Raw genomic sequence first — 72,089 nt, 5'->3', positions numbered from 1 at the left:
GGGAAGTTGTCTCCCAACTGGAAGGGTCCATACGTGGTTCACTGGGTTTTGACAGGAGGAGCCCTCATACTTACAGAAATGGACAGAGAAGTCTAGCCAAAGCCGATCAATTCAGATGCGGTCAAGCGTTACTATGTGTAATCTTTATGCTTTCCTTATATGATGTAAATTGAACTATGCCTGACCTAACTCCTATTTAAGAGGGGATACATAGGCAACCCTATGCGTTAGGTCACAATTTAATAAAAATTTCATTTCCCACAACAATTGAAAACTAGGGAAGAATTTTTAGGAGGACCCTTAAAATTCCAAAGTAATTTCAGCCAATTGCCGCACGACCAGCAGTAAAAAATGTCGACCCATCAAACTGGGGTAGAATTTTTAGGAGGGCACTCAAAATTCCGTAGTAGGGGAGGTTGCAATGTCCTAAAATACATCATAGTCATTGGTTCATCTAACAATATTTTTAATTTATGTCATACGTTTACCAAATCATGCATGTTATTATTGAAACTGCTTTGTTTAGCAACACTACCCCAATAATACAGACGGTATCACCAGATCAAAGCCGAACGAGTCAAATAAAAGCTAGTAGGGATACGAACTAACCTCCCCCTTACAAAACACATGATTTTTCTTTGGATGTAGGCACTAGGATTGTGAAATCATTAGACATACTGTACGCCCGCGGGACAAAACATTGTTCAAAATACGATTCTCAAAACCTTTGCACTTACCAACATTTGCTATCAGCACACACAAGTAATACTTCGTAGTCACAATGCTCCCAGTAATCACAATGCCGCAATCTACTATCAACTAAGAAAACTCTACTGTCATTTGTTATTTTATTTCATGCATAAGACTACTATTCTGCCTTCCAATCTGCATAAGGCTACTATTCTGCCTTCCAAGACTAAACAATGTCTCCATCTGCATTCACATTGCATAAGGCTACTATTCTGCCTTCCAATCTGCATAAGGCTATCATTCTGCCTTCCGAGACTAAACATTGTCTCCATCTGCATTCGCATTGCATAAGGCTACTATTCTACCTTCCAATTTGTATAAGGCTAGCATTATGCCTTACGAGACTAAACGATGTCTCCATCTGCATTCGCATTACGTAAGGTTACTATTTTACCCTCTAATCTGCATAAGACTACCATTCTGCCTTCCGATGGCAAGCTCTACCTCCATCTGCATCTGCATTGCATAAGCCGACTATTCTGCCTTCCAATCTGCATAAGGCTACCATTCTGCCTTCCGAGGCTAAGCTATTCCTCCAATTTTCTTCGAAACTAAGCGTTATTTATCTCGTTCCTCTTACAAGCTAAGCTCCACCATTCAATTCGCAAGATTGGTGTTTATCGTGAAAATGGTAACAACAATTAAATTTGTAAATGGGATTCTAAAAATACATGATCTATTCCCGAGCTAGTTGTTAGAGCAGTTGATGCTAATAATATGAAGCTTAAAGGTTAAATGCGAGTTGAAACAAGGTAGTAATCAAACCGAATGGCCTTCTGCCCGGATGTAGGTCGGGTCGATGGGGGACCTCGGGGTCAACGTCAGGTTTGAGCTTGAGCTATCGAGTATAGTCGGGGATGGGATAACAATTGAGGATATAATTAAACAAGGCTCTTTGCAGCCAATACTAAGAAATATGATGAAGAACTAGTAAGAAAGCAATGGAGATTAAGACGACTTCGGGCCAGTGAGAACGAACAACTTTAGAAAGGAAGGAGACAGAGAGAGATATTATTGCACTTATGAAGAAAATGGAGCAACATCAACCCTTTACAAAGTGGCATGGATTCCCCTTATATAGGAGAGGGAATACGATATAGTACAAAGTGTATTAAATGTAAAGATATAGGGATGGGACGGCTAGGCGTGGTACTAGTGCCTATTGACTCTAGCCGCTTGCCTCAGGAGTCCCCCGTCTTCGTAACCTTCGTTGGGTCGCAGACAGATTCCTTATCCTCGGAGTCTCTGCAGGGTCGCGGACAATCCTCGAGAGAGGGAGCTCGATCGTGATCCTCCAGCCTCGAGATGCTGACATGACATTCCGAATGTACCTCAATGGCAGGAAATAGATCCCCTCTAAGTTCACCGCATACAGATAGTCTCCACGTTTCCTAGAACAATGTAATAGTAAATGATATTGAATCATCGTCTCAAGGTTATTAGTGCCATGACATCAACCGTCTAAGAGCATTAAATGCTATGCCACAGTGAACCGTGCAAGGCCCCGTCAGCTGTGGTAATTGAGAAACCCATGAACTGCCATAGGCTCGTCTCTTCTGCTTCCCTAACGATTCCTATAAATGCACCGATTGCTAGATACTTCCCATCTTCACCCTTATTACAAGTCTGCAAATCAGAATTTTTCTATTTGACATCCTTCCCTATTTTCACAGAAGGGTTTTTACCATTTTTCATGGCTAGGACTTCTAGGACGGTTCCCCGACGGAACGATACTGCATCGTAGTCCCGATTACCTAAGGTAGAAAATAGATCAGTTCCCAGTTTAGAGCAATGTACTCTACTCGATCTTGACACATCGATAGATTTCGACATCGAGACTCCCTCTTCTATGCCGAGTCGGTGTGAGCACGTGTCACAACATGTTAGTGTCGTGATCGATACTAGCAAGGTGATGGAGGACTGCCGATGGAGCAAGGTAGTGGAGGTAGGGATTCCTTGCTCCAACGATAATATTACTGATATCAACACTGGCTTCCTTTATATATACACTTGCCCATTCACCATAGGGCCTGATAAATGCATCGAATCTCCTCCCTTAGAAATCGACCTGATTATTCTTGACTTCTGCAACTGATACCAGGTGACCCTTGGTCAGATATACCCATCCTTCTAGAGGATAGCGTTAATGCTTAGGCATTTTACTAAAGGGATTGGAGGTGAGGTTTTTACCCTTAACCATTTGATCCGACTGTACCGCCCTCGGTTGTATCGAGGCATAATAAAGCTCCACCACCAGGCCAAAATTCACAGTGAGGTTCCTTTATCGCTTGTGCTTCGTATTTTGTGTTTCATTCCAAGCCCTTAGCGAAAATGCATCGTGGTTATTGTGCTGGTGCAGGTCTTGGCGAGAATATGAAGACGAGGCCAGCCCCTAATGATAAAGTAGAGGCCTTGGAGCCTAATATAAACAAGAAAGGGAAGAGTAGGGCAGTCGTTGCCCAACCCGATAGGACTGTTGCTCTAACCTCTGGGTCGAATCCTGATATCGAAGGGGAGGACAATGATGGAAGTCCGTTGAGGAGGAGAACAAGGTCCAGTGCAAGAGATTTGTAGGCGCCCCAACTGGAGGCTGCTGAATCTAGAACGGCTGGTTCCGGCTGGGCTGGTGAGCAAATGGTCCTTGAAGAGGACGTTGATGTAGCTTCGAATCGTCTGGCCAGGTTCGGTGTAGCTTCTACTAGGTGGACCGTTGGTGTTGATCCTAAGGGACCGGAGCTTGGGGCCTTCCAAAAGCGTGGGTTGCAATTTGGAGAGATCAGCGAACTGAACGATCTCATTTAAAGCTTTCCAGTTTCATCAAGGGAGCTGAGGGATGGCAAAAGGATGGTCGGTGTCACAGCCGGGACTACTCCCAAAGGGGGAGATTTAATTGCCAACATTTTCGATGGCGTAATAGACATGGCTGATCTCGATATTTCTGGCGCTGTTACAGTGGCGGAGAAATCATGCAACAGGTGATAGTTTTCCCTTGTGTATCTCTTTTCGTTCTCAGGTGTCATTCGTCGTATTTCTGAACTTTCCCATTGTTCCGCAGTGTAAGGAAATGTATGACCATGCAATTCTTCGATTCCACGGGGAACTTTTTTGCCGCAAGAACAAGGGTAATAACATTGCTTCGAAGTTGTAGGACTCGGAGGCTTGTTGTGCCCCGGGAGGTAAAGAGTTAGGAGAACTTTGGTCCGCTTTAGAGGTGGCGCTCCAGGAGAAGGCCGCTCTTGCTGCTCAGGTACTCGGCGTTGATCATACCCACACTTTTACCCTGTATCCACACATGTTATGGATTCATGTATTCATCGACTTGCCCTTCTTCGTAGGTTAAGCACAGTAACTCGCGGATTAGTCAGTTTAACGCAGAGATCTCCGGGCTAAAAGAGCAAAATGAGATTGTGGCCGGGGAATTGGCAACATCTCGGGATCTTCTCACTGATGCTCGCAGGGACATTGTTACTTTGGCCACCGCTATGTTTGGGGCCGAACGAGATGTTGCCACATATAAGGAGGATGTGACCACGACGCATAAAATGGTTTGCGACATGTCCATGGCAGCCGAGCAAAGACTAATTTGAGCTGTCGAGTATGCCAAAGTGGAGGCGAAGAGGGAGACCCTGGAAGAGCTCGAGGCCATAGGCTTCGAGCTGTGTGCCGATCTGTTGGAGGCTCATGCAGTGGAAGGAAGACTGGCGCTCTTGATTTCCCTTGATAGGGGTGAAGATGATAGTGGCGAGGAGTAGTCTCCTAGCCTTTTTTGTATGCCTTTCTTTTTGCTTCGTGTGTCCCCCCGGGAAACAAATAGTGTAAAGACTTTTTTTCTCTTTTCCAATGTATAAAAGGAGCTTTTATCCTGTCAACCCTTCTCCTTGCTTTTTTGTTTTTGTGTTCCAGCACCAGCCCTTTGGGGCCTTTTCGTGGGATAGACCAGAGGCCCTGAGACTAGCCATGTCCCATGGTTGAATCGATAGTTCCTCCTGAACCGATATTTATGATGTAGGGGATCTCCCGAGGTCCCTTGGTTTTATGAGTTATGTGGAATCTTTGAATGATTCTACCAGTGCACTCCTCAAGGAGAATGTGACGTTAATGCGGCCAGAACTAATTGGCCCTCTTGGGCAAATGAGCAGTTGCCGCTTAGACTCTATATATTTGCTTATCCGCCCTTCAAGCGGCGATTTTGCAGTTTTTGATAAGCCTATCTCTTCTGCAGAGCTTGGCGCTTTGTGTGAGTCCTTTCGCTCTCATGTTTCAGAAAGTTTTTGCCTGGATCCTCATCTTCTTCCCTTTATTCTATAGTGATCATGGTCGCCGCTTTGATGGCTGATCCTCGGACAGAGGAGAATCCCTGTTGTGCTCCGCCTTTGGTTGGTACCAGCGGATCACCCCTAATATCGGGAGAGTGAGATTCGAGTCGCCCTACCTCAAAGAAGGCTGTCACACCGGGGACACCTCCCAATATTCCGGGCCATCAAAAGCATATGTCGAGGATTATTTCGTCGGTGAGGGAGGAAAACCTCGAGATGATCAGGAAAGAATGTGGATGGGGGGAAGGCATGATTTTGCGAGAACCTTCCCCCAAGGAGAGTATCATGACATACGTTGAGGGGTCCTTGAGCGTGTATATTCACGTTTTCGTGCCGGGTTCCCCGGACCGGGTCGTGCTTGATTTTTGTAGAAGATATCAAGTAACATTGGCACAGGTTCATCCCTTTATTTAGAGAATAGTGCAGTCGATGAGATATTTTGCTCACAAGGCCAATATAGAATTTACCCTCAGCCACCTCGTGATGTTGTATCGGCCATTGCGCTATCGAGGCCTGATTGCTCTTCAGCATAGATCCACCTGAGCTCCTTTGATCGGCGGTGAGGAGGATGTGGACTGTGGATGGATGAATTAGTTCGTTTGAATCCGGACGACCGATGTTATCCTCGGAGGATTTTTGCCTTCCCTTAGAGATGGAACCTCACACGTAAGTGCTTCATTTGAACTCTCTTTTAACTCAGCATGAGGTTGGCCCCGTAATAGTATCTTTTTGTTCTTTGTTTATAGCAACTCATTGGTTACCCGACGAGATCCCTAATTTAGCCGAATGGACCCATAAGCTAGCAGCTTGCTCATCCTATGATAGATGCCGGTGGAAAGATCTATCAAAAGGGAGATGGGAGGCTAAGCATCACGGTAGGAGTCTGGCGGTCTGCCTCTCTAAGGGGTAGCTTCCTTCTTGCTGGCTCATCTGATTTATCTGCTGCAAGTGTCGAGAGTCCTTTCAAAGGGAGGTCGAATCCCCCGAGGGGGTAAGATAAATTGCTGGCCCCGAGGTCAAGGAACACCAGAAAACGGAAAGATTCCTCGGGGTGCGAGAAGTCATGTGGTGAGGCACCCTCTTCACAGTAGTTAAGGGGAAGCGATTCAGGCGACCGGCAACCTTCCAGGATTGGTGCATCATCAGAGGTTGCTTCAGCTTTCGACGAGGCTCAGCGCTTTGGATTTTAGTGAGTTTCGGCCGTTGAAAGGATGTTCTGGCCATGCGTTCCTCTCTTTTCTTTTTGTTTACCCGGCTTTCTTTCTCAAGCTTTCGATAGGCTCAAGGCCAAACTGCTTTATTGTGAGGCCCCATTACGGGATACTCGAGATAGAGATAAATCCCGCAGACTTCTTTGTGCAGCAAAGTAAAGCTAGCTTGTCTTTTTACGGCATGAGGTGGACCAGAGTTGGGCCCGGGAGGCCCTCTTGGAAAAATAGGTATCCCGCATCTCGTGCTGGCCTGTATTCCCCTTTTGTTTTGCCGTTTTGACATGTTCTATGTCAGTTGAAGGATACAGTGGATGAGATGGAACAACTATAGGGCAAGGTTGGCAAAGACAAACGTGAATTCATCGAGCTACAGGCGCATGTGAATGCCCATTCTGCGGCTAAAGAGAGGGCTCAGGCTGGGGCTTCCGTTCTTAAGGAGCAAATTCAGGCCGCCCATGCGAATGATTCTGCTCGTGAGAAGATGATCGTGAGACTCTCATCCGAGCTTTAAAGGGCGAAAGCCGAGGTGGGGAATGTCCTGGCCTAGGTTGTGATGAATAATACCCAGGAGGGATAGAAAATGGTGGCTTATTCGGGAAGAACTGCCCCTGCTAAAGCTGAGCTGAAGAAGACCCTCGATTGTGCAAACAATAGCAAGGAGTACATGAGGTGCAGATCCCGTATGGAAATCCTTGAGGAGATTCACGCTAGGGGCTTTGATCTTTCATGGGAGATCGAGGAAGCCAAAGGAGAGGAGTACGGTGCCAAGTTCCTAATATCTGATGTTAAGGACGATGAGGAGGAGATCGCCAGGCTATAACTACTGGGAAAAAGGTGGAATAGCCATTCCCTTCCTTCTTTGTTGTGTATATATAGCTTTCATTATATGACACAGGCTGAGATTGCGCTTCGTCGTCGATATGTAGCAATAAGAGGGGGAAACCCGCAACTTGTATCTTTTGTACTTCTGCTCGTCGGAGTTTCAATTGGGTCGATTCGATCCCGGATTTGCCCTTAACCTTACATGCTTTAACCATCTTCGGATTTAGTCTCCGACCCTCGGGTTTTGTGTTTGTTTGGGCTGGAGATGATGGTTTTTATTTCTTGTATTTGGGCGTTTGGTTGTTTCAACTATTTTGGGTCCAGTCTCTGAGTCGTGTTGCGACTCGGGTTTTAATTGAACCTAAAGTTCTTTCCTACCTGCATGGGCGGGCAACGATGGCCTTTTGTGCTTCGGGTCGAAGTGACCTTACAGGTGCATGGCCCGGAGGCTTACTCGACTAGTTGATAGTGGCATTTATGTCGTACCCTTAGGCATGTTGCAGTTTAACTATTTCGGGTCCAGTCTCTGAGTTGCATTGTGATTTGAGCTTTAAGTTCTTTCGATTTTCAGACCGGCGATAGTGCCTCTTATGCTGTTTTGGTCATTGAGACCTTTCAATATGTGGCTTGGAGGCTTGCATAGTTAACTATTTTGGATCCGGTTTCCGAATCTGGTTACGATCGAGCTCATTTTAATCCTCAAGTTGTCAATTTTTTAGCTGGCGTCAATGGATCTTACGCTGTTTGGTTGTAGAGACCTTTTAATATGTGGTCCGGAGGCTTGCTTAGTTAGTGACAATGGCTCTTACGCTGTTTTTGTAGGCTTTGTTTTCCTCTCGTTAAGGTCTTTTGAAAGATTTTTGCTGACCCATCGTCGGTTCCGGAAGAACCTCGATTTCAAGTCGTTATCAGCGATGTTTCGAGCACCTCGGAAGGTTCATAGCTCGTAGGCTGAGTAGGTCGAAGCCTTGTGATTTGGAGATGACATGGTCGAAGCTCATTTTTGCCTGTTGAGGGAAGTCTATTTTAACCGGTTCTTTCCGAAGTATATTCAAAGTAGTGGCCTGCAATTTTTTTTAGCGACGGTCGGGTGTCCCCGAGTCGCATTAGTTTGGTTGTATCATCCATTTTGACCGTAGTCATATGTGTTTGGCCGTAGCCATTTTAGATCCTGAGTGACAGTTTAAGCGTCTACACCGAGGGTATGCCCTTTCCGGATTCTTACAAATGCGACGTATAGCTTAAACTTCGGGATTTTCATACTTGTTGAGGTCTTACAGTTTGTCATGCATGTTGAGGTCTTACAGTTTTTGTTGTAATATAGAATAGATTTGGTTACGCCGAGTATGCCTGCTCGGGGTCTTACAGTTTCGGTTTCCCAGTGCATGGCGATTGGCGATGAATGATAGTCTTTGAGTCATCGAATTTGTTTAAGTTTGACGTACGCTTTTCGTGAGCTTAGAGTTGTCTTATAGGGGATGCATGAGCCCGCAGTTCCGACCCTAGGGTTGTGCGGGTGCTGAATTACTGATGCTAAATGTTTGAGTATCTTGGGACGCATTTGGTGGAGAGGCCTTCGCCGCGAGCATGTTGAAATTCCCCTTTCTGAAGCATGAGATGCTGAAAGATATTCTTTATTTCTTGGCATATATATATGATATAAATACATGTCATTTTGTTGCTGCGAGCCCGCACGGGCGCGGCTCCTTAGATCGTTCCGTCCGTTGTATTATTACCTATTGGGGCTTCGTTTGTCATTTTTCGGTGTGCGACAGATTGTAATGAAAGTCCCATAGGCTTGCTAGATCCTTCTTGCGAAGTGTACCGTTGCCTCGTTAAAAACCCCTACCGGTAGAAAACCCGTTTCGAGATAAAAAAATCCTATCAAAGGAAAAGAGTGCAACGGACGTTCTGAAGCCTCGGAATCATTAAGCCGGGGTATCGTCCTAATCATCTCAGTTATTGTCCTGCACAAGGGTAACCGTGAAGTAGATGATGTGAAGGGGGATGAGCGCTTATACCTTAGTGGCGGTGGCGCTTCTCGAGTTCTGGCTCTTATTTTGCGATCGCTAAATGGTCCTTTATTTGAACGCATTCGGGGCGATCGTTAGAGGATCGTGTGGACGACATGTTGAGGCTCGTCTGTTTTGTTTCCCTTTTCCATTTCTCCTTCTCGTGATTGATTTTTATCCCGGCTGCTAAGAAGTTACCGAAGGTGCCCGTTGTCGAGCAATCAGGCCACTTCCTCTCGCTGCATGCAATCTTCAGTTCGATGCCCGCACGATTTGTGAAACTCAAAAATCAAATTGTAGTTTCTATGGGAAGGATCCGAATGTAATGGTCTGGGCCATCTGGCATCTCCGATCTTGCTAATGGCGAACACAATGTCTGACACATCGACGCTGAATGTTGTACTCCAATAAGTGAGGCGCGTTTGTTGGTGCTATGCTTCGATCGAACCTGATTCTGTTGACAAACCCTCGAGGGTCCTGTCCTCGATCTATCCTCTGACCGTTGCGAGGTAGTTTGTGCCTCAGGCATTCCTTCTGTCTTCGAGGTACGGCTGGTATCTTTGCTTCTTTGGTTTCAATTCTTTTACCAAGAGTCTGTTTGGGTACACTAAGCCCGAAGGCTCTCCCAGTTGGTCGTCCTCGGCCCTAATCTTTGGCTGGTACCGGTTGTGGAAATCCGACCAGGTCACGACCAGATATTTGATCAGGTTCTGCTTTAGCTGCTTCGAGGCCACCGAACTTCGTTCGTTCAGGCCTTGGGTGAAGGCCTACACTGTCCAATCATCGGAGACTAGCGGCAGCTCCATCCGTTCCATCTAGAAGCGAGACACGAATTCTTGCAGCATTTCGTGCTCCGTTTGCTTAATCTTGAACACGTCGGACTGCCTTGTTGCTACCTTGATGGCGCCAACGTACGCTCCTACGAAGGAGTCCGCTAACATGTCAAACAAATCTATGGAGTTGGGAGCTATGTTGTGATAACACATCATGGCCCCCTAGAAAGCATTTCTCTGAATTTCTTCAGCAATACAGACTCGATCTCGTCATTCTTTATATCGTTACCTTTTATTACATAAGTATAGGCAGTAACGTGTTCGTTGGGGTCGGTAGTACCATTGTACTTAGGAGTTCCGACATTCTAAACTTTTTAGGAATGGGCTTTGGGGCCTCTTCCTCGGGGAATGGCCTCTGTATGAACTTCTTCGAATCCAAACCTTTTAGGACTGGGGAGCTCCAGGGAACTGATCCACCCTAGATTTGTAGGTATCGACCTTTTTATTGTTAGCTTCAATCATTTTCTCACTTGATTCGATTCTTTGGGTGATGTCCTCGAGCATTTTCACTATGATGGGGTCAACCACTAACCCGTTGTTGCTTGATCTTTCGGGTACTTGCTCGACAGGGGGAGCTGTCTCTGGTGCCACTGTGATGGGAGTTCTCAGATGACTTTTCAACTGAGCAATGGCCAATTGCTTTGCCTGCAACATTTTAAAAATAATATGAAGTTTGACTTCTTGTTCTTCCCGGGCCGGGGTTTTTTTTGAGCTTCCTGTCGGTCGCTGTGTGGTACGCTCTGTCGGTGTGAGAAATTTCGTCGACATGTTGTGCATCCTATGAGTTCGCGTCCGCTAGAATCGGTTCGGGCGCGTTATCAAAATTTTGTAGTGGTGCTCCGGCGACCGGGACAACCACACCATTTACCCCGTGGTTTTCGAGGTTGTCATTCTTGAGTCCGTTTATTGAGCCGGACATTTTGACCTGAAATCAAAGGATCTTGGAAAAGAAAAAGTGTGAAGGATAATGTGCGTTTGTGCAGTGAAACAAGCAAGAAAATAATCACTATTATTTTTATCCCCACGGTGGGCGCCAAACTGTTTACCGTGAAAATGGTAACAACAATTAAATTTGTAAATGAGATTCTAAAAATACTTGATATATTCCCGAGCTAGTTGTTAGAGTAGTTGATGCTAATAATATGAAGTTTAAAGATTAAATACGAGTTGAAACAAAGTAGTAATCGAACCGAAGGGCCTTCTGCCCTGATGTAGGTTGAGCTGATGGGGGACCTCGGGGTCAACGTCAGGGTCGAGCTCGAGCTATCGGGGATAGTTGGGGATGGGATAACAGTTGAGGATATAATTAAACAAGGCTCTTTGCATCCAATACTAAGCAATACGATGAAGAACTAGTAAGAAAGCAATGGATATTAAGGCGACTTCGGGCCAGTGAGAACGAACAAGTTTAGAAAAAAAGGGAGAGAGAGAGAGAGATTATTGCACTTATGGAGAAAATGGAGAAACATCAGCCTTTTATAGAGTGTCATCGATTCCCCTTAAATAGGAGAGGGAATACCATATAGTACAAAGTGTATTGAATGTAAAGACATGGGGATGGGACAGCTAGGCATGGTACTCGTGCCTATTGACTCTAGCCCCTTGCATAGGGAGTACCCCATCTTCGTAACCTTCATTGGGTCGCGGATAGATTCCTTATCCTCGAAGTCTCTACAGGGTCACAGACGATCCTCGAGGGAGGGAGCTCGATCGTTATCCTCCAGCCTCGAGATGCTGGCATGATGTTTCGAATGTACCTTTACGGCGGGAAATAAATCCCCCTGATTTCACCGCATACAATTGGGCTATGTCTTGTCCACATCATACTACTGCATCCTTCATTAGCTAAAATATCGCCAACTCATCCAAAGACGTTATCGTTCTGAGGCACAATCTTCATAGCCCGCGAACACCGTGTCAAGGCCTGAGGATCTCTTTCAATTCTTTGCATATCATTATTCAAAGGCATCATGGTTCGGAGGCACCATCCTCATAGCCCGAGAACATTATCTCATGGCATGCGAATCCTGCATCAAACAACCCATGGCCCAGAACATCAAGATCTGAGGACGCCATTCCTAACCGTCTAAAGACAACATTCATGGTCCGACAAGAATTTGCATCATGTTTATATTTATGCATAGTATACACTTGTATTGCTTCTATTTGCAGGTAAGATGGCGAGCAACGACTATCCCACCAGGAGCGATCCCGCTCCAGTTCCCTCAAGCCATATCAAACCTAACCATTCCCGTATGCCGTTCACTCACCCAGCACTAGATGTTGCATCTGTTCTTGAAATGGCTTCATCGGTATACTCCGTTGATGGATCTTGAACAACATAAGTCCTGATTCCTGTAAAACCAGGGATATGAAGGCAACTCAGAAACAAGGGTATGGCCTAAATCTCTTCAAACCATTTTGCTCGGTCAAAATTGGCAATCATCGACAACTCTTTCATCCTTTTCGGGTAAAAAGGGGCAGATGTTGATACCCAATTTTTCCTCAAATTATTTTAAATTTGCATATAGGCCATCAAAATTAGGTTTTCACACAATTGGTATTTTTCTATAATTTTCCTCATATTTTACTAATTCATTTTTTATTTATCCAGTATTTTTATCTCTAATAATTAATTATAAATGGCATTACAGTTGATTTAATATATCATTTTTGGTCCTATTAAGACCAAATGTATTTCACAAATTAGCCAAATTGGCACTATCTGGTTATAATTGCAATGACTTTGCAATAATGGCTTAATTATTATTTTGTACAATGTTTTTACTCAATAATTAGTCATTTATATTTTTAATACTAATTAATCATTTAATTTAGTTTATTAAGCATCTATTTCATTTTTAATAATTATTAACCATTTTTATAAATTATTTATCTATTTTTATGGGGTATTTAACAGCTAGCCATTTTTAAATTTCAATTCTAGCCTAATTAACCCAGACCCCAAACCCAATAAACTAGCCTAGTTACCCAACCTAGACGTAAAATCTTACCCGACCCAACCCTCATTCTATTTGAGCCATTGATTAATTCAAATCTACGGCCCAAATTAATACTTTCCATATTAAGCCTAAACTACTACCTCCCTTTCTCATTTTCCCCCCATCTCACTTTTCACCCGTCTCTCGGAATCCTCTCAACTCTCTCTAGAACCTTCATCTCCCGAGCTCTGTCTCTCCCCTCTCCGGCTATCTACTCATCGGAAACCATGAAGTTTCCACCTCTCATCGACCTTATGGATCCGTCTTTCACACTTGTGTCACCGGTGGAGGCTCTCAAGTGACCCTGAGGCGGTCCACTCCCATCTCCGGTCTCATGCCATGTTTTTCAGCCACCTATGGCCATTCGAGTAAGATCTCTATATTTTCCGGCCAAAGGTCGATGATATTTAAGATCTCTTCTCCTCCTTTGGGTTTTCTCTGGAAACCCTGGCTTTAAATCCTCCGATCTTTTTAGATCTAGGATGGATCTATGTGTCTTTTAAGATTCGCACCTATTTTCCTTAAAAGATTTCTCTGATTTCAAACGATTTGCTCATTTTCAAGACTAGGGTTTCAAAACCCTTTTGCAAAAACGATTTCTTTCTGATTTTTAGCAATTACTTTGTGATTTTTAGCATGTTTAAACATCACCTGAGTCTTTCCTTTTGCTCGATTCATTTTTGTTAAGAAACCCTAATACTTCTGGGTTCGATTTGAAGTTTGAGTCAGTTTGTGATGTGTTTGCATGTCTCTCATAAACTATCTAGGTTTCATGTATGTTCTATATGCTCTTGTTCTTCATGCTCTAATTTGTTCTTAGGGTTTCTCTGATTTATCATTTAATAGGTTCGACTATTTGTTTTATTGATTGTTCACATAATAATTTATATTGATTTTTTTGTGTAATCTCCTCAGACTTGCGATATCTTTCCCGAATCTGTGATTTTGTGTATTTTTCTTGTAATTCTATACTGATTTTTCGAATTACTTTCTTACTTTTGTGATACTTTCCATAGTTAGTGCTGATTCCCTGTGATTTTCAATCTCATTTGTGATTCTTTGAACTAACTTTCAGTATTAAAATTGTACTGTCCCTTATTTATGTGCACAAACATGTTGTTAGTTATTTAACGTTTTTTTTCCTTTCTTGACACTATTCTGTACTTAGTCCTTATTACATGATACATGCTTTTACTACTCCTATTATGGTAAAATCAGTTTTATAAGTAATTATTTTCCTTATTTGATACAACTTGTATCCGTTTGAACTATGACTCCCTAATTTAAGGGAGTCCGGGTCTTTAATTGATTCTGATTTGTATTATTTCCATAATTGTGCTAAGTCAGTACTTATTACCTTATTTCCCTGCCTATTCCCAAACTATAAATACTCTACCCTCTCTTTATAATAACAGAAGAACAATTCCACTATTCTGAACTCTCTCTTACACACACACATACTCTCTTGCTTCTCTTTCTATTTACTTGATACTCAGTCGACTGCAAGCCAAAACTAAGTGATTACATTGCTCTACTTCTCTATTGTTCTACTACTCTACTGCTCTACTTCCCTTCATTGTACTGCTCTTCACTCCTCACTCTGCACTTATTCTCTCATTTCTTCTAGTATGTTTTCAGTTTAACTTACAGCATCCAAAGTAATATGTCTCGATTTGTATTGCACTTCCTGTTGTTTCTCTTATGCTTCTACTTGTGCTTCTGTTGTCTTCTTTGCAATTAGCATGCCTATTTTGCCATGTGATTACCTTTCCCTGTAATTCAGCATGTCTACTACTTTCTTACATTTATCTATTGCTATTCTGCCCTACCCCCAACCCCTAATACATTATAAGCATATGTTCGTGACACCTAGTTACTATGTGACCTTGAATCCTTCCCCCTAAACCTAATGTATAACTCTGTTTACCACCCCTTAATCTAATGTTGTTAAGCTCGTGGCATGAACACTTTGTGATAGACTATTGCTTTGACCATTTAAGTCCTGTAGTACTTCTCTGGTGTTAACCTGTGTGCAAATATGCTTTCACACATGAACTACTTGTCCCTAATTCCTCTTTTCCCTGTTTGTGTTTGAACTATGTATTTTGATTTGGTTTTGAGTTGCTGATTGTCCTGTTTCGTTTCTTCTTCAAATTGGTTTTCACTAAGGCTAACTCTTCTATTGCTTTCCAAAACTTATTTTAAACTAATCATTGTCAAAACTGTTTCCAACTCAACTCTTTTAAACCTATGTCAAGCACGCTCACATATAGTCTTAGAAGTCTAGGTTCTGCCCCTTTAATGTGTGACTGCTTACAGACCCTTATGAACTCCTTTTGAACTTTGACACATTAAGGCTGGCTCTTCCGCACTGCACTTACTCAATTTGGTTATGAATCTGGGTGTGAGCACTTCCCGGGATCCCTTGAGATCCTTAGGGAACTCTAACACACCTGGATCATGTGAAAGGTTGTGAACCAATGGCATTTGAGGCATTCTGGAGATTCTGGGCCTATCAGTAGGTTCTCTATAGTATAACTTCTTCTTTTATTATTTCAATTATGTAATTTGTGCAAATGATTTGTAATAATTATTATAAAAACTCTCTGGGGATGGATAGTGAAAGGGGATGGGGTAAATATGCATGCTATAGTTGTTAAGGGTAGAAAACATGTTATTAGGTTTATATTTCTAATTGTGCAATAGAAACTATGCTTAGGATTCATACATGCATTAGAAATCATGCTCTTAGGTCCCATGTTTATTGTTTCAGCATGTGCATCCTTATAAAATCATGTGTTAAAATCCGCTAATAACTAGCACTTTACCATTATGTTATGCGCTGCCATGTACACTTAGAGATCCTAGCTTAGGATAAAAACAACACTAATAAACAGGTCATTTCCCTATCTTCTATATATTCTGAAAGTATGTAACACTTATGCATTTAGAAAAAAATCCTGCTCAAGTCCTGCATGTACATCACTCTGCATTTTTTGTGCATTAGATATCATGCCTTTAGAATTGCATTCACATCCGCTTAGGCATCACTAGTTTAATTATTGATCAAAAAATAGATAAACCCAGCTGGTAATAATTCCGGAATTCTTAACATTTAGAATAGCATGTTTAGTAATACAATTCAAATAGTCTTCTCTAAGTAACCCTGATAACTGGAACACTATTTTACACCTAGGCAAACCTTAGGTGCTAAATTTGTCAAAACTAGAAACATGTTTCTTTATGTATGCCGATTAATTATCAACTGGTTTAAAATCAGTAGGAAAAACTTATTAGGATCCCTTTTCTGAATTATAGATCAAATCTGCCTCTGTTATGTTTTAAAAATCACTTAGATACCATGCTTTAGAATTCTGAGTTCAAATGTGGACCTTATCTGTGTATGAGTCGTGTTGTCTATGTGCATTACTTGTGGAGGTATATCTGAGCCTTCTATCTATTTTCTGTGTCCCCCCCGAAATGCAGTCCTAGTTGTTCTATTTTGTCACCTAGTATTTTGCTTTTAAACCTGAGCGTCTACCTACAACCTCCCTCATAGGATAGAAATCCTAAACTCCTCCAGGATTATAGGAAAGGATAGGTAACATCATGCAATAGGGGTCGAGACCAACCCTTGCTTTAATTACCTTCACGGGGTGGGATATGGTAGATATGGATATGATGACCAGTGCGTTAATACCACGTGTAGCCTCTCTTTGAGGAGTGTCATACTAGGTATTGCATTGATGTGATCCATATTATAAACAAATTTAGGATACCCCCCCTTTATATTCCCAAATATGCTTAGATTGTAATTTTTTCAAAATCTTGCTTTTCATTAATTTTTTTTCAAACACTTGTGTATATAAACTTAAATCCCCTATTATTTGAGTCATACTTGTTTATTTGCTAATTGTACAAATTCACAAAAAATTGTTTGGCCGGAAACCACACCAGTGGATCCTGAGGGGTGCCTAACACCTTCCCCTTAGGATAATTTCATACCCTTACCCTGTCTTTGGTTAGCAAACGTCTTATAAATGAACCCTATAGATGCCCTAACGCACCTTAAAATCGTTAGGTAGCAACTCTTCAAAAATAGAAACCCCCTTTCCAAAAGGAAAGCGTTGTCCTAAAATATCATGAACCCGATTTTGCGAGAAAAAGGTGGCGTGACAAGGGGAATATCCCCCACACAAGGTTAGGCAAGCCACTTACCTCGAACCAACTCAAAATCAACCCGAAACCACGCTCTTGCCACGAGTACTCGACTCCAAATGGCCCGTATCTATTCAATTCTGTTGCAATGTAAATAACACTTCAAGTAACTAATTCTACAAAAAAATTCTAAGCTAATACGTGAAATTAGGTAAAATGACCAAAATGCCCCTCAGGCCCACGTCTCGGAATCAGGTTAAATTTATACTTTCAGGATCCTCATACTCTCACGAGTTCATGCATACAAAAATTATCCAGATCCAAGGTCAAATTCCCAATCAAAATTCGAATTCTAGGTCTAAGAACTTTCTTCCAATTTTTCCCAATTTTCATCTCCAATCCGAAATTAAATGACAAAACTAACAATAAATTAATGGAATACGACTAAAAAGGTTTAATGAATTGTTACTACTGATTTCCTCTTCAAATTCCTCCCAAAATTGCCTCTCCTGAGCTCCAAATCAATTTCTAACTTTTTGAAACTAAACCCTCGAATTCTGATTTTTCTACCTAGCAAAGTCGCATTTGTGTCTCAATTTTTGCATCTGCGATACCGCTTCTACGGTTTTCATTTAAAATTCCCTCTTTGCACCTCCGACCCATATGTCGCATCTACGGCCATGCAGGTGCGCTAATACATCCGCTTCTGTGGTTCCTGCTCACTCCCCTCTTGGCTGCTTCTGCGGCTTGACTCTGCATCTGCGGCCTCTCAACCGCAGATGCATTTATGACAGCAGCTCAAAGACTTCAGCTGCAAACTCTAACTTTCCAACTTTCCATTAACCACCCGAAATCATCCCGAGGCCCCCGGGACCTCAACCAAAAGCACAAACAAGTCATATACCACTATCCAAACTTATACAAATCTTCCAAATACCTCAAATAACATCGAATCAACCAATTTGCATCAGATTCAAGCCTAAGAACTTCAAAAACTCACAAATACGATTTCGATCAAAAAGTCTATCAAACCTCATTCGAATGACCTAAAACTTTTCGCACACGTCCCATCCAACACTTCGGAGCTACTCCAACTTCCGGAATTCCATTCCGACCCTTGGATCAAAATTTCACAATCGAACCGGAAACTTCAGAAATTCAACTTTCGGCATTTCAAGCCTAAATTAGCTATGGACCTCCAAAGCACAATTCGAACATGCTCCTAAACCTGAAATCGCCCAACATAGCTAACAGAACCATCGAAATTCCATTCCGAGGCCGTCTACGGTCAAATTTCCAAAACTTACGCTCTCTTTTAGGGACTAAGTGTCCCAAAACTCTCCGAAACTCCAAATAATTCCTCCCGGCAACTCATAATAGCAGAAACAAACACAAGGAAAGCAGTTAATAGGGGATCGAGGTATTAATTCTTAAGACAACCGGCCGAGTCGTCACACCTGTGTGATGTGAATTAATTGTTCTATAAGCACTAATGCGCTTTTTACATTATCCAATCCTCATCAATCCAATGACTGGTAACAGTAAGATAATCACATTCATTACCACTTCTACAAATATCAGTAGCAATAGAAACACGACAATTTATATGAGTAATTAAATAGCACAAATATTATTTATATTCATGTTTATATTTATAAATATTGCTATTTACGATTTTGTGAGGCCATCTTTTATAAGTAGGATTAAAAACTTTTCCAATATAATGCACAAAGTGAGGGTTAGATGTCACAACCCAAATTCCCAACCGTCGGGATCGTGATGGCGCCTAACATCATACTCGCTAGGCAAACCGATGATAGAATTGAACTAACCATTTTCTTTTAAAATTAATTGAATATAAGCAAACAATTTATAATAATGTGACAACAGTTGCAGAATTTAAATAAATAATTTTTAACCTTGAACTATTACTACCACCCAGAACTGGTGTCACAATCCACAAACGTTCTATGAATTACTATAAATAGTGGTCTGAAAGAAAAGAACATCAGTCTCGAAAGAAAATAAAACAGAAATATAGAGCATAGAAGGGGATGCCCGAGCCTGCGGACGCTTGTAGGACTACCTTGGGTCTCTTGAATGAATGTCTTCAACCAACCTCTCGATCAGCCACAATCCGCTCCAAAATCTGCACAGAAAGTGCAGAGTGCAGTATCAGTACAACCGACCCCATGTATTGGTAAGTACCAAGCCTAACCTCGACAAGGTAGTGACGAGGCTACGGTGGGGCTTTTATAGTATAACCTACATACAGTTTATAATAAAGCAAAAAGGAAGTACTAAATGAAGTAGAATAGTAACTTGCAGTAAATAAATACGAAACCCATTTGGCTTGCCAATACTCAGCAATAACCAATCCTTAAGAAAGCTTCAAAGCTACAGAAGAAAATAACAGTAGAAACAACATAATTAAACAACCAAATGATGCAGCGTGCATCCTGATCCCACCAAATAATCAGTAACAATATGAACATTCACCCTTATTCCTCCTATTGCGGCGTGCAACCCAATCTCACCTGTCCACCCTTATTATTCCTCAATATAAATCACCCTTATTCCTCTTGTTACGGCGTGCAACGTAATCCCACCTGTCCACCCTTATTACTCCTTGTTGCGGTGCGCAACCCACTCCCACCAGACCATCATTAGTTACACAATAAAAACAAGTGTTTTCACAATTTAACTAAAACCCTTCCACAACATTTATGTCTCAAACCATTGTAAACGGATAATTATTAAATTAGGAACTTCACCAATCAATACTACACAATAAGATTGTCACGACCCTAAATCCAAACCTAGTCGTGATAATGCCTATTGTGAAACAAGGCTAGCCGACACAACTCCTAATTTATTTTTGAACAATTATAATAAAATAATCTAAGTCATTAACATGCTAATAATCCCAAAATAAAAGTGAAATAGTACAATTTGCAGAAAAACCAACACAGCCCGACATCGGGGTGCCACCATTCATGAGCATCTAACCTAAGTCTAAGAGTATGAGAGAGCAATCTATTATAAAAACTAATACAAGAGAAAATAAGATAAGAGGGAGAAGCACTAGGCTGCGAATGCCGAGCAGCTACCTAGTGATCTCCAAACCGCCTGCTGGAAGCAATCAGCACTCGCTAGCGGGACCCGAAGCTCCTGAATCTACACACATGGTGCAGGGAGTGATGTGAGCATGCCAACTCAGTAAGTAATAAAAATAAATGAAGGCTGAGTGATAAGAAAGCACGTAAAGCACAGTAAATTTCCACAAAGAGGCAGGTAAAAATCAATACAGTACAATAATACAGTGAAGCTTGTAAGAAAACACCTTATTTCAGTGAAAAACCTCTTTAAAGCATATTTTAGCAGTTAAACAAGTAAATGATAAAGCAGCGGGAACAGATAAACACGTAAAATCAGCCCCTCGCGCAAAATATCAAAAGAATTAGCCCCTCAGGCAATAACATGGAACAACATCAGCCCATGGGCTATATCACATATCACACTGGGTACCCGCGCTCACTAGGGGTGTACAGACTCCGGGAGGGGCCCCTTACAGCCTAAGTGCAATATCAAGCAATCTCGTGGCATAATCAAATAGGCTCTCGGCCTCATATCAAGCCACCTCGTGGCATAACAACTCAGGCCCTTGGCCTCGTAATCATAAATTAGTACAATATTGTTGTGGCGTGCAGCCCGATCCCATATAAATCCTCACGACATAGGCCCTCGGCCCTACTCAGTCAGAAATCTCTAAAAGCCACTTGAGCATAGTAAAAATATGCTGCTCAGCCCAAAATATCATTTAAGATGTCAAAATAGAGTAAACATGGCTGAGTTATGAAAATAGTAGAATACAACATGACTGAGTTCAAGTATGACATCAAAATAGTGAGGATATAGCAGTAAAAATCCCCCTAAAGGTCCAAACAGTTGGCACGAGTCACAAAAAAAGCATTAAGCCCAAAACATGATAATAGCAAACAGTTTTCAATAAAATGAAAGTGGTAACACAGTCATATAGGACGGACTAAGTCAAAATCCCTAACGGTGCACGACCCTACGCTCATTATCTAGCGTATGCGTCACCTAAAAATAGCACGACAATACATAATCTGGGGTTTCATACCCTCAGAACAACATTGATAATCATTACTCACCTCTACCCGATCCAAACTCTACCTCGCGATGCCTTTGCCCCTCGAATCGGCCTCCAGATGCTCCAAATCTAGCCAAAATTAGTACATAACCATCAAAATATGCTAAGGGAACAAAGACCACTCAAAAGTAATCAAAATACAACGCAAATCCCAAAATTAACCAAACCCGACCCCTAGGACCACATCACGGAATTTGATAAAATTTACATCAATAGACTCCTTATCTCCCTACGCGTTCATACATATCAAAAGTACTAAAATCCGACCACAAATGACCCCTCAAACCCTTTCTCAAAGGTCTCCAATCTCAAGCCCAAGTTTCCCAATTTTTAACCCTTAATTTCCATTAGTTTTCAAGCCAAATCAGTGAAATAACTCCATAGAAACGAGTTTAGGGTCCATATTCCTTACCTCAATGAAATCACTCTTATGATAGCTCCCCCAAGCTCAAACCCCTATGAAAATGATGAAGAAATAACTCAAAATCGCGAAAGAAATCTTTTATACCTTCTGGCCTAGATTTTTCGCACCTGCGGTCCATTTCTTGCTCCTGCACAACCGCTCCTGCGGTCACCACTTAAGTCGCCTTCCGCACCTGCGACCCTACCTCCGCATCCGCGGGGCCGAAGGTGCGGTTCACCTCCCACATCTACGGTTTCACTCAGCTATGCCTTTGGCCGCATCTACAGCTCCAAACCTGCTTTTGCGAGACAACACCTGTGATCCCCTAGCCGCACGTGCAGTTATGACAACAGTGGGAAAAACTTGAGATAAACCCAACTCAATCTTCCGCCAACCATCCGAAACCACCCCGAGGTCCCCGGGACCTCAACCAAAAGTACTAATAAGTCCTATATCACTATCCAAACTTATACCAATCTTCAAAACATATCAAATAACATTGAATCAACCAAAACACATCAGATTCAAGCCTAAGGTTCTAAAAATCTTTCGAATTACACTTTTGATCAAAACGTCTATCAAACCACGTCCGAATGACCTAGAATTTTGCACACGCATCCCAAATGACATAACGGACCTACTGCAACTCCCAGAATTCCATTTCGACCCCTATATAAAAATCTCACGTACCAACCGGAAAACGCCAAAATTCTAATTTTGCCAATTCAAGCCTAAATCTACTACGAACCTCCACAACAAATTCCGATCACACTCTTATGTCCCAAATCATCTCTCGATGTTATCCGAACCATCGAAATTCACATCCGAGCCCTTTTTCACATAAGTCGACATCCGGTTGACTTTTTTAACTTAAGTTTACTCAAAAGAGACTAAGTGTCTCAAACCTTACCAAAACCATTCCGGATTCGAACTAACTAACCCGATATCACATAACACGGACAAGTAAAGCATAAAGAAGCAGAAATGGGGGAAACAGAGAGGTAACTCATGGAATAATCGACTAGGTCGTTACATCCTTCCCCTCTTAAACAAATGTCCGTCCTCTAACGAGTCAAGAAACATACCTGAAGCCTCAAATAGGTGAGGATATTAGCTCCGCATCTCTCACTCGGTCTCCCAGGTAGCCTCCTCCACAGGCCGACCTCTCCACTGCACTTTCACAAAAGCTATATCTTTCGATCTCAACTTTCAAACCTGATGCTCCAAAATAGCTGCTGGCTCCACATCATAAGTCAAATCACCATCTAACTTAACCGTGCTAAAATCTAGAACATGAGACGGATCCCCAATATACTTCCGGAGCATAGAAACATGAATTACCGGGTGCACACTCGACAAGTTGGGTGGCAAAGAAAGCTCAAAAGCCACCTCCCCAATCCTCTAAAGCACCTCAAAAGGTCCAATGAACCAAGGACTCAATTTACCTTTCTTTCCGAATCTCATAACACCCTTCATGGGTGAAACGTTCAACAAAACCTTCTCACCAACCATGTAGGACACATCCCGAACCTTCTTGTTAGCATAACTCTTTTGTCTCGACTGCGCTTTATGAAGCCTCTCCTGAATTACCTTTACCTTTTCTAAAGCATCCTGCACCAAGTCTGTCCCCAATAGCCTAGCCTCACTCGGCTCAAACCAACCAACTGGAGATCTACACTACCTCCTATACAAAACTTCATATGGAGCCATCTGAATACTCGACTAGTAGTTGTTGTTATAAGCAAACTCTGCGAGCGGTAGAAACTGATACCATGACCCTCCGAAATCAATGACACAAGCGCACAACATGTCCTCCAATATCTGAATAGTGCGCTCGGACTGCCCATCCATCTGGGGTGAAAAGCTATGCTCAACTCTACCTTAGTACCCAACTCTCGATGCACAGACCTCCAAAAATGTGAACTAAGCTGAGTGCCCCTATCTGAAATGATGGAAACTGGGACACCATGTAAACAAACAATCTCCCAGATATAGATCTCTGCCAGCCGCTCAAACGAATAGGTAGTACATATAGGAATGAAGTGTGCGAACTTGGTCAGCCGATCCATAATCATCCAAATAGCATCGAACTTCTTCAAGTCCGTGGGAGCCCAACTACAAGTCCATGGTGATCTACTCCTACTTCCACTCTGAAATATCCATCTGCTGAAGCAAGCCACCCGGTCTCTAATGCTCATATTTCCCCTGCTGACAATTGAGACACCGAGCTACAAATCCCACAATGTCCTTCTTCATACTCCTCTACCAATAATGTTGTCTTAGATCCTGATACATTTTCGCAGCACCCAAATGAATATAATACCGCGAGCTATGTGCCTCCTCTAGAATCAACTCCCGAAGCCCATCTACATTGAGCACACATATCCGACCCTACATCCTCAACACCCCATCATTACCAATGGTCACATCTCTAGCATCATCGTGCTGAACTCTATCCTTAAGGACAAGAAAATGAGGATCATCATACTGGCGCTCTCTGATGCGATCATATAAGAAAGACCGAGAAATCACACAAGCCAATACCCGACTGGGCTCCGAAATATCTAACCTCAAGAACCGATTGGCCAAAGCCTGAACATCAACTGCAAAAGGTCTCTTCCCAACTAGAATATATGCCAAACTCCCCATACTCACCACCTTCCTACTCAAGGCATCGGCCACCACATTGGCCTTCCCCGGATAGTACAAGATAGTAATATCATAATCCTTTAGCAACTCCAACCATCTCCACTGCCTCAAATTGAGATCCTTCTGCCTAAACAAGTGTTGGAGGCTACGATGATCCGTAAACACCTCATAAGACACACCATACAAATAATGCCTCCAAATCTTCAACGCGTGAACAATGGCAGTCAACTCCAAATCATGAGTGGGGTAGTTCTTCTCATGGGACTTCAACTAAAGAGAAGCATAAACAATAACACTACCCTCATGCATCAACACACACCTAATACCAACTCTCGAAGCATCACAATACACAGTATATGAACCTGAAGCTGATGGTAAAACTAACACACGAGCTCTGGTCAAGGCAGTCATGAGCTTCTGAAACTCTCCTCACACTCATCCGACCACTTGAATGGAGCACCCTTCTAAGTCAACTTGGTCAAGGGCGATATGATAGATGAAAATCCCTGAACAAACCGGCAGTAATAACCCGCCAAACCAAGAAAACTGCGAATCTCTATGGCTGAGGACGGTCTGGACCAACTCTGGACTGACTCTATCTTCTTTGGATCAACCTGAAAACCCTCACTGTACACCACGTGTAAGGCCCCAAAAATTTTTTGCTAAGTAATTTAGGATTTCGAGGTGCTATGTAGGCTAATTATAATATTTTATGTGATATTAACATGATGGATATCAATTGGATATAATAATAAGTGTATGAGGCACATTATAAGTCATATGGGTTCTAAGGAGAGTCATAAGTCTAATCAAGTGGGAAGATTACATGATAAGTCTAATGTTACAAATGTATACGCACCAGGACAAATTTGGACAAGCATATATACATACACCTGAGGAGTTATGGGATGTACAACCTATCAAATGAAAGATCTTCAAGTCTAGTTTCTAATGCTTCAAATCGTTTGTCATCCGGACCCTCATACCATAAGTTATGACCAAATTACTAAAAGCAGCACAAAATTTTACACTACCGCAGCGCCCCATGCGCGCCTGTGGGGAGGTACATAGAGAATTCAAAAACATTTTATGAGCACATTTTTCACAACCGTGGCGCCCAACATGGCGCACCTGTGAAAACAAATAGGGCTTTTGTTATAAAATGACCTCATTTCGCCAAATAAATGCAAGGGATCATTTCTTTAGCAAAAATCGGATATTTTTAGAGTGAGATAGTTCCCTAGAGTGTGAAAGTATCCCTCATCAAATTTTCTTCAATTCTTGCTCAAATCTTGAAAGATTAACAAGGAAAAACACACTAGGTCTTCATCCTTGAGGTAAGATTCTACACCCGAACCCTTAATTTCAAATTTTAGCTAAAGATGGGTATTTAACAAGAAAGTTTGTGGGTATTAGACCTGTTATCTTGCTTGCATGTGTTGTCAAAGGGTTTAGTAACATTGTTGAGTTAAAAATGGTAAAGTATGGGTTGTGGGTTAATGAATTCCTCTATAAAAGGACCATAAAGATTTAATGCACACATAGTGTTTGATGAAATGCTCAAATGAGCTAGAATTATGATCATCTTCCTAATTTTGGTTCAAATTATTATATTTTCAAAGTAGATTGAGGTTGCCAAGAATTCTGGAATATTGTAGAGTCTAAGGAAGCTCAATTGAGGTATGTATGGCTAAAACCCCATCTTTTAGAAATTGATCTCCGTCGGTATTTGTGTAAATACGGTAACATTAAAGTTGAATTGTTGTATTGATTGTTGTTTCACATGAATTTCGGGTTGCGACCTTATATGCATGAAAGTTGTATCTCAATATGATTAATGTGCCATTCTTGATAACTTGAAAAAGTGCAAGGAAAATGAATCGTGTATTGAAATGCGTAGACCTTAAATTGAGATTGAAGCTGCATATATTGTGCCATCTATGTGAAATCGCATCTATGCTTACAATTTTATTTGCTTTTGTATGCACATATTATCCTAAATTACAAGCCTAACATTGAAAGTGGAAATGATGTGATAATTGTGGCCCTTAGTGCCAGTGAGTTGATATGATAGATGTGAAATAAAGATTCAAATGAGATGATTAATGAGAAAGCAACAACGCTTAGGTAAGGCGTCCTAGCCGCTCGGGTCGTGATCGGACACCATGCCGCATACATGGTGGTAATGTGCTGATATTAAATTCCGAAAAAGGGAAATGAAATGGTGATTGAAGTATATATCTCAAATGATGCAACCTAGCCAATTGGGTCATGATCGGACTCAGCTCAAGATAGCGGTGGTATTGTGAACAATGTTGAACAGTATGAAATCCTAAACTAAAGGCTATGGAAACATGATGTGAAAATTGTATGATTCTTTTACCTTGATAATGTTGTGATCGCTTAAATCTTTTGAGTTATACTTGTGATTTCCTTATTTTTGTATGAAAGTTCTTTCTAACTAGATGGTGTTTAGTTATACATACTAGTACTATTCCATGGTACTAACGTCCCTTTTGCCGGGGGCGCTACATTTTTAAATGAATGTAGGTGGCTCCATTGCGGATAATACTGATCGTGCATAGTGGTGTACCTTCTTCTCAACATCTTGGTGAGCCGCTTTCTCCTTCAAGGGGTTATATTGCACATCTTTTGTTGTGAACTTCCACTTTTGAGGTATAGCCGGAACCTTGTTGCTGGCATTATCACACTTGTCTTTTGTATCCTTAGAGGCTTCGTAGACATATCTGTGGGTTATGTACGGGTGTTGGATGGGTCTATGAACTATGTTGTAATTACAAATCTTGCTTCTCTAAAGTGTAATCGTATGGAATCTAGGAAACTTAACTACGGTTTAAGGTTGTGTTATAAAATGAACCAACAATGTTGAATGTACTATCTTTCCTATTGTCTGAATAAATAGAAGCATGGTTTCCTTAATCGTATTAAGTTGGGTAGAAAGTGTATGTTATGGCTTGCTCAATTAGGTTCACTCGATTGAGTGTTGGTCGCGCCTCTTGAGGTTGGGGCTTGACAAACTTGGTATCAGAGCCTAAGGTTTTAAAGTGTCCTAGGATGTCTTAGAGTCGTGTCTAGTAAAGTCCTTCTTATCGGTGTGTTGTCAACCACATCTATAAGTTGGAGGCTACATGGACATTTTAGGAATGTTACCCTTCTTCAACACTCCAGATTGTGCAATAAAGCTTGACTATAAGATTGTTTTCTAACTCGTGCGTTGAGATTCAAGGTAAGTTTAAACGCTCTTTTGTCTATTTCAAGTAATGTTGTCATATGGCATGACCAATGGGAAAAGGCATGAATATTAAGGAGATGACACATGTATCTTGTTGAACTAATGGTATGGGCATATAGGATAAGTACATTGTACCATGAGCAAAATTTACTCGAGAAAAGTGTTAAAAATGATCACCACCTCTAAAGAAACATTGAATTGATAAGTGATATGTAAGCTTGAATAGCACATGCGGGTAGTGTGAGATATATGTAAATGATCCTAAGGTGTGAAAGAAAATTAGTTATATAAGAATGTGATATATGGGAGACATGACCAGGAGATTAATGATGAAAGTGCAAGTCTCTCCTAGGAGACAATAAGTTATGAAAGGAAAGTTAATTGAACCCACGATGAGAAGACCCTTGTGCTATGAATATTATAAGAATCAAATAAAATTACAAATTTGTGTTACACTCCTAAAGGATACTGACATTAGGAATTTGAATCCCAAGCTCATGAGGCTAAATAAGAGCAAAGAACTTATGGGGTTAATACCATGGCGACTTAGATCTCTCAAATAGTTGAACATATACACAAGGGCTAGAGACATGATACACATGTTCCTCAAGTTGCTAAATTCAAGACCTGTGTCGAAATATGGGACATTCGCCGGAAGTGGGGGAGGAAGGGCCATGGTGAGGCTAATTAAATACAATGAAACAAGAATAAAATCAAAAGTTGTTGTTGAAGAATTGAGGAGGATCTCAAGTTTTAGAGAATGCCCTTCTCGGGCCAGTGACTCTTCCTAAATTGTATACATATTAAGGGTGTTGATATGTGTTTTGGGTGGTGTTTAACCGTAAATAGGGATCATGAGAATATTCATTGGGGAAGTAGTGGGGTTTCTTAAATTCTATAAGGCATATATGGGGAGAAGAGGTTGGCTAAGAAAAGTCAGAGCACAATATTACCTTACATTTGATGCAATGTCGTGCAGGGTGATGTTATCAGGGTATGTGCGCAAATTAGCAGGTGTTATTCGTTTGAGATAGAAGGTCCTATAAGAAAAACTCATTTAGTAATGTCTGTTGTTGAGAATTTGGAAGAGTTAGTTGTAAGTATTCACAAGAGATTGTAACTATATCAGGGAAATTATTGTAGAACTCAATTCGTGGGAGGTCCTATGTAAGAGAAATATGATAAAAATGTTCCACTAATGATGGAACATGTTAAGGTGATTGTTTATGACTCTAGTCAACTCAAGAATCATGGAAAGAACTAAGCAACACATGACTTAGAGCTTGCGGTAGTGGTGTTTGCACCAAAGGTTTGGCGACAATATTTATATAGGGTACACGTGGATGTATTTACGGACCACAAGAGCCTTCAATATATTTTCAAACAAAAGGAGTTGAATCTGAGACAGAGAAGATGAATATCAAAGGTCGTTGGCCAGGGAAGTTAACCAGTTGGCTAGTCTAAGAGTTCGTCTTGCGGACTCTAGTGAAGAGGGAGTAATTGTGCATAATAGGGCTGAATCATCACTTGTAGCAGAGCTCAAATAAAAGCAATACAATGATCCGTTGTTAGAACAACTAAAAGAGGGGATTCATAAACACAAGACAACAACTTTTTCCTTTGGCATGGATGATGGTACCCTACGGTACCAAGGCCGCCTATGTGTTCCAGATATTGACGATCTTCGGGAATGGATCATGGAAGAAGCTCACACTTCCAGGTATTCTGTGCACCCAAGTTTTACAAAAATATATCATGATCTCAAGGAAGTTTATTGGTGGAATAACATGAAAATGGATGTGGCGGAATTTTTGGCAAAATGTTCGAACTGTTAGCAAGTGAGGCCGAACATCAAAGGCCCGATGGATTGGCTGAAAGCATAGAAATTCCAATGTGGAAATGGGAAATGATCAGTATGGATTTTGTGGTAGGGTTATCGCGCACTCTGCGTAAGTTCAACTCAATTTGGTTAATTAGGGATTGACTCACAAAATCAGCGGACTTCTTGCCAATTAAATCTACCGACACAGCAGAACACTATGCTCAGTTGTATATCAAAGAAATAGTTAGATTGCATGGCACTCCCATCTCAATCATTTCAGATTGAGGGGCTTAGTTCACAATAACCTTTGGAAGAAATTTCAACAAGGTTTGGGTACACAGGTAATTCTTAGTACACCTTTTCATCGACAAACGAACGGGCAAGCAAAACAGACTATTCAAACGCTTAAAGACATGTTGCGTGCTTGTGTTCTTGATTTCAAAGGTAGCTGGAATGATCATTTGTCACTTATAGAGTTTGCTTATAACAACAGCTTTCATGCTAGTATTCAGATGGCACCATTTGAAACATTATATGGTAGGAGATGTAGATCTCCCATTGGGTGGTTCGAGGTTGGAGAAGCTGAATTGATAGGCTTAGACCTTGTGTATCGGGCTATGGAGAAGGTTAAGATTATTAAGGAGTGGTTGAAAACTGCTCAGAACCGTCAAAAGTCCTATTCGAATGTTCGTTGAAGAGATTTGGAATTCAAGAAAGACGAATGGGTATTCTTGAAGGTTTCCCTCATTAAGGGTATCATGCGTTTTGGAAAGAAATGAAAGTTAAGTTCGAGATATGTCGGGCCATACAAAATCATTCAAAGGATTGGTCAGGTGACGTACAAGCTTGACTACCACCTGAGATATCATTAGTACCCCCGGTGTTCCATGTGTCCATGTTGTAGAAGGTAATTGGAGATTCATCTGCTATTGTACCGGTTGAGACTATTAAGGTTAATAAAGAATTATCGTACAAAGAAATTCCATTTGCCATCCTCGATAGGCAAGTCCGAAAGTTGAAGAAATAAAGAAATTGCCTCCGTGAAAGTGTTATGGTGAAATCAGCAAATTGAGGAAGCCACTAGGGAAGCTGATGAAGAAATGAAAAAGAAGTACCCCCGTTAGTTTGAATAGCAATGAAATAGTTCTATGAAGCTGTTTCGCATAAATTTTGTATCGATTGTTCAGCTAATGTAAAGGAATTCCTTTCTAATTATATGATCATTATGGGGCCACAGTTGGTGTTGTTTTATGTTTTGTTGCGTCATTTGATCACATATATGTTGTTGCAGTGAGTTTTTGGGATTCTCTAACAGGTGGATAGGCCCAGTTACAAGGGAAACTCTGCCGAAATATTTGAAATTTTTTGGAGTTAGTCAAAATTTGGGAGTTAAAGATGTGTGAGAAAACGGTTAGGTTAAGATATCTATTTGGGGACAGAATCTACTCCTCATTCGACGACGAATGATCCTATGGGGGGAGAATGTAAGGCCCCAGAAATGTTTTGCTAAGTAATTTAGGATTTCGATGTGCCATGTAGGTTAATTATAATATTTTATGTGCTATTAACATGTTGGATATCAATTGGATATGATAATAAGTGTATGAGGCACATTATAAGTCATATGGGGTCTAAGGAGAGTCATAAGTCTAATCAAGTTGGAAGATTACATGATAAGTCTAATGTTACAAATGTATACGCACCAGGCCAAATTTTGGACAAGAATATAAACATATACTTAAGGAGTTATGGGATGTATAACCTATGAAATGAAAGATCTTCAAGTCTAGTTTCTAATGCTTCAAACTGTTCGTCATTCAGACACTCCTACCAGAAGTTATGATGAAATTACAAAACACAGCACAAAATTTTATACTATAGTGGCGCCCCATGTGGCGCGCCTGAGGGGAGGTACATAGAGCATTCAAAAATGTTTTCTGAGCACATTTTTCACAACCGCGACACCCCATGGTACCCCTCATGGCGCAAAGGAGGAACCAGTTTTCCGAGGCTAGAAGCCTCGAGTGCTGCAAACTCAGCCAATACATCTTCTTTGAGCCTCCGAACAGGGCTTGCCTCGCTATGAGCACCCTTGTCCTTCGAGGATTCCTTTCGTTTATTATCATTCCTCGGCCCCGAAGCCGACAATCCTTCCTTATCCCTAAGGGGGCATGATATCATCCTAGAAAATTCTCCAATGCCTACAGTGACAGAGTTAATACACACAAAAGAAAGTACCTTTCAAGGAAAATAAACCACACAACACGTACCATGGTGTTTTGCTTCTGATCTACCCTTGGATAGATCTCACCAAGCAAGCTGCTAGTTTTTGAGCCCAATCCGCCAGGTTAGGGACCTCATATGGCAGCCACGAGATTGCTGTAGAAAAGAGAAGGAAAACTTCTTTACGGAATCTACATCCACCATGAACAAAAATAATACAAACACAAGTGTTCCACTTACGTGTGAGATTCCATTTCTTAGGAAATGGCAAGAACTCTGCGGGGATAATATCGACAGTCCATACTCAGACAAATCGACTCATCTACCCTCGGTCCCCATGTTATCCAATACATAAAGACTATCTGTAGGAGGTTTTTATGGACAGGAGATACAAAACCAACAAAGAAGGCCTTGATTGCTTGGGAGAGACTGTGTTCACCTAATGCTGTAGGGGGATTGAATTTCATAGATGTGAAATTATGGAATGAAGCTGCTATCTGCAAATTGCTATGGAATATATGTACTAGGAAGGAGAAGTTATGGGTTCATTGGGTACATACCTATTATGTCAAAGGCCAAGTAGTGTGGAATGTAGAACCAAAGAATGCCTCTTGGGCAATACAGAAGATATTCCAGGCTAAGAAGTGCTTCACAAGAGCTGGAATGACTGAAGATCATGTTCAACTAATGACAAAGTGCTCCATCAAAGGAATTTACAAATCACTACAAGGTGTGTGTCAAAAAGTAACATGAAGAAAACTAGTGTGCAACAATCAAGGACAACCAAAATGTATATTCATATTGAGATTAGCATTACAGCAAAGGCTAGCTACCAAGGACAGGCTGATACGATCGGGGATAGATGTGGATCAAACATGCTTGCTATACAATAAGGAGAATGAGACAATGCAACATATATTCTTCAAATGTGAGATTACAGGAAAGGTATGGGATGGTCTACTGAGATGGCAAGGAATCCAAATCAACTGTGAAAAATAGGGCATTTGTTATAAAACGACCACACTTCGCCAAATAAATGCAAGGGATCATTGCTTTAGCAAAAATCAGATATTTTTAGAATGAGAGAGTGCCCTAGAGTGGGAAAGTGACCCTCATCAATGTTTCTTCAATTCTTGCTCAAATCTTGAAAGATTAAGAAGGAAAAACACATTAGGTCTTCATCCTTGATGTAAGATTCTATACCCTAACCCTTACTTTCGAATTTTAGCTAAATATGGGTATTTATCAAGAAAGTTGGTGGGTATTGGAGTTGTTCTCTTGCTTGAATGTGTTGTCAAAGGGTGTAAGAGCATTGCCTGCATATGACGAGTATTTTGTTGTCCAGTTCTGAATTCTGTGCAACATTTTCTCAATTAGTGGCTCACATTGTATTGTTGATAGTCTCTTAGTACTCAATGGGACCCCTAAGTATCTAAATGGCATTTCACCCTTGTTAAACCCAAGTACCTCCATAATTTGTTTCTGAATCACCTGATTTACCCCTCCAAAATAGATGCTGCTCTTATTTGGATTGGCAACCATTCCTGATGCTGCAGAGAACTTCTAAAAGTGCTGGTGTAGTATCTGTACTGACTGCACTTCCCCTCTACAGAACAACAATAGATCATCTGCAAACCTCAGTTGCTCTAGGTTGAACTTGGTACATTTGGGATGATACTTGAACTTCTTGTCCTCCTTTAGGGTCTTCAATGACCTGCTTAGATATTCCATAGCCAGAACAAATAAAAAGGGTGATAGTGGATCACCCTGCCTTAGTCCCTTTTTTGCCTCAAAAGGATCTGTTGGTCTGCCATTTCTAAGAACTGAATAAGTCACTATACTAATGCAAACCATAATCCATCTCACAAATATTTCAGGAAAATTCAGTGCCCTCAATACTTGCTCAATGTACCTCCACTCCACGGAGTCATATGAGTTTTGCATGTCAATTTTAATCATACATCTAGGGGAGATGTTCTTCCTTCCATAACCTTTCACTAGCTCATGACTCATTAAGATGTTGTCCGTAATCAGCCTACCAGGATGTTACAACCCATATCCACATGTGTTAGTTCATTCCATATATTAGTTAACATAAATCCAATAAGGAATTATCTTTGAGATGATAAGAAGTCAATCCTATTGGTCTTAAGTGATACAAGAGTGTATAAGGATGATTAACAAGTATTAGAAGTTAAATGAATCAGGGATGTTGTAACTCGTATTTTCAGGTAATCTAGCGGTGCTTAATACACTCAATAGTTCATTTATTAAGTTATTTTAATCATATAATATCCGTATCATAAGTCTTGAAGTCAAACGAGTTATGAAACAAAAGTCGACAAAAGTTGTCGCAACTTAGGTTCATAATTTTACTTATACATTAGGTCAAATGTTTCTAATCTTTTCTCCTAATTTACAAGGAATTACGGGGTAATCTACAACCAAACTAAATATCTATGAGTCTAGTTTCCATCGAATTAAACCGTTCATCGATATGATCTCGGAGTAGAGAGATATTCAGGTTTTCGCGAGACTGCGCCAAGCACCTCTCTATGGGGCCAACTAAGGCGGTTTAAGATATTTGGACCTATATAGGATGCCTCCAACCCGTTTTAAGTCATTTCTTCTCACTATTTTCAGACCTTAGAACCCTAGGAACATCCTCTCAAGGTTCTCTCATGATTCAAGACCCAAAAAAAGGGCAAACAACACAAATCAAGTGTCGGAAATTCCGTGGCGCTAGTAAGTCTCTTGTTCTTCTTGTTGTTGCTCATTTTTGTGTCGTTCCAGCTCGTGTGGGAGGTTTTTTTAAAGGGTTTATGTTCTGTAAATACTCCCTCATGTTCTTAATATCAATCGTAGGTGATTTCAAGCTTTCTAAAGTGATTCTAGTGCCAAAAAACACTAATTGAACGCTAGTTTCGCTTTTTTGTTGTTGGGGGGATATTTCATGGAAATTTAAGGTCAAATTGGAGTTCTTATTTCTGTATAAAGTTAAGGAACCTCTTACTCTATATATATATTTAAGATTATCCAAGTTGCGGCTAAGCCATTGAAGCTAGAACTTGTAAAATTTATATTGAAAGGCTTGGTAGTAATGTTATTGTTTTGTGGACTGTTTTGCGTTGCTGTTGGGCTGCGTATTTTACTACTGTTTTGTGGAGTTTTGGAGGAGGAATGGTGTGGAGAAACACCATATATATGTAGGGTTATGGGCTGATAGTTATTCGTAACATTTTCAGGTTGTTTGACACGAGTACGGTGGTCGTCGTATGTATGGAGTGATTAGGCTGTGTGTGGACTATTTTGGGAGGCTCAATATGTTTATTATTGATGTTGTTTGGGCTGTTTGGTGACTGTTGTGAATGGTGTGAGGTCATATAAATAGGGGAGGTGCTGTCCGTTTCATCGTAAAATAGGTTGTCGTCGATACATAATAGTTATGACGCTTAAATGATAACGATAGTATCGTTTCTCTTATTGTAGACTAAGGAGTTTTGACAATTGCATAGCTTGAGATTTGGGCAGTATATACAAGGTATGTGAGGCTATCCCTTTCCTTCTTTTGCACGACTCCAATTGTACATAATGCAATGAACGAGCTTCCAAAGATACTCTACTCTTAGAAGCTAGCAGTACTTCCATTGCTTTCCCTCTCATGGAACGATTGATGTTAATGTTGCTTTTCTTATTCTTATGTTATCAATGTTGTTGGTACTTCCTGATTCTTATAAGGTTCATAGTGAAGAGTTAGTCCTAATAACGTGTACAGAGGATAACGACCTTACGTCACTCCGAAAGGTTTAGAATGTGATTCCATGAGTCGAGCATGCATTATATATATGTATCTATTTTACTCTAAGGAGCCATGCTATAGTTGGTCGGGTACGACACCTATTGTGCAACCACAGATCAGTTGGGCTTTACTGAGCTCCACGTGGCTGGGTACGATTCTACTGAGCCTTATGATGGCAGGGTATGTTTTTTTATCGAGCCTATTATGGCCGGGTACGATATGATGATGATGATGCCCATAGAGGCGAATGTTTTAAAGGTTTATGTATTTATACATATGTATCATGCATTTCATGTAATTAGACCTCAGAGGTACTAAGATGTTACAGGTTGTATATTCTCTATCCTTGCTTACATTACTGATCGTATTTATGGTTCCCTACCTTACATACTCAGTACTTTATTCGTACTGACGTCCTTTTATTTGAGGACGATGCATGTCGTGCTGCAGGTCCTGATAGACAGGCAGGTGTAGCTCTCTCACCACAGTAGGCTGTCCAGTTCAGCGGTGATTGGCGAGATCCCTTCTCCGGGCTTGCCTTGGTCTTGGTATGCATTTTTGTTATAGACATTATGGGTATGTCGGGGCCCTGTTTTGGCTATGTTGCAGCACGTATGTTCCTTTAGAGGCTCATAGACAAGTGTCGACTCATGTATAGTTTGGTATGCCTTGTCAGCTAGTTTTTGTTGTATAGTTTTTCATGGTAGCGTGGTAGCTCATACCTTATATATAGTTTCTTGATTGTCTGGTCATCCCATATTATATATGTTCATGCCATCAGTTTTTATTGTTGGTTGTCCATGATCCATGTCTATCACTTATATTGATCTCGCCAGCCGTAAAAGATAATAAAGAAGGTTAGATAAAATGTACGTTGGTGCTCGCCAAGTATGGTCGGGTGCTAGTCATGGCCGTCCAGTTTGGGTCGTGACAAACTCGGTCTAAGGAGTTGTCTATGAGCCGTGTCTAGTAGAGTCTTGATTATGGATGTGTAGCGCGCCACATTTATAATCAGGAGGCTACATGACATCTAGGGTTATTACCTTCTTTCTGAATCTAGATCGTGCGTAGAGTAGAGTCGTAAGTGTTTGTCTCTAATATTCACCTTGGGGTGCGCCAGTCATATTCGTGCGGAAGGAAGATGGGTCGTTACAGATGTGTAACGACTATCGACAGTTGAATAAGTTTACTATAAAGAACAAGTATCCACTTCCAAGAATTGATGACCTGTTTGACCAACTCCAGGGTGCCAAGTATTTCTCCAAGATTGATTTACGTTCAGGGTATCATCAGGTGAGGGTTAAGGAGAAGGATATTCCAAAGACGGCCTTCCGGACAAGATATGGGCACTTTGAGTTCTTGGTGATGTCGTTCGGGCTAACAAATGCCCCAACAGCTTTTATGGATCTCATGAATACTATATTCAGGCCCTATCTTGATATGTTCATGATTGTATTCATTGATGACATTCTAGTGTATTCTCGTCCGGAGGCGTAACATGAGGGCCACTTGCGGATAGTATTACAGACGCTTCAGGATCGTAAGTTATATGCTAAGCTCTCCAAATGTGAATTTTGGCTGAACTCAGTAGCGTTCCTTGTCCATGTGATATCTGACGAGGGTATTAGTGTCGACACTCAGAAGATCGATGCAGTAAAGAATTAGCCGAGACCTAAAACACCATCAGAAGTCCGCAGCTTCCTAGGGCTAGCAGGATATTATAGGCGGTTTGTAGAAGGGTTTTCCTCTATATCATCACCATTGTCTAAGTTAACACAGAAAGCTACCAAGTTCCAGTGGTCTGACACTTATGAACGTAGTTTTCAGGAGCTGAAGAATCGATTGACATCCGCACCAGTGCTCACTCTTCCTGAAGGAACAGAAGGTTATGTGGTATATTGTGATGCCTCAAGTATAGGTTTGTGGTGCGTATTGATACAGCATGGGAAGGTGATTGCTTATGCATCAAGACAATTGAAGAAGCATGAAAAGAATTATCCAACCCATGATTTGGAATTGGCTGCAGTAATATATGCTTTGAAGATATGGCGACACTACTTATACGGCGTTCACGTTGACATCTACACAGATCACAAGAGTTTACAATACATCTTCAAGCAGTAAGAGTTGAATTTGAGGCAGCGTAGGTGGCTTGAATTATTTAAAGACTACGACATTGAGATATTGTATCATCCCGGCAAAGCCAATGTTGTGACAGACGCTCTCAGCCGTAAATCAATGGGAAGCTTAGTACATATTGAAGCAGGTAGATGGGGGTTGATTAAAGAGCTTCATCAGCTAGCCAATATGAGAATCAGATTGTTAGACTATAATGACGGAGGTGTTACTGTACAGAATACATCAGAATCATCTTTGGTAGCCAAGGTAAAAGCACGACAATATGAAGATCCTATCTTAGTACGATTAAGAGAAAGCATTCAACAGTGTAAAAGTATGGATTTTGGGATCGGAAAAGATGGGGCACTGAGATACCAGAGCCAATTGTGTGTGCCTAATGTGGCAGGGTTTCGAGAGAAGATTATGAATGAGATTCATCAATCTCGATATTCCATCCATCCCGGCTCGACAAAGATGTATCATGATATCAAGGAGCAGTATTGGTGGGATAATATGAAGAAGTCTATTGCAGAATTTGTAGCCCAGTGTCCCAATTGTCAACAAGTAAAGATAGAACATCAGAAACCTGGTGGATTGCTTCAGAATATAGAGATTCCGATCTGGAAGTGAGAGGTGATTAATATGGACTTCATTATTGGATTACCTCGCTCTTATCATAAGTTTGACTCCATCTGGGTGATAATTGATTGACTTACAAAATGCGCCCATTTTCTGCCAGTGAAGACAACTTACACGGCTGAAGATTATGTGAAGTTGTATATCAAGGAGATTGTTAGGCTTCATGGTGTGCCCGTATCTATTATATCAGACCGAGGAACTCAATTTACAGCTAACTTTTGGAGGTCTTTCCAGAAGGGTTTAGGCACACAAATAAATCTCAACACTGCATTTCATCCGCAGACTGACGGACAGGCTGAACGTACCATTCATACACTGGAAGATATGCTACGAGCATGTGTTCTAGATTTTAAGGGGAATTGGGATTATCATCTTCCACTCATAGAATTCGCCTACAATAATAGCTACCATTCCAGTATTAAAATGGCCCCATACGAGGCACTATACGAGAGGAGATGTAGATCACCAGTTGGATGGTTCGAAGTCGGTGAAACAGAATTATATGGGCCAGGTTTGATTCACCAAGCTATTGAGAAGGTGAAAGTGATACAGGAGCGATTGAGGACAGCACAAAACAGGCAAAAATCTTATTCTGATGTCCGACGTCGTGATCTAGAGTTTGAGGTTGGTGATTGGGTTTTCCTGAGGATCTCACCAATGAAAGGTATTATGCGTTTTGGGAAGAAAGGTAAGCTGAGTCCAAGGTATATCGGGTGGTATAAAATTCTTCGAAGAATTGGACAGGTTGCTTATGAGTTAGAATTGCCATCCGAATTGGAATTTGTCCACCCGGTTTTCCATGTATCTATGTTGAGAAAATTTATTGGAGACCCATCTCGAGTCGTCCCTATCAAATATGTACAAGTTACAGAGGACCTATCATATGAAGAAGTGCCAGTGGCGATATTAGATTGGCAAGTCCGCAAGCTGAGAACAAAAGATGTAGCTTCCGTCAAAGTATTGTGGAGGAACAAAAATATGGAAGAAATGACATGGGAAGCAGAAGAGGAGATGAAGTCTAAATACCCTTACTTATTACAGAATGAAGATAACAAGGATGCTGGTGGAAGACAGGATACATTGGAAGGTGAAACGGCTCTATGAGGTAAGCAATAATTTGAGAATACTCCTCCTTAATACAAAATGGTGATATGTAGATAATGTAAATATGCATAATGCTTTGTGTAGCCTTGTGAAGCCATATGTTAGGCTTAATTACTTGCATGTTTTGCTAGTGACCATTTTATAGGGGAAAATTGATCGGAAATTTCCATTGGAATCCACGATGATTTAAACTCCCCATGAACCCTTACATTCGAGGACGAATGTTCCTAAGGGGGAGGGTGTTACAACCCATATCCACATGTGTTAGTTCATGCCATATATTAGTTAACATAAATCCAAGAAGGAATTATCTTTGAGATGATAAGAAGTCAATCCTATTGGTCTTAAGTGATACAAGAGTGTATAAGGGTGATTAACAAGTATTAGAAGTTAAATGAATCAAGGATGTTGTAACTCATATTTTCAAGTAATCTAGCGGTGCTTAATACACTCAAGAGTTCATTTATTAAGGTATTTTAATCATATAATATCCGTATCATAAGTCTTGAAGTCAAACGAGTTATGAAACAAAAGTTGTCGCAACTTAGGTTCATAATTTTACTTAAACATTAGGTCAAATGTTTCTAATAGTTTCTCCTAATTTACAAGGAATTACAGGGTAATATACCAACCAAATTAAAGATCTATGAGTCTAGTTTCCAACTCATTAAACCGTTCATCGATACAATCTCAGAGTAGAGAGATGTTCGCATTTGCGCGAGACTGCGCCAAGCACCTCTCTATGGGGCCCACTAAGGCGGTTTAAGATATTTGGACCTATATAGGATGCCTCCAACCAGTTTTAAGTCATTTCTTCTCACTATTTTTAGAACTTAGAACCCTAAGAACATCCTCTCAAGGTTCTCTCAAGATTCAAGACAAAAAAAAGGGCAAACAACACAAATCAAGTGTCGGAAATTCCGTGGCTCTAGTAAGTCTCTTGTTCTTCTTGTTGTTGCTCATTTTTTTGTCGTTTCAGCTCGTGTGGGATGTTGTTTTAAAGGGTTTATGTTCTGTAAATACTCCCTCATGTTCTTAATATCAATCATAGGTGATTTCAATCCTTCTAAAGTGATTCTAGTGCCGAAAAACACTAATTGATTGCTAGTTTCGCTTTTTTGTTGTTGTGGCAGCATTGGAGGGATATTTCATGGAATTTTAAGGTCAAATTGGAGTTGTTATTTCTGTATAAAGGTAAGGAACCTCTTACTCTATATTTATTTAATATTATCCAAGTTTCGGCTAAGCCATTGAAGCTAGAACTTGTGAAATATATATTGAAAGGCTTGGTAGTAATGTTATTGTTTTGTGGACTGTTTTGCGTTGCTGTTGGGCTGCGTATTTTACTATTGTTTTGTCGAGTTTTGGAGGAGGAAGGGTGTGGAGAAATACCATATATATGTATTGTTATGGGATGATAGTTATTCGTAACATTTCCAGGTTGTTTGACACGACTACGGTGGTCGTCGTATGTATGGAGTGATTAGGTTGTGTGTGGACTATTTTGGGAGTGTCAATATGTGTATTATTGATGTTGTTTGGGCTGTTTGGTGACTATTTTGAATGGTGTGAGGTCATATATATAGGGGAGGTGTTGTCCGTTTCATCGTAAAATAGGTTGTGGTCGATACATAATAGTTGTAACGCTTAAATGATAACTATAGTATCGTTTATCTTATTGTAGACTAAGGAGTTTTTACAATTGCATAGCTTGAGATTGGGGCAGTATATACAAGGTATGTGAGGCTATCCCTTTCCTTCTTTTGCACGACTCCGATTGTACATGCAATGAACGAGCTCACCAAGATACTCTACTCTTAGAAGCTAGCAGTACTTCCATTGCTTTCCCTCTTATGGAACGATTGATGTTAATGTTGCTTCTCTTATTCTTATGTTATCAATGTTGTTGGTACTTCCTGATTCTTATAAGGTTCATAGTGAAGAGTTAGTCCTAATAATGTGTACATAGGATACCGACCTTACGTCACTCCGAAAGGTTTAGAATGTGATTCCATGAGTTGAGCATGCATTATATATATGTATCTATTTTACTCTACGGAGCCATGCTATAGTTGGCCGGGTACGGCACCTATTATGCAACTACTGATCAGTTGGGTTTTACCGAGCTCCACGTGGCTGGGTACGATTCTACCGAGCCTTATGATGGCCGGGTACATTTTTTTACCGAACCTATTATGGCCGGGTACGATATGATGATGATGATGCCCATAGAGGCGAATGTTTTAAAGGTTTATGTATTTATACATATGTATCATGCATTTCATGTAAGTAGCCCTCACAGGTACTAAGATGTTACAGGTTGTATATTCTCTATCCTTGCTTACATTACTGATCGTATTTATGGTTCCCTGCCTTACATACTCAGTACTTTATTTGTACTGACGTCCTTTTATTTGTGGACGCTGCATGTCATGCTGCAGGTCCTGATAAACAGGCAGGTGCAGCTCCCCCACCACAGTAGGCTGTCCAGTTCAGCGGTGATTGGCGAGATCCCTTTTCCGGGCTTGCCTTGGTCTTGGTATGCATTTTTGTTATAGAAATTATGGGTATGTTGGGCCCTGTTCCGGCGATGTTGCAGCACTTATGTTCCTTTAGAGGCTCATAGACAGGTGTCGACTCATGTATAGTATGGTATGCCTTGTCGGCTAGTTTTTGTTGTATAGTCTTTCATGGTAGCGTGGTAGCTCATACCTTATATATAGTTTCTTGATTGTCTGGTTATCCCATATTATATATGTTCATGCCATTAGTTCTTATTGTTGGTTGTCCATGATCCATGTCTACCACTTATATTGATCTCGTCAGCCGTAAAATATAATAAAGAAGGTTAGATAAAATGTACGTTGGTGCTCGGCAAGTATGATCGGGTGCTAGTCATAGCCCTCCAGTTTGGGTCGTGACACAGGAACAAAGGCAGCTTGACAGTTATCCACCAATCTGTCCATTACTCCTTGCATTCTTGTTGTTATCACTTTGGATATGATCTTGTATAAAACTGTACAACATGAAATAGGTTTGTAATCTTTTATGTTAGTTGGGTTTTGGACTTTTGGAATCAGTGTGATTGTTGTGCAGTTGATGGCCTTACACATTTCAGCATTCTCAAAGAACTCTTGCACTGATGCATTTATTTCCTCACCCACAATGTGCCATGTTTTTTTAAAGAAGTATGAATTATAACCATCACACCCTGGGACCTTGTTGTCATCTATGCCCAGTAGTGCTTGCTTCACTTCTTTCCTACTGACTGGTTTGATTAGCTGTAATTGTTGGCTCATGTTCAACACATTGCCATTCTTCATTACTTCATAGTTGATCATTGGTAGTTGTGTAGCTGAACTACCAAGTAGCCCCTTATAAAACTTTAGGATTTCTGCCTTTACCTCTTCTGGACAATGCGTCAAAATCTCCATTGCTATCAGTGAGTCTACCAATGTTATTCCTTGCTTGTCTATTTTACACATAGGCAGTAAAAGGCCGTATTAGAATCTCCCAAGTTAAGCCACTGAACTCTGGATTTTTGTTTTGCAATGCTCTCCTCCACCATTAGCCATTTCTCCAGTTCCAGTTTAGTAGTTCTTTCCAACTCTATATAGATTCCTCCTTGGTCAGTCTATCTCATCTGATTTTGTATACTTTCTAGTCTTTCTCTAGCCTCCTGTATCTTGCTCTCAATTCCACTAAGCTCCTTTTTATTCACCTGCTTCAGTAAGCCTTTTAGCTTCTTTAGTTTGTTTCACACTATCAGTATTGTTTGTCTACTCTTTCCATGCTCCTATCGCCTCTGTACAATACCTTCAAATGATAGTAAGTTTACCAGTGCAATTCAAGAACTTGAATGGTCCCCCCCCCCAGCTTGTCCACTTATATCAAACTTCACACTTAAGGGGCAATGGTCAATCCAGGATTCATTATCATCCCCTCCATAATAGGCCACATTTGAATCCATTCAGCATTTACCAGGATTCTATCAATTCTACTATGCACATGGTTATTTTTCCATGTGTATTTTCTTCCCACAGTCTTCAATTCAGCTACATTTGCATCCACCAAGAATTTTTTGAATTCCCTTATCTCCATCTCCTGTACAGGAGTTCCATTGAATCTATCTTCACTAGTTAGGATTGTATTGAAGTCTCTCATTATAAGGCATGGGTTCCCTATGTTTACCACTGATAGTAACATCTCTTGCCATAGGTTCTTCCTATCTTGTATTGTATGTTTCCCATAAACAGTGCATAGATGGAATAATACATTCTGCTGAATTAAAGTTACTTTCCCCAAAATGAATTGTTCATGTTTTCTAATAGTTGTATAGTCCACCATATTAGATTCCCATGCTATCCAAATTCTTCCCCCAGGCGCCTCATTATAGTTATCCACCCATCTCCAGTTGTTCAGAGCTTTCTTTAACACAGAGCTGGCATTACATTGCTTCACTATATGTTCAATTATTGATATTAATACTACATTATTTATTCTGCAATTATTTTTAGTTCTTTTTGTTTATACACCTTATTCAGACCCCTTACATTCCATGAAATGAAGTTCATCATGATGTAGTAAGTATACCTGGAGGTCCACCGCTGTGTTCCTTGCTATGCATTCCCTTTATACATTGATTTTTAGACATTTGAACAATTGTTTGAGCAATATCAACTAGACCTTTGAATGCATTTCCAATATTCACTTCCTTCTCCCTTGTCACATCTAAATGCTTCTTAGTAGCTGATCTTCCTATAGCTATTTGCCATTGTGCCTCAACCTCTGAGATGCTTTTGTGTACAATAGCTTCTTCCTCCAGTTGTTCATTAACTCTTCCTTGCGCATCAATTTTGTCAACCTTTGGGTCAAGTACTCTAACTTTCCTCCATTCCTGTATTTGTATCCCTTCCCCATTCTTCTTCCCTTCATCCTGCCTCAATTTCCTTTGATCCTTGCATGTATGACCAAGCTGGAAACATTTCTGGCAATAGATTGGTTTCCAGACATAGTGCACCAATTATTCCAACACATTCCCTTTAGGATCAAAGAGCTTTATCTTCTCTGGTAGAGGACTAGTAACATCCATCTCTATTAGTACACTTGCATATGATATTCTCTGAGCAATTGTCGTACAAGCATCAATATATATTGGTTTCCCCATTCCACTTCCTATTTTACTTAATGCTTGATTACTCCAATAGTTTAGTGGAAGGTTTGGGAGTTTAATACACAAGGGAATAGTTCTTAGAACCTCTTCACTAAAGTCAAAATTTTCTGACCATTGCCTCACAATGACTGGTCTATTATTAATTGTGTAAGGCCCATTCATGACCGTCCTCTCCTTGTCCTCGTTCTAATTAAGCAGGACTATGAAATATACCTCATTATGGTAGAACGCCTATGGTTTCTGCACACTTGCCCACTGATTAGTAATAAACCTTTCAATTTTTCCAATTGAAAGTGTATTCCCCACTACATACAGTATTACAGCTCTATTCCATTTCTCATTCTCTTCCACAATGTCTTCCTCCATTAGCTATACAACTACTTCCCCATCCTTCATTGACGGGGGTATATAGTTGAGATTCATACCTTTCACAACTAGCTTATTGTCCTGGAGTAATCCTGCCCATGATCTACTCTTTTCAGCAGTTGGACTTGCAGTCTTCACTTATGGATCCTTGAGATTCTCCATAGGAATAGTCTTCTGATCCTTGCTTGAGCTTGCATGTACTGTTCCATTGAATTGTACCTGACTTGAGCTAGTTTTCTAAGTTAAATCCCTAATTTCACCGTTTCCTTTGTTAGTGTTCTCTACAATGCTAGTTTCTTGTTCAAATTCACTGGAGTTGCTGCGATCTTATGAGACTTGTCCAGATCTGGCCAGCTATCATCATTGTCATTGTCCTGTTCTGTCTCTTCCTCCTGGATTTGGTCCCTAGCTTTGGCCTTGCCTTTCCCGTGTTCACTCGATCTAGTCATCAGATCTTTTTGGTCTAGTACCGGTACTTTTGTAGCATTCTTCCTCAGTCGTCCTCTTCCTCCCATTTCGGATGAGTGTGAAGGTTAGTCAGTCACCTAACATGCGCCGAGAGAGAACTTTCAAAAAGAATAGTTTATTAAACTAAAAAAATTGTTATATTTCCAAAATAGATTGAGGTTGCTAAGAATTCTGGAACAATGTAGAGTCTAAGGAATCTCAATTGAGGTATGTATGACTAAAACCTCGTCTTTTAGAAATTGAGCTCTGTCGGTGTTTGTGTAAATATGGTAAGATTAAAGTTGAATTGTTGTATTGATTGTTTTTTCACAAGAATTTGGGATTGCAACCTTATATGCATGAAAGATGTATCCTATATAATTAATGTGCTATTCTTGATAACTTGAAAAGGTTCAAGGAATATGAATCATGTATTGAAATGCTTAGACCTTAAATTGAGATTGAAGATGCATATATTGTGCCATCTATGTGAAGTCTCATCTATGCTTACAATTTTATTTGCTATTGTGTGCACATATTATCCTGATTACAATCCTAACATTGAAAGTGGAAATGATGTGATAATTGTGGCCCTAAGTGCCAATAAGTTGATATAATAGATGTGAAATAAAGATTCAAATGAGATGATCAATGAGAAAGGAACAACGCCTAGGTAAGGTGGCCTAGCCGATCAAGCCGTGATTGGACACCATGATGCACACATGGTGGTAATGTGCTGATATTGAATTCCAAAAAAAAGGAAATGAAATGATGATTGAATTATATGACTCAAATGAGGCAACCTTGCCAATCGGGTCATGATCGAACTCCGCTCAATATAGAGGTGGTATTGTGAACAATGCTGAATAGTATGAAATGTCCCAAACTAAAGGCTATGGAAACATGATATGAAAATTGTATGATTCTTTTACTTTGATAATGTTGTGATCGCTTAAAACTTTTGAGTTATACTTATGATTTCCTTATTTTTGTATGAAAGTTCTTTCTAACTAGATGGTGTTTAGTTATACATACTAGTACTATTCCATGATACTAACGTCCCTTTTGCCGGGGACGCTACATTTTAAAATGAATGTAGGTGGCTCCATTGTGGATAATGTCGATCGCCGTACCGGAGTACCTTTTTCTCAAAGTCCTGGTGAGCCCCTTTCTCCTTCAAGGGGTTATATTGCACATCTTTTGTTGTGGACTTCCACTTTTGAGGTATAGCCGGAGCCTTGTTGCCGGCATTATCACACTTGTCTTTTGTATCCTTAGAGGCTCTGTAGACATATTTGTGGGTTATGTACGAGTGTTGGATGGGTCTATGAACTATGTTGTAATTACAACTCTTGCTTCTCTAAAGTGTAATTGTATGGAATCTTGGAAACTTCACTATGGTTTAAGGTTGTGTTATAAAATGAACCAACAATGTTGAATGTACTATCTTTCCTATTGTCTGAATAAACAGAAGCATAGTTTCCTTAATCGTATTAAGTTGGGTAAAAAGTGTATGTTAAGGCTTGCTTAGTTAGGTTCACTCGATTCTTCGGGTCGACCATAATACCCTCGCTAGACACCACGTGACATAAGAAAGCCACTGACCCAAGCAAAAACTCACACTTGGAGAACTTTGCATAAAGCTTCTCCTCTCTCAATCTCTGCAACACAACTCTCTAGTGCCCCGCGTGCTCCTCCTGACTACGTGAATATACCAGAATATCATCAATGAAGACTATGACAAATGAGTCAAGATACGACCGGAACACGCTGTTCATGAAATGCATGAACGTTGCGGGGGCATTGGTCCACCCAAAAGACATCACCAAGAACTCGTAATGGCCATATCGGGTCCTAAAAGCTATCTTAAGAATATTCAAGTCCCTGATCTTCAACTAGTGATAACCTGAACGGAGATCAATCTTGGAGAACATTCTCGCTCCCTGAAGCTGGTTAAATAAATCATCAATCCGAGGCAAAGGATACTTTTTCTTAATTGTTACTTTGTTCAACTGCCTGTAATCAATGCACATCCTCATTGTGCCATCCTTCTTCTTCACAAATAGAACCGGCACACCTCATGGCGACACACTAGGCCAAATAAACCCCTTATCAAGGAGCTCCTGCAGTTGCTCCTTCAACTCCTTCAACTCTGTTAGTGCCATACGATACGGTGAAATTGAAATGGGTTGAGTGCCCGACACCAGGTCAATACCAAAATTAATATCCATGTCCAGTGGCATGCCCGATAGTTCTGCAGGAAATATTTCGGGAAAATCCCTCACAACTGGAATAGAATCAATACTAGGAGTCTCTGTACCAACATCCCTATCAAAGACTAGATTTGAAAGACAACCCTTCCCAACCATACGATGGGCCTTCAATAATGAAATTACCCTACTGGGAACATAATTAGTTGAGCCTCGCCACTCAATCTGTGGCACACCAGGCATAGCCAATGTCACTGTCTTAGCATGATAGACCAAAATAGCATGATACAAAGATAGCCAATCCATGGCTAATATAACATAGAAGTCTACCATACATAACAACAATAAATCTACTCGGGTCTCCAGACCCCCAATAGTCACCACACAGGAATGGTAAACACGATCTACAACAACAGTATCGCCCACCGGAGTAGATACATGAACAGATAAAACAAGAGACTCATAGGGCGTATCCAAATAACGAGCAAAGTATGATGACACATATGAATAAGTGGAACCATGATCAAATAATACAGAGTCATCTTTACGGCAGACTCAGACAATACATGTAATAATAACATCTAAAGGAATAACATCGGGTCTAGCTGAGAATGAATAGAAATGGGATTGACCGCCACCTGATCGACCTCCCCCTCTAGGGCGACCCCTAGCTGATTGACCTCTAGCCCTAGCTGGGTGGGTGGGTGATGGTGAAGTAACTGGCGCTTAGGACGATGCCTGAATCCTCTGTTGAGAAGAACCCCCAAGACGATGAGGACACTACATCCTCATATGACCCAACTCTCCACACTCATAGCAACTCCCGGGTATTGGGGACGGGGAATGAAGGGAACCCCTAGCACCGAAATGACTAGCAGATGCACCTGGCATAGAAGAACCCTGAGCTGATGGAGCTCGGGATGAACTCTGGGCTAGAAGGGCACTGAGTGGTGACTGGCCCTGATGAGAACTATGAGAACCATGACCCGATGACACCCCACGATAACCTGGGCAAGCTAGTTGAGTAAGCCTGAATGGACGGCCTCTACCGTGCTGAAACTAACCCCTTGAACGACCACCACCATAACTACCAGATCCTCGAGGCCTCTTGGCCTCCCTCTCCTATCGCTCCTAGCGACGAACTGACTCAATCTCATGAGCAATGTCAACAACCTCCTCAAAAGTAGCACTAGACACCCTCTCCCTGGTCATGAGAATACGAAGCTGATACATGAGGCCATCCAAAAACCTCCTAATCCTCTCTTTCTCTGTCGGAACCAACCAAATAGCATGACAAGCTAACTTCGAGAACCTCATCTCATACTGCGTCACAGTCATCTCTCCCTGATGAAACCACTCGAATTGCCTATGCAACTCCTCTCTGTCAGACTATGGCACATAGTTCTTCAAAAGGAGAACGGAGAACTACTGCCAGGTAATAGGTGCTGCACCAATAGGCCTACGCCTCTCATTAGCCTCCCACCAAGTGAAGGCAGCTCTAGAAAACTAAAAAGTAGTGAAAGCGACCCCGCTGGTCTTTAAAATACCCATTGTACGAAGAATCCTCTGACCCTTGTCTAAGAAACCCTGGGCATCCTCGCCCTTTGCACCACTGAAAGTCAGAGGCTGAAGTTTATCAAATCTCTCCAATCGACGCTGCTGGTCTTCTGGCATAGCAAGAGCTATATAGTCCTAGACTGGTACAACCGCTGGGCTAGATGCGCCCCCGGTGTCTCAAGTCCTTATATGACCTACTCTGGTGTTCGAATGGTGGGAGTCTGGGTGCCTTCCCCAGCCTCAGAAGTAGTTGTGGTTGTAGTACCTAAGACCATCTGAGCTAGGCCAGAATCACAATGGGCACAGCTAGTGCCTAAGCTGGTGTTGCTGGAGCGTCCACAACTGGGACCTGATCCTAAACTAGGGTGGCTGGTGGATCTATATGTTCCTCCCTTACTGTTGTGCGGGCCATGCCCCTGCCCCTACTACGGTATCGAACGCGTCCTCGGCATCTAGTGGCCACAGCTGGTGGTACTAGTGGTCATCCATCCTGACTGGTAGCGCATGTCCTCACCATTTGTGAGAGAATAGAATAACAGAAGTATAGTACTTAGATCAATAGATTCACACGACAAGAATTTCAAGAATATGAAGTTTTTCGTAAAGGTTCCGCAACATCTCGAGGATAAATACAGACGTCTCCGTACCGATCTGTGGGACTCTATTAAACCTGTTGATGACTCGTGAGACCTATGTAACCTAGGCTCCAATACCAACTTTTCACGACCCTAAATCCGGACCCGGGCGTGATAGCGCCTATCGTGAAACAAGGCCAGCCGACACAACTCCTAATTCATTTTTGAACAATTATAATAACACAATTTATGTCATTAACATGCTAATAATCACAAAATAAAAGTGAAATAGTACAATTTATGGAAAAACCAATACAGCCCGACATCGGGGTGTCACTAGTCATGAGCATCTAACATAAGTCTAAGAGTATGAGAGAGCAGTCTATTACAAAAACTAATACAAGGGAAAATAAGATAAGAGGGAGAAGCACTGGGCTGCGAATGTCAAACAACTACCTATTGATCTTGGAATCGCCTACTGGAAGCAATCAGCACCCGCTAGCGGGACTCGAAGCTCATGAATCTGCAAACATGGTGCAAGGAGTAATGTGAGTACGCCAACTCAGTGAGTAATAATAAACGAAGGTTGAGTGATAAGAAAGCACGTAAAATACAGTAAAATGCTACAAAGAGGCAGGTAAAAATCAATAAAGTACTATAATACAGTGAAGCTTGTAAGAAAACACCTTATTTTAGTGAAAACCCTCTTTAAAGCATCTTTTAGCTGTTAAACAAGTAAATGATAAAGCAGCAAGAACAAATAAACAATGTAAAATCAGCCCCTCGGGCACAATATCAATAGAATCAGCCCCTCGGGTAATAACATGGAACAACATTAGCCCCTCAAACTATATCACATATCACACTAGGTACCCGCACTCACTGGGGGTGTACAGACTCTAGGAGGGACCCCTTATGGCCCAAGCACAATATCAAGCCATCTCGTGGCATAATCAAATAGGCTCTCGGCCTCATATCAATTCACCTCGTGGCATAACAACTCAGGCCCTTGGCCTTGTAATCATAAATCAGTACAATATTGTTGCGGCGTGCAGCCCGATCCCATATAAATCCTCACAACACAGGCCCTCAACCCTACTCAGTCAGAAATCTCTAAAAGCCACTCGGGCACAGTAAAAATATGTTGCTCATCCCAAAATATCATTTAAGATGTCAAAATAGAGTAAACATGGCTAAGTTATGAAAATAGTAGAATAAAACATGACTGAGTTCAAGTATGAGATCAAAACAGTAAGGAAATAGCAGTAAAAATCCCCCTAAAGGTCCAAATAGCTGGCACGAGGCCCAAATATAGCATTCAGCCCAAAACATGATAATAACAAACCGTTTTCAATAACAAAAACATGGTAACACAGCCATACGGGACAGACTAATTCACAATCCCTAACGGTGCATGACCCCACGCTTGTCATCTAGCGTGTGCGTCACCTCAAAATAGCACAATGATGTGTAATCCGGGGTTTCATACCCTTAGGATAACATTTACAACCATTACTCACCTCTACCCGGTCCAAACTTTAGCTTGAGCTTCTTTTGCCCCTTGAATTGGCCTCCGGATGCTCCAAATCTAACCAAAATCAGCACATAACCATCAAAATATGCTAAGGGAACAAAGCCCACTCAAAAGTAATCAAAATACAACGCAAATCCCAAAATTAACCAAAACCCGACCCCCGGACCCACGTCTCGAAATTTGATAAAATTACATCAATGACACCTTATCTCCCCACGAGTTCATACATATCAAAAGTACTAAAATACGACAACAAATGTCCCCTCAAACCGTTGCTCAAAGGTCTTCAATCTCAAGCCCTAGTTTCCCAATTTTTAACCCTTAATTTTCATTTATTTTCAAGCCAAATCAGTGAAATAACTCCATAGAAACGAGTTTAGGGTCCAGAATCCTTACCTCAATGAAATCCCTCTTCAAATAGCTCCCTCAGGCTCAACCCCATATGAAAATGATGAAGAAATAACTCAAAATCGCGAAGGAAATCTTTTATACCTTCTCGCCCAGTTTTTTCGCACCTGCGATCCATTTCTCGCTCCTGCGCAACCGTTTCTGCGGTCCCAAGCACCGATTCTGTTGTCACCACTTTTTGCCTTCTGCACCTGCGACCCTACCTCCGCATCCGCGGGCCTGCATGTGTTGTTCACCTCCCGCATCTGCGGTTTCACTCAGGTATGACAGCAATGGAAAAAACTTCAGCTGCCAAAACCCAATTCAATCTTCCGCCAACCATCCGAAATCACCCCGAAACCCCCGGGACCTCAACCAAAAGCACAAAAAAAGTCCTATACCACTATCAAAACTTATACCAATCTTCAAAACACCTCAAATAACATTGAATCGACCAAAACACATCAGATTCAAGCCTAAGGTTCCAAAAATCTTCCGAATTACGCTTTTGATCAAAAAATCTATCAAACCACGTCTGAATAACCTAAAATTTTGCACATACATCCCAAATGACACAAGGGACCTACTGCAACTCCCAGAATTCCATTCCAACCCCTCTACCAAAATCTCATCTACCAACCGGAAAATGCCAAAATTCCAATTTCGGCAATTCAAACCTAAATCTACTACGGTCCTCCAAAACACTTTCCGATCACACTCCTAAGTCCCAAATCATTTTCCGAAGCTATCCAAAACATCGAAATTCACATCCGAGCCCTTTTTCAAATAAGTCAACATCTGGTTGACTTTTCCAACTTAAGTTTACTCAAAAGAGACTAAGTGTCTCAAACCTTTCCAAAACCATTCCGGATTCAAACAGACTAACCCGATACCACAGAACACGAACAAATAAAGTATAAAGAAGCATAAATGGGGGAAACATAGTGGTAACTCTTAAAACGACCGGCCGGGTCGTTACAAGATCAACCGGAATATAGCATGAAACACCGACAAACCAACTTATACCAATAGTGTATCACAATGATAATATGATATAACTAATGTGAGCACGTGATTTTTGCCCTATATATGAATTATTCCCATGATTCAAACAAATGATTTTTCTTTCATTATTTGGCAATTTTGTGCATTTTTGTGTTATTTTTGGTTAATCGTTGAATTTTATCTGTGCATTATAATTCATATGAAAAACACAAAAATATTCATTTGCATTTAGGATTTAATTTCATATTTTGGTATTAATTAGGAGATTAATTTGTTTTAGAACGAAATATAAAGAAAATAACAAAATGGTTCGTTTTGCATTTTCAGTTTAAATTTGTATTAGTTTGCATTTTTTAAGGAATTAATTAAGAAATATATTTTTTTAATGTAATTTGATTGTGAGTTTTTATTTCATCATTTTTGATAAAAAAGCAGAAAAATATATAAAATGGAAAAAGGAAATAAATACAAAACAATGAAAAGAGAAAAAGAAAATAAGTCAAATAAAAGAAATGAAAACAATGAAAGAGGCCAGCCCAAATTCTTTAATTCCCAATCCGGCCCAAGACACGCCCCATCAGCCCATAACCCGTTCCCACCCGGTCCAATTCTTTAAACTCCAAACGACGTCGTTTTAGGGTTCGATCGCAGCCATTGATTCTTAATCCAACGGACGAGATCATCCTAGGATTCCCCTATATAACTGTCCGAAACATTACCCCCACCCCGGTCCCTCGTCTTCCTCACCCTACCTCTCCTCTCAAACCTTAATCCAAGCCGCCACCAAACCCCTCGCCGGCGGGAAATGCAACATACGTCGTTCACCCCCAAACTTACACCACAGATTCCCCGTGAACTCCTCTTTACAACCATACTATTGGTTTCCCTCGAATCACAACCAAGGCTGTCGAATATGGATTTTAAATTTTCCGGCCAAGTTGTTACTTTGTCCAAACCAGCCCAAAATCACACCACACCGTCCCCAGACTTCCCTCAACGCAAATCCATGAACATCTTCTTTCGAATCTCGGTGAAGCGGCTCGGATTTCAAATCTAAGAATTTTTCTGGCCAAAAACCCTAACCCAAAATCTTTGTGATTTTGGACCGTAATATCCTTAGCCATGTGTTCTCTTGTAAAAACACATGGTTAGGGATGTTATGTGTCAAAAATCTGGAAAGATTCGGACGTCAACGACTGGCCGGAGTTTTTCGTGCTTCAGTGAGTTTTCCTGTTTCATTCTTTTACTTGCATGAGTGAAGTTTTAGTTACAGTTTTGATTTCAGTAAGTGTTCTATTAATTTTATATTTTATTTTGTTTATTAGTATAGTTTAAATTTTCTTTTTTTCTTGTTCCATCTGTTTTAATCAGTGAAGCATCTTCTCATTTTTAGTTTTGTTTTAGTTTGATGCATGTGTCATTTGTTAGTTAATCATAGTTTTAATTTCAGAACCGTCGTAATTGATTAGTTTCGATTCGATACAATTTTGTCCATTAATTTTTAGCTAGATGTTTAGGTTAATTTCAATTTCTTTTTAGTACTGAATTTGATGTTCGAATGGTCAATTGTGAGCTTATTGGTTAAAAGTTAGTTTAATTTCATTTAATGTTGACTATTAGCTTAAGCTTTGCTTTGATTGATCCTGGTCTCCTGATTTCTAATTTGTTTGAGTTTGTGTGATTGAACAATTGGGATTGGTTAGTTCAATTAGTTAATTTTTAAGTTCTAATTAATCAGTCCTAGTTAGTTTTGAATTAATTTAGGGGGTTGGTTATAACTGTTGAAAATTTAGGTAGAATCAATAACTTTGAGAAGCTTTCAGGGGTAGTTTAGGCATGGAAAAGGGTAATTCTGATAAGAATAGTAATTTCAAAGTAAAATAAAGGATAGTATAGGTATTGCATGGGTAGAAGAATACCCTAGGGCCTTCTAGAATAGGATTTTTGTGTACGTTTCAGCACAATAGAGGTGCTTACTTGAGTAAAAAGTTAGAAATAAGAGGACTAAACTGAAAATAAGGGAGGGACTAAAAAGAAACAAAAAATCTGATTCACCCTCTTTTGTTACCTATAAAAGGGCATCAAGTGTCTTGAGGAAGGGGGTTCTTTTCAGCCATTATTAGCTCCCAAAACTCTGGCCATTATATATTTCAGATCTGAAGCAGCTTTCTAAAAAAAAGACCAAAAATACAAAACCAAAAGTTAAAAAAATAAATATACAAACCCAAAAATGTTAATGTTCCATTGGGCATTGAGTGACTTTCAATTCCCAGCTTTGATTTACCACTTCCTAATTCAGAATTTGGTTGTCATGACTTAGCAGTCTTCTGGGTCCATTTTTGTTGGTTCTTTGAGTTCATTTGAATCAATTCAGGCCCTTCAGTTGATGCAGCAGTCGAGTAGTGTGTTACTTAGTGTTTGGTGAAGCTTTTTTTGTGTTAAATCACACTTGTTTGGTTGTTGTTTGAGATTGGTTTCCGGTGTTTAATTCTCCCTGAGCTGCTGAATATTGTTCTTGGACACTACTGCTATTTCAATTGCTTCTGCTACATTCTTATTCTTTCACTGCAATTCAAAAACCAGGTACATATCCCGAAGTTTGACGCTATTTATCTTCATTTCACTAGAAATATGAATCAGGATTGAAGTGAACTATCTGTTATGGAGTTGTAGTTTAAGTGTGATATGATTTTGGCATTAATGCTTAATATATGTAGTTCATCTGTTTCATTATAATTATATCCTTTGGTTAAAACTGGTGATGCATGTCTGATAGTCGAGTTATGTAGCTAAACAGATTCTCATTGGACTGTTAAACTCATTGACTTCATTGTAGGTAGAAAACTTGTTTAGGTTGGTTTGGTACACACATTTCATAATTGATTTCTACAGCTAGATATGAGTTATTGGTATTGTTAAATATGGGTTATGCAAATCCAAATGTCTCATGCTATTTGTATTCAAATTGAGCTCATAAATCAGGTGGGCCATGGCCCATGTGGGGATGGGATTTGTCCTTGTGAGGGCTCGATCTCAGGCTGTCAAACAGACTGCCCTCATGAGTTTAGGCTGCCTAGAGGATTCGATCCCAGGTGCATTCATCTGTCACCTGGGCTTCCTTATCTCCTGCCTGACCGTAATATTTGGGCCGTTTCTGAAGCCCATCAGTGGTCCAACTCGTTGTTGAGTTTAGACTACTGAATTTCAGTGCATAATTTCACTGGATAGTTCAGTTCTCACATAATTAGTTTTCTTTCTTCTTTTAGAGACAATTGATCAATCAAAAATTGTAGTCACTCTCAGATGGGCCTTTTAATAAAATGTTGAGACGAACCTCGCCAAACAAAATCATATACGCGGGGCCTTCAATAAGTGGTTATTAAAATACTTAGAATCCGAGGGGCAGTTTAGTGAATTTCACGGCCTTCCCCAAAATAATAATACGTTAGAATCTTTAGGCACGATTTAATTAAATTACTTTTCTTAAATTCGGATACGCATTGATGCGGCCCAAATCCCAATCTCGACTAAGTCAAAATGTGTCAACAACCACGGGCGCATTGATGCGACGCGGTTCTAGACACATTTTCATGACGTTGCAATTCTCATAAATAATAATAATAATAATAAAAGCGGTTTACGAATAAAAGGCACATAGGCTAGCATGTAATAAAGTAAGATAAAATCAAATGCAACAGTTAAGCGACCGTGCTAGAACCACGGAACCCGGGAATGCCTAACACCTTCTCCCAGTTTAACAGAATTCCTTACTCGGATTTTTGGTTCGCTGACTGTAACAGAGTCATATTTTTCCTCGGTTCAGGATTCAACCGGTGACTTGGGACACCATTAATATCCCAAGTGGCGACTCTAAATAATTAATAATTAAATCCCATCCCGATTGTCCTTTAATTGGAAAACTCTTTTACGCCCTTACGGGGTTGTAGGTGTAGAAAAGGAGGTGTGACAGCTCTGGCGACTCTGCTGGGGAATGAACCAATCTCTGGTTCACGGTTCAGAATTCGAGCTTAGATAAATTGTTGTATTTGGTTGTATCTGATTTTCCTACATGTTTTGTGCTGAATGTGCTAAATGTTACCGCTTTGATATTATCTGTACTATATATAAACTGTGCCGACACCCTTTTATCTTCACCTCCGGGGATGTGCTTACTGGTTGAGACTCCCTATTCTGTTAGTGTCATACCTTGAAATAAGAAAGAGGTCGGACAAGTTACGAAGCCGGACGGCCTTTTGGTTCCCGGTAAGTTGCCCCCTCCTCGACTCGAGTTGTCCGGGTACACAGTCTAGAACACCGACTCAGGATTTGAACATAGAATAACATGAATTCATGCCGGATCCCTAGTAGGAACGTTTATTTGCATCATGCTGCATTTGACTTAGGGGACTCAACACAGGGGTTGGGTCCGTCTAGGGCTAGCAACCTGAAATGAAAGGACCATCCTAATGCATCCTACTTGCTCTGTACATATATATATTTTTCGAACCTGCATGTTGATCTATTTCTGAATCTTGGGAATGTTGAAAAATCGAGAAAAAAAAATAGAAAAAAAGAGAGAAATAACAGAAAAACCAAGTACTGTCGAAACTCTGCCGAAATTTTGAGAAAACGGAAAAAGAGGAAAATAGGAAAAAAGAGTCTTTTATTTTCGGACAGTTGTTTGTTGAAAAAGAAAATGGAAAAGAGTCTTTATTTTAATTTGGAAAAATAGGTTGTTTTATTGTTTGTTGAAAATGAAAAAAAAAAGTCGTTATTTTGTCTTGCCATGAAAAATGAAAATCAAAAAGAGTCTTGTTTTAAAATGGTTTGGTTAATTTGCCCGAACTACGCCGGTTTGATTCTCACAGGGTGTGGGATACGTATGCAACCCTCATCGGGTCCAACCTTTCCTTTGCAAAAATAGCCCAAAAAATGTCAACATTTTTATTTTTCGTCGTAAATAAGTTAGTTGATGCCGTTTTGTCAAAAATAGCCAAATGTTTCCAAACGAAACGCCGGAAGGCTGACCTTGCATAAATAGCCACCTTTGGTCATGTTTTCATTTTTCAATCCTCACAGCCTTAAGTTATCGTCCTCAAGGCGTTGAAAGGCTGTGTTCCAATACCGGGTCTTTTATTTTAATAGTCGTCTTGTCATAAATAGCCGAATGTCCCTAAAAGTAACGCTGGAAGGCTGACTTTGCAAAACGGCCATCTTGGTCAATTTTTTATTTTGACCGGTTGACTTTCGCAGCCTTAAAATCTTTGTTCCCGAAGTGCTGAAAGGCCGCGTTTGAGAATCGAGTTCTTCATTTTTAAAAAAATTTGAAAATATATAGGTAATTTTGAGTCAAAAATGTAGATAGTTTTTTTTTCTTGAGTTGAATAATAGTTTTTCTTTTGCTTAATCGCCTTAATAAATGTGCAGGATGAGCACAATGCTAAATGAGCCCTTTTTAATAATGACCAAAATCCCTTTTGAGTTGCGATTATGGTGGAATGATTTAGGCAAAGAAGGGCAAGATGAAGTGAAAAAGTATTTGAAAGATCTCCCGGATTTATTAGACATTCAGCCTCGGGGGGATATTATCAGGGCATTGGTCACTTGTTGGGATTCGGCACATAACGTATTTCATTTCTCGGACTTTGAGCTTACCCCGACATTGGAAGAAATAGCGGGGTACATCGAAAGTGATCAAGCTCTGTTGAGGTTCAAATTCTTAATTGCTCCCAGGGCCGTTACCGTACACCGGTTTTTGGATTCCTTGAAAATACCCCAAACGGTTTATCATCCAGATTTTGCAAAGGGTTTCTGGAGTTTCCGCTTCATATATGGCCACGTGGGCAGGTTCAATAATCCAGACTTTAAGCTATGCAGTAGAAGTAACCGACACAAATGGGAGGAATACATACGGGTGGCTTTTATGATAGCCTTTTTGGGCCTCGTAGTATTCCCAAGGAAAGATGAAAATATTGATTTGAAATTAGCTAGGGTCGTCAGTACCATGCAAACCATGGGAAAAAGCACTTTAGCACCTATGATCGTGGCTGACATCTTCCGGGCTCTCACTGCTTGCAAAGCTGGGGGCAAATTTTTTGAGGGATGTAACTTGTTGTTACAAATGTGGATGACTGAGCATTTATGCCACCGCTCTCAGCTCTTGAGTTATGGTTCATTTGAGAAAACTTGTATAGGAGAATTTTACACAAGAATCAAAGGGGCTAGTCTACCTGAAGGAGTCACGGCTTGGACATCATTATTTCGTACCCTCACTGGCAGCCAGATACAGTGGGTGCTTGGATGGTTGCCTGTCGAAGAAGTCATATATATGCCAGCGGCCAGGCCTCATTTTCTGTTAATAGGACTCAAAAGCATCCAGCCCTATGCGCCATATCGAGTTCTGAGGCAACTCGGGAGGTATCAAGTAGTACCAAGAGATGAAAGATCTGAGTAACCAAGTAGTCGAAATTAGTCCTGACGGTCGGTTCCTCGAAGAAGAAGTTCGCCAAATCTGGAGTGAGTGTCAACATTTGATGGTGAACACTTGTGTGTCAGATAGGGCTAAAGGGGAAGTTGCCCTGGGGTATCATGATTGGTTCAAATGTGACGTGGCGTGCGGGATACCAGCTAAAAGACCTCATCTCGAAGATTTCGCCGAGTCATCCAAGAGCAATGGGGTTGGTTAGCAAAAGAAGAAGGCTATCGAGCTGAGATTGGTAAGCTGAAGCAGCAAGTTGAGAGTCTGAAATTCGAGAACAGTGTACAGGTTGCCGCGGATCAAGGTGAGAAGAACAGACTGGCTCGAGAAAACGAGACGCTTAGGGCCCAAATCTAGCAATTAAGAATAACCATCGATAAGCAACCAAGTAGCCGATTAGACGAGCAACTGATAAAAGGGGTGGAAAATGAAGTCAGTGAATGTCGGGATGAGTTAGAAAAATTAGAGAATATCATGGCAGAGCTTAAGGCGCAGTGGGATACAAGAACAGAAGAGCGTCGCCAGTACTTGAATCAGTTGAAAAGGGACCATGCGAAAATTGTTGCCGATTTAAAGAGAAAAGTGGTTGCCCTTGAGGGTAAAGCGATTCGGCAGGCTAGAGATTTTGGAATTAAAAGCGGACATTGTTATGACTTGTTGGCCCAAATGGAGGTAGAAGTGAAGCAGTTGCAAGATCAACACCTGCAGGACTCTCGAGCTTTAAAAACGTGCATCGATCAGATAAGACGCTTGCTTATAGAAAAGAAGCAAACAAAAACAGGATTAGAGCCATTGCTCATGCCATTTTTAGGAGATGCCGGGTTTGTGAAGACATGACCTATACTACTTTTGTCTCAGCAGTAATGATCTATGTGAAGCGAACAATGAATGAATTAGAGTAGCTTGAAAGGGATTTGGATCCTAGGCCCGCGGCGAGGCCGAACGACGCCCCGCAGACACCTAAGTTTGAAGCACTAGAGTATGCATAGTCATCTGTAGTTTTCTACCTTTTGAGTCTGTCTTTTGTCTGTCCGTTGTCTTTTCAGGTCAAGTATGTTTGCAGTCTTAGAGTCTGTGTTTGCTTTTAATTTGCGTCTGTTAGTTTCATTACGAAAAGTGTTTAGTTTGTAATAGTTTGTTTTAGTAATGAAAATTGAAAATTTTTTTAAAAAAAATCTTATTTCCACCCTTTATTTTTGCATTTATTTTCATGAACTACGCTTGGTCTGATTCGTGCGGGGTCATGATACGTAGGCAATCTCCATAGGATTCGACCGCAATCATAAAAACAAAATGTAATAAAGAGAGAGAGATAAAAAGAAGGGAGCGAAAATAAAGAGAAAGAAAGAAAAGAGCGGAAAAACAAAAGAGAAAGAAATAGAAGGAAGAGGAATAAAGGGATAGAGTGAGAAAATTGAAAGAAAGGTAAAAAGAAACAAAGCACGAAATGTCGGGATGACGCATGCAATCGAGAAAACGCATAATAGAAATGATTAACTATATAAGTGCATTCATGCCAACGTGTGGTTGTCAAATCTGTTAAGACTTAATCGCTAATAAAGTGGTTGTTTAAATGTGTGAGTCCAGGCAGGTGGTTAGTCGATTGGCAGTTCTGGCAACTCACCCGTACAACACCCGGTCGAAAGATAAAGTAAACATGACAGGACAGGACTCTGAAATCAGCTTCGTGGACCCTTCAAATGAAGTTGAGTTAACAGATGTGGGTGCTATGAAAGAAGAGATGAGGAAACTAAAAGCGCAAATGGCCGAAATGCATCGGGCATGGTCTCAGGGACATCCGACACCACTATACCCCGCTAATCCATCTTACATCCCACCTCTGGCTCAGGCTCAGGAGCCCACCACTCCCCACACATCTTCAGCCTTCTCCTATCACACCCAGGGCTATGGTACCACTTCATACGCCCCTCCAGCTCCACCACCCAAACAGAACCCTCCCCCACCTATAGGTCCAGTCTTCGTGGCACCCCAGCATCATTACATAGATCGTCCAGTGAGCCTCTATTCCAAGCCCACGACACCCAAATTTACCCTCTTGAACCCACTTTTAAAACGCCTGAGCCATATGCCTATACTCCCCATTTTGAAATCCCGGGAAAAGTTGAGAAACCGGCTAAGAATGCAGAATAGGAGGAAGTGATTCGTAAAGTCAAAAGCCTGGAGAAATCCTTCAGGAACATGCATGGTTTAGGCAACCAAGTCAGCGTTGCATACAAAGATTTGTGCCTTTTCCCTGATGTTCAGCTGCCTGCGGGGTTTAAAATGCCGAAGTTTGACTTGTATGAGGGGCACGGCGACCCGGTGGTCCACCTCCGGGGTTTCTGCAGTAAAATGAGAGGAGCTGGGGGGAGGGATGAATTGCTGATAGCCTATTTTGGTTAAAGTTTGAGTGGGTCCGCACTAGAATGGTACACGAGACAGGACCCCGGCCGATGATATACATGGGATGATTTGGCACAAGCATTCATTGGCCATTTTCAGTATAACCTTGAGATAGTCCCCGAACTTCTGTCATTGTTGAAGCTGGAAAAGAAGCCCGGGGAAAGATTTAGAGAGTTTGGTTTCCGCTGGAGGGAACAAGCAACAAGGGTTGATCCTCCGATGAGGGAGAGTGAGATGGTAGATTACTTCTTGCAAACATTGGAGCCTACCTATTTTGGTCATCTAGTGACATCTGTCGGAAAGTGGTTTAATGAAGTGGTAAAGATGGGAGCCATGATTGAAGAGGGATTGATGTCTAACAAAATCTTGAGCTACTCGGCATTGAAAGCAACCACCCAGGTTATCCAAAGCGGTACTGGTGGCGTGCTGGGAAAGAAGAAGTTGCTACGGTTGAAACTAGTACTTGGTCCAGGCCCAATAACCCTCCACCCTACTACAACCAACCCAAACCCCACCATCTAAATTATCTATATACCCATATGGCCCACCAAAACATTACTACCCACCACCAGAACCACACTTGTCTGTTCACCACGCCCAGACGTATACTCAATCCCCGACGCACCCACAATGGCGTGCACCGGTTCTCCAAAACACATATCCACCTCCACAGAACACCTATCCACCTCTCAGGGCTAGTAGACCAGGAACTGGCTTTCGCCCAAACCAAGCTTTTAGAAATGATAAGGCCCCGAAACAAAAAACATTTACTCCGTTGGGAGAATCTTACACCTCTCTTTTCCGCAGATTGAAATAGTTGGGAATGTTGACCCCAATTGAGCCCAAAGTACCAAATCCCCCTCCCAGAAACCTGGACCATTCTGTTAGCTGTGAGTATTGCTCAGGTATGCCGGGGCATGATACTGAGAAGTGTTGGAAATTGAAGAACGTCGTGCAGGAACTTATTGATAATCGTCGTATTGAGGTACAGGCTCCGAAGGCGCCAAACATTAACCAAAACCCGTTGCCAGCACATCATGAGACTAACATGATTGAACTGATACATAAGGGAGCAGAGCCTAAAAAGCCCTCGCAGACAGTCATGATGATCCATTCTATTGAAGCCAAGGGAAAGGCAGTTGAGGTAAAGCCAGCAATTCAGCCGGGAGATATAAAAGACAAGCCAGTGGTAGTAATGGGGAAAGGGCCATTTGTCGATACAGAAAATCCAGAGCCAACCAAGTTAGTGGTAACAGGGGCATCATCTGCGCCCGTGGTTGTTGTGAAAGGGGCCTACATAGAACTAGTTGTCATAAAGCCGGTAGTCTAATTACTCGTGGCTGATAGTAAAGCCGTGCCGTGGAAATATGACAAGGTAGTGGTGACATACAAAGGAAAGGAAATTGAGGAAGAGAGTTGTGAAACACAAGGATTAACTCGGTCGGGACGTTGTTTTGCTCCCGAATAGTTGAGAAAGGCTAGGGGTAGTAAAGACAATCCAGCACTAGTCAAGAAGGCTGTGACGGAAGAAGAAGTAGAGGAATTTCTAAAAAAATGAAAGTGCAAGATTATTCCTTTGTTGAACAATTGAGTAAAACACCGGCCCAGATCTCGTTGTTGTCATTATTGATCCATTCTGACGAGCATTGCCGAGCTTTGATGAATATATTGAATGAAGCTCATGTGCCCGACAAAATTTCAGTGAACCATCTGGAGACAATTGCCAACAAGATCTTTGAGGTAAACAAGGTAACATTTTCTGATGGTGAACTGACTGTGGAAGGCACCGAACACAATAAAGCTCTCTACTTGACGGTCAAGTTTGAAGATTCAATGGTTACTCGGGCGTTGATCGATAACGGGTCAAGTGCTAATATTTGTACGTTGTCCACATTGAACAAGTTGAAGATTGACGATGATAGAATCCTAAAAAATAGTGTTTGTGTTCGAGGGTTCTACGTAGAGGGAACAAACACAGTGGGGGATATTATACTCGAATTGACTATTGGCCCAGTCGAGTTCACTATGGAATTTCAGGTGTTGGATGCTGCAGTGTCCTACAATCTCTTGTTGGGTCGACCATGGATCCACACGGCCAAAGCAATGCCTTCCACACTGCACCAAATGGTCAAGTTCAAGTGGGACAGACAAGAAATCGTTTTATATGGGGAAGATCCCACATGCGCCATGAATGATGCCATTGTGCCCTTTATAGAAACTGAAGATGATAAGGGACCGTGGGTTAATCAGGTCTTCAACACAGTCCCAGTGAATAGAGTGCCTGAGGGTAAAAGCATTCCATATCCCAGGGTGGCAGCTGCGACCGTCTTGGTAGTATCAGAAATGCTGATTAATGGGTTCGTGCCAGGAAAAAGGTCCGGGGGCTGAGCTTCAGGGCATTGTTCAACCTGTTTCTCTGCCCAAAAATCTGGACACCTTCGGACTGGGGTTCAAACCAACAGCGGCAGATGTTAGAAGGGCTCGTAAATTGAAAAAGAAAGCTTGGGTTCTTCCCAAACAAATTCCACGCTTGTCCAGGTCCTTCGTCAGGCCGGGTGGCAAGAAGCAGTCATTGGCAAAGGTGTCAGGTCCACTGATTGGTGCAGAGGGGAACTTGGATAAGGTGTCCGAGAGGGTATTTGCTGAAGTGAACATAGTTGAGGCCGGGGAAGGGTCAAGCAAAGCAGATATACAGTACATCGGACCACATGCTAACATCAACAATTGGGAAGCTACTCCTCTTCCAATTCGGAGGGAGTCGTGGTAGTGGGTTTTGATTTCCTTTTGTCACCTGGATTATTCCAGGGTTTGTAATTCAGTTGCTATGTTCCATCCGTTTGGATGAGTTAAAACCCTGTTATCTTTACGTTCAATGAAATGCAATTTTCTTATTTCTTCATTCCTAATTTTGTTTCCATTTTTTCTTTTCTTTTGTATAGTTCTTTTTATGCTGATATCAATGATATGACATGCATGAGAAATCTTTGGCCCAGTTTTAAAAGCCAATCTAGCTCAGAAATAATAATACAAGAAATCGAGTGTGATGATGGGGTGGATTGTAACGACGATGAGGCTTATGAGGAAATTAGTAAAGAATTAAGTTACTTTGAAGAAAAACCCAAACCTAACCTAAATGACACAGAAGCAGTTAATCTAGGGGACCAAGACAATGTGCAGGAAACTAAAGTAAGTGTTCATCTGGAGCCATAACTCAAGGAGGAGATAATTAAAGTTTTGTTTGAATAAAAGGATGTTTTTGCATGGTCGTATGATGATATGACAGGACTAAGCACCAATTTAGTGGTTCATAAATTACCCACTAATCTGGCACTCCCTCCTGTCAAGCAAAAGTTGAGAAAATTCAAAACGGACATAAGTGTAAAGATCAAAGAAGAAATTACCAAGCAATTTGATGCAAAGGTCATTCGGGTTACACGGTATCCCACTTGGTTAACTAATGTTGTGCCTGTGCCGAAGAAAGATGGCAAGACCAGGGTGTGTGTCGATTATCGAGATCTTAACAAGGCGAGTCCAAAAGACAATTTCCCACTGCCTAACATCCATATACTGATTGACAATTGTGCCAAACATGATATTGGTTCTTTTGTGGATTGTTATGCGGGTTATCATCAAATTCTAATGGACAAGGAAGACGCAGAAAAGACGGCATTCATCACACGTGGAGAACGTACTGTTATCGGGTCATGCCGTTCGGTTTGAAAAACGCTGGGGCAACTTATATGAGGGCCATGACAACAATATTCCATGATATGATACATAAGGAAATCGAGGTGTACGTGGATGATGTGATCGTAAAGTCTAGACAGCAGTCCGACCATGTCAGAGATTTGAGAAAGTTCTTTCAAAGGCTTCGCAGGTACAATCTTAAGCTCAATCCTGCAAAGTGTGCTTTCAGGGTGCCATCCGGGAAGTTGTTGGGGTTTATAGTCAGCCGGCGGGGTATTGAATTAGACCCGTCGAAGATCAAATCTATTCAGGAATTGCCACCTCCAAGAGACAAAACTGAGGTGATGAGTTTGTTAGGAAGATTGAATTATATCAGTAGGTTCATTGCTCAGCTCACGACAACTTGTGAGCCGAATTTCAAATTGTTGAAGAAAGACGCTGCAGTCAAATGGACTGATGAATGTCAGGAGGCTTTTGATAAGATAAAGGGGTATTTGTCGAACCCACCCATGTTGGTCCCGCCAGAACCAGAGAGGCCTTTGATTCTATATCTGACGGTTTTGGATAATTTATTCGGCTGTGTACTGGGACAACATGATGTCATGGGTAGAAAGGAGCAGGCTATCTACTATCTCAGCAAGAAGTTCACATCTTACGAGCTTAAGTATACTCATCTGGAGAGGATATGTTGCGCCCTAACTTGGGTGGCACAAAAGTTGAAACATTATTTGTCATCCTACAACACCTTCCTCATATCTCGCTTGGACCCATTGAAGTATATTTTTCAGAAGCCTATGCCTATAGCGAGGCTTACAAAGTGGCAGATCCTACTTATAGAGTTTGACATTATCTATGTGACACGGACTGCGATGAAAGCACAGGCACTAGCCGATCATTTGGCTGAGAACCCCGTCGATGAAGATTACGAACCTTTAAAAGCTTATTTCCCTGATGAAGAGGTGATGCACATTGATGAATTGGAACAAGCTGAGAAGCCGAGATGAAAACTTTCTTTGATGGGGTTGCAAATATGAAAGGCGTGGGAATAGGAGCAATACTTATTTCTGAAACAGGTCAACATTACCCTGTTACAGCTCAGCTTCGTTTCTACTATATGAACAACATGGCAGAATATGAGGCGTGTATATTGGGATTGAGATTAGCTGTAGATATGGGTGTATGGGAAGTCTTGGTCATGGGTAACTCGGACCTACTGGTACACCAAATTCAAGGAGAATTGGAAACACGAGATTTAAAACTTATACCATACCGGCAATGTCTGCATGAGCTTTGTCAGCGGTTTCAGGCTATAGAGTTCAGGCACATTCCAAGGATTCATAATGACGTTGTCGATGCTTTGGCTACTTTGGCGTCGATGTTGCATCATCCAGATAAGACTTATGTTGATCCGTTGCAGATTTAGGTCCGTGATCAGCATGCTTACTGTAATTTGATAGAAGAGGAAATCGACGGCGAGCCGTGGTTCCATGATATCAAAGAGTACATCAGGACGGAAGTATATCCGGCACAGGCCACCGGTGATTAGAAAAGAATGATTCGGTGATTGGCAAGCGAGTTTTTCTTTAATGGAGGGGTGTTGTACAAAAGGACTCCAGACCTCGGGTTGTTGAGATGCATACACTCAAGTCAGGCCACATCTATCATGACTGAGGTACATTCCGGAGTTTGTGGACCGCATATGAGTGGGTACGTTCTAGCAAAAAAGATTCTTCGAGCAGGTTATTATTGGCTCACTATGGAGCAGGATTGTATTAGTTTTGTGCATAAATGTCATCAGTGCCAAGTGCATGGAGATTTGATTCATTCTCCACCATCAGAACTAAATACGATGTCCGCACCATGACCTTTTGTTGCATGGGGCATGGATGTTATTGGGCCAATTGATCCAGCAGCGTCAAATGGGCATAGGTTTATTCTGGTAGCTATAGACTATTTTACCAAATGGGTGGAAGCTAAGATGTTCAAGTCTGTGACTAAGAAAGCTGTGGTCGACTTTCTGCACTCAAATATCATTTGTCGGTTTGGGATTCCGAAATTAATCATCACGGATAATGGGGCTAATCTTAATAGTCATTTGATGAAGGAGAGTGAGCAGTTTAAGATTACCCATAGGCATTCTACTGTATACCATCCCAAGGCAAATGGTGCGGTTGAAGCGGCCAATAAGAATATAAAGAAAATACTTCGGAAGATGGTTGAAGGGTCTAGACAGTGGCATGAGAAGTTACCTTTTGCATTGTTAGGGTACCACACCACCGTTCGTACCTCGGTAGGGGCGACTCCTTATTCATTGGTGTATGGCACCGAGGCAGTAATACCTGCAGAGGTGGAAATCCAGTCTTTGCGAATCGCTGCGGAGGCTGAGATCAATGATGATAAATGGGTGAAAAGCCGCCTTGAGTAGTTGGATTTGATTGACGAGAAGAGATTGGCATCAGTGTGTCATGGTCAACTGTACCAAAAAAGAATGGCAAGAGCATACAACAAGAAAGTGCGTCCAAGGAAATACGAAGTCGGACAGTTAGTATGGAGGCGGATTTTGCCTCATTGGGCTGAAGCAAAAGGAAAATTTGCCCCAAACTGGCACGGACTATTTGTAGTAACTAGAGTGTTGTCTAACGGTGCACTGTATTTGACAGATGTAGAAGGAAAATGTATAGAAATGGCCATCAATTCCGATGCAGTCAAGAGATATTATGTATGATTCCTTTATTTCTGAATATATCTGTTTGTATTTGGCATATCTTAAAGATTGAAATGACGAAGGCGTTTTGTCCTGCTATCCAAACACTTTTATCCCTTGTCATCCCCTTTGAGCCTTACTTATTTATCATACCCCTCTTTCGGAATCAATGGCACTATCAAGGAACACAAGTGCTGAACATAAAAAAAAGAAAAGAAAATCAAAGGAAAAAGAAAAGCAAGGGAAAGAAAAGGAAAAAAGAAAGAAAAAAAAAAGAAAAAAAAAGAAAAAAAGAAAAAAAAGAGAAAAGAAAAATGAAAAGTGAAGGAAAAGAGAAAGAAAAGAAAAGAAAAAGAAGAAAAGAAAAGGAGAAAAAAAGAGGAGAAAAGAAAGGAAAAGAAGAAGAAAAGAAAGAAAAGGAAAGAAAAAATACAACAACAAAGGTAATTATGATACAGTGAACTACGTTTGACTTGATCCCGAAAGGGTACGTAGGCAGCCTTACTCCGAGGTTCAGTCATACCAAAATAAAAATCCAAAAAATCCCCAAGCAAGAAACTGGGGCAGAAGTTGTGATTGTTGTGAAAAGTTGGATTCCGAAAGTTATAATTTGAAACCATTTGAATTATTTTGAGCCTTTTATACCTTTCTTTCTAACCCAATCCAAAAGCCTACATTACGGTCCAAAGAAAGATCTTCTGATCAATTTTTGAGAAATGCCAAGTCGAGCAGGTAGCGGTAATTCGTGGTAGTGGCTATACTCTGGTTCAAGCAAGAAGAACAAAAGATAAAAATGAGAGAGTCTTATGGGTGAAAACCCTCACGAGCACCGTAAGGCGACGGGAGCTGAGAGAAAATAAAATGAGAGAGTCTTAGTGGTGAATACCTTCACGGGCACCTCAAGGCAAATGTGAGTTGAGAAATGGCAAATTGAGAAAGGTCTGTTGATGGAAACCGTTTCATGGTACCGCAGGAAAACAAGGTTAAGGTCTGGGTAATTCAAACAATTGATGGAAGTTATGGGCAATGAGGTATGGCAACTGAGAGTTGTTTAGTTGGATCGGTTGAGCCGATTACTCCGAAATGCATGTCATGACCATTGGTGCCAGCTGTTCCGGTTAGATAAGTTTCTTTTCTTTACTTCATTTTTAGTAGTCATCCGGTTTTGGATTCTTCTTATCCTTAACCCGTAAAACCATTGCATTTCATTCTCTTTGGGGGTTTTGTTTGTCTAAATGTTCTAATGTCAGTTATGTTCAAAAGCAAGTGGGAAAGGATTTCAAGGCTCACTACCAGCTTCCAGAATTGTAAAGCACAACGTGGTCGAAGCATGTCGAAAAACAACATGATGTCAAGTGGAATATAGGGAATTAACGGAAGTTTCATCGGTGGAATGATTGGGAAATGTCGTGGGAAATGCAAAGGTTCAAACAAAAGGATCAGAAAAGTGAAATAACAGCATGGGTGTAAAACATTTAGGTCGCCAGAGGTTGGAGAATTTAAAAGTTGGTCAGAAAGTCAAGCGGTTCAGGGTCAGTGCGTGGAAGTCAGTCAACACAAAGCAATGCAGGGGAAGGATTTTTCAGCAAGAATGTCATCAACTAACCACCATTTTAAACTAACGGAATTTTCTTTGATTAAAACAGGGGCAAAAATTTGGTTGTTCAGGAGGAATTCTCCATAAAGGGAAAGCAAGCAGTAATCAGATTTGACCGCAAAGTATGGTGGGATTAAAAACACAAAATAATCATGAATAGCATAAGGGAATATAATTTGGTTGCAAAGTTTGCATGTTTAGGATAAAATCAAGTTGTTAGGACCTTCCTGGATAACAGGATGTAGCTTAAAACCCTTGTAGATAACATGATGTAGCAAGAGTAATACCTTAGGTTTGTGATTGTTAGGAGTTGTCAGGACCTCCATGGATAATAGGATTTAGCCTTCAATTCTTAGTAATATGTGGTAATATGATTCAGTTTAATGCTCACCCATACACCCAGCTTCCAAACTGGGGTAGAAAATTTTCGTTGGTTATTTATTTGTTTAAGTCAGGAGTCCTCCTGAAGAACAGAGACATACAGTTTAAATTTTAGAAGTCAGGAGTCCGCTTGGAGAACAGAGACATGCACTTCAAATTTCGGTAGTCAGGAGTCCGCCTGGAGAACAGAGACATACAATTTAAGTTTTAGCAATCAGGAGCCCGCCTGAAGAACAGAGGTGACACAATTCAAGTTTTAGTTTTCAAACAATTTCTTTGTCTATTTTGAAGTCAGGAACCCTCCTGGAGAACAGAGACATGCATTTCAAATTTTAGCAATCAGGGGTCCGCTTGGAGAATAGACACATTCAATTTCAAAGTTCAGAAGTCAGGAGTCCGCCTGGAGAATAGAGACATACAATTCAAATTTTAAGCAATTAGGAGCCCGCTTGAAGAACAGAGGTGATACAGTTCGAATTTTAGTTTTCAATCAATCTCTTGTCTAATTTGAAATCAGGAGTTCGCCCGGAGAATAGAGACACTCAATTTCAAATTCAGAAGTCAGGAGTCCGCCTGGATAATGGAGGTATTAAATTTTAAGTAGTCGAAATCAGGAGCCCGCCTGGAGAATGGAGGTATTAAATTTTTAAGTAGTCGAAGTCAGGAGCTCGCCTGGAGAATAGAGGTATTAAAATTTTTAAGTAGTTGAAGTTAGGAGCCCGCCTGGAGAATTGAGGTTGTTATATTTTAAGTTGTAGTTGAAGTCAGGAGTCCGGCTGGATAATAGAGGTATCACAATTCAAGTTTAGTTTTAAATCCTCATCCAGTAACATGTACCCAATTTTCAAACTGGGGCAAAAGGTTTTCGTTGTTGTGTTTGTATTGTGAAGTCAGGAGACCTCCTGGATAACAGAGGAATACATACAGTTCAAGTTTCAGAAATTGGGAGCCCGCCCAGATAACAGAGGAATACATTCAAGTCCAAGATTGTTCAAGTTCAGAAATTTGGAAGAGAGGGAACAACATCTGAGTTAGCAGTTTGAAATGACAACAAGGAATTTAACCTGGAGAACACAAGACAACAAGGCAACAACGAAGTACAAGAGCAAGTTTGAAGAATCTAGATAGGACTTTTGTAGTTCATAGAGCATACTAGTTTAGCTTCTTTTTATCTTTGACGTGGTGTAATAAGGGAGGTCAGCAAGCAGTAACAGCAGCAAGCGCAGTGAAATCACAGCTCCAGGTAGTCCCAGCTACCAGACACTCCCGAACTACACTGACCTGATTCCTGTTTAGCCTAGGATATGTAGGCAACCTCTGAAGCAGGGTGCAGTCAAAACTTTTTAAAAATGCTTCACAACGGAATATTTGAACGAGCAAAAATCGCTCGTATTCGCTCACTTATCTTTGCATGAAAACTCCTCGCGTTTCCGAGCAAAGAGGGGCAGCTGTGAGCACGTGATTTTTGCCCTATACATGAATTATTCCCAAGATTCAAACAAAATGATTTTTCTTTCATTATTTGGCAATTTTGTGCATTTTTGTGTTATTTTCGGTTAATTGTTGAATTTTATCTGTGCATTATAATTCATATGAAAAACACAAAAATATTCATTTGCATTTAGGATTTAATTTCATAGTTTGGTATTAATTAGGAGATTAATTTGTTTTAGAACGAAATATAAAGAAAATAACAAAATCGTCCGTTTTGCATTTTTAGTTTAAATTTGTATTAGTTTGCATTTTTTTAAGGAATTAATTAAGAAATATATTTTTTAATGTAATTTGATTATGAGTTTTTATTTCAGCATTTTTGATAAAAATCAGAAAAATCTATAAAATGGAAAAAGGAAATAAATACAAAACAAGGAAAAGAGAAAAAGAAAATAAGTCAAATAAAAGAAATGAAAACAATGAAAGAGGCCAGCCTAAATCCTTTAATTCCCAATCCGGCCCAAGTCACGCCCCATCAGCCCATAACCCGTTCCCACCCGGTCCAATTCTTTAAACTCCAAACGATGTCGTTTTATGGTTCGATCGCAGCCATTGATTCTTAATCCAACGGATGAGATCATCCTAAGATTACCCTATATAACTGTCCGAAACATTACCCCCCACCCCGGTCCCTCGTCTTCCTCACCCTACCTATCCTCTCAAACCCTAATCCAAGCCGCCACCAAACCCCTCGCTGACGGGAAACACAACATACGCCGTTCACCCACAAACTTACACCACAAATTCCCCATGAACTCCTCTTTACAACTATACCATTGGTTTCCCTCGAATCACAACCAAGG

The 72,089-nt window shown here is 40.9% G+C and overlaps 1 protein-coding gene across 1 annotated transcript; it reads right to left on the bottom strand.

The window, feature by feature from the left end:
• Positions 1-43,191: 43,191 nt before the first annotated feature.
• LOC142176290 (uncharacterized) lies at positions 43,192-44,827 on the bottom strand. The gene is made up of 4 exons (XM_075243420.1): positions 44,714-44,827; positions 44,324-44,647; positions 43,882-44,275; positions 43,192-43,748 (listed from the first exon to the last, which is right to left on the bottom strand). Exons 1-4 carry the CDS (start codon positions 44,825-44,827, stop codon positions 43,192-43,194), a joined length of 1,389 nt encoding a protein of 462 aa, XP_075099521.1.
• Positions 44,828-72,089: the final 27,262 nt, after the last annotated feature.

This window comes from Nicotiana tabacum, chromosome 22 (assembly GCF_000715075.1).
Source record: "Nicotiana tabacum cultivar K326 chromosome 22, ASM71507v2, whole genome shotgun sequence".
NCBI classification, from domain to species: Eukaryota; Viridiplantae; Streptophyta; class Magnoliopsida; order Solanales; family Solanaceae; genus Nicotiana; species Nicotiana tabacum.
Note: the sequence above shows the minus strand (reverse complement) of the source record. Positions and strands in the feature narration are given on the sequence as shown.

What these genes read in the sequence shown, in the direction of transcription:
- LOC142176290 (XM_075243420.1), bottom strand. Translation starts at nt 44,827, where the DNA reads ATGGAGGAAGACATTGTGGAAGAGAATGAGAAATGGAATAGAGCTGTA. An exon ending in TCTTTGATCCTAAAGGGAAT is followed by an intron (nt 44,276 to 44,323) that starts GTGTTGGAATAA and finishes ATCTATTGCCAG; the next exon opens with AAATGTTTCCAGCTTGGTCA. An exon ending in ACACAGCGGTGGACCTCCAG is followed by an intron (nt 43,749 to 43,881) that starts GTATACTTACTA and finishes TTGAACATATAG; the next exon opens with TGAAGCAATGTAATGCCAGC.